Source organism: Betta splendens, chromosome 4 (genome assembly GCF_900634795.4).
Source record: "Betta splendens chromosome 4, fBetSpl5.4, whole genome shotgun sequence".
Lineage (NCBI taxonomy): Eukaryota > Metazoa > Chordata > Actinopteri > Anabantiformes > Osphronemidae > Betta > Betta splendens.
Window position 1 is genome coordinate 29,534,468 of NC_040884.2, and position 72,089 is coordinate 29,606,556.

Consider the following 72,089-nt stretch of genomic DNA (forward strand, 5'->3'; position numbering starts at 1 on the left):
CCTGCATCCTGCACACTTGCACAAGGCAGCTGGTAATTCCTTTAATTTATTCAAGTCGACCCGCGGTGGATCAGACAGCGCCGCGCTGGCGTTGTGTCGACGGCCAGACGGCCGGAATACATGGGCCGGACGCTGAGCGCTCCCTCTTCAGAGGTGATCCCAGGGTCATTTGTGATTCTATCACAGGCCAGAAAAACATCACTCGTGACTTTATATCTGCGGCCACAGATTCTGCTTTCATGAAGAACCAATATGGGAACACATGGAGGAATGAATGAAGTATTGATCAGAGCCGTGGCGGTTTGTGCGAAGGTATAGACTTCTTGCATCGCAGCTAATCAACAGCACATCTTTTTTTCTACTACTCACTTGATGAAAGCATTTTTTTCTGCACAACAGAGATTTCGTTTGCTTGTTTAATATGTAAACACCATCTGTATTTTGTTTAATCCTCCTCAACAGGTAGCCAACACTAAAGCAGATCCCCTGTCACTCACAACCTAGGATATTTGGCACTGCGACACGTTGATTCAAATCTGTGTGTTGGTGCTTCAAAGCAAATAGCGTGTTCACATGTAGCCTGACGCGCCGCGGGTGTGTTTAACTGGATCTCAGGCGGCCCAGAGCGCCGGCTTTATCTCTCCTGGTGGATCTGGCCACTCTATAAGAGGTGGACTTGCCTAATGAGCTCTGATTTCACAAAAGCCTTGGCTTGAGTTCAATCTCATATGAGTGTGGCTTTAATAAGTCAGGTCGAGGTTCATGAGCATGGCCTTCGCGGTGAGACGGCATCAACTAGGTTTGCTGTGCTGTATACTGTATATCGGCTTTAGTGACTATAATCAATCATGCTTGTGTTAACTGTAAATGTAAACTAGAGCTCAACTACTGTAAAACTATGCAGCTCAGTGAGAACTCAGCTCTGGTTGAACGTGCTCATCTCATTCCCTTTTCACCTTTGGAAGTTTGCAGTTACAGCACATTACATACTTTCTCTTTTTGGGCTCTGTGCTATTTGTTTAACCACCAACTTTTGCTTTTTAATTGCTCCTAAACGCAGGGATCTTGCTCTGCTGAATAGAAGAAATGAAATTAATGTTGAATGATTTAACCAATAAAAAAGCTTTTTGAAGTTGTTCTCCTTGAATTTGTGCACCAATTAATCCAGGCCTGAACATTCATATATAAAAAGCCTGTGGACGTCGTCTAAACCTTCTACATTCATGTTACTAACAGCAGCAAGTTGTGAGTTTGAAACAGTATTAAAAACACTATAATATTTATGGTATTTCTATCAAAGCAGTGGATTTCATCCATGGCCAAAGCATGACACAGAACCCCCAACTGCCAACTCCCACCAGGTAACAGTGAAGAGGAAAAATCCCCTTTAACAGAAGATCCACACAGGAGAGGTCTAATCAAGTCAGATGTAGTGGCGCGGTAGTGGGTGGAGGGGGGTAACGTGGGAGAAATAGAGGAGCTTGTGTATAACGGAGGCTCCCCAGCATCTAAATAACCTTAAATAAGTGACCTGAGCCGGGTCTAACCACAAGCTTTATCAAACCATCATCTGGTCTTTACAGTACAGAGGGATCTGCCCCTCATACATAAAGGCTCTGCCAAGTCCTCAGCGATGATGGAGCTTGATCACTAAACTAAGTGCTTTGCATGTAGGTAGAAGAATCTGTCCCTCTGTCCAGGGTCTTTTGTCTTCCATCCATCCCATTAGTTCTTATTGTGCAGTTTGCCAGTTTTGCAGGGTCACCTCCTCACTGCTGATGCTCAGGCTGGTCTTCTGAGGAGCACTCTTTGTTGAAGCAGCTCAGGACCTGAGAGGCATCTGCTAGTTTTTATGTTTGCCCTCTTGCTGTCATTTACTGTGCAGCGTTGTACAGTATGAAATAAAAGGTTTATTGCCAGTTCCTTGCAATGAATATCCTTGATTTCTGAGATATAAAATAATGAGCTTCAGACAGCAGTACGTTTGATTCATTACTCATTTTGAGACAGTCATCAAACACTAATTTAGACTAAACTGAACTTGAACAGCTACTGTAAGTGAACGACTGAAACACAAGCACACGGTAGCTACGTATACATATATAAATATATATAAGTTGGGGCCATGTTACCATGTGGTGTGGTAACTTAGAGGCTAACGCCTAACTTCCCATCCACTCACAGCCAGGCGTCTGTAGGTGCAATGTGCATTTTCAGTTTTTTGACTTTTTTGATAAAAAACGACTTTGAATTAATGATATATATATATATATATATATATATATATATATATATATATATATATATATATATATATATATATATATATATATATATATATATATATATATATATATATATATATATATATATACTAATCTAAAATTATATAAAATATTTTCTGTGCACTTCAGTAAAAAGGTACGTTGTCATTGCCAGACAAGAAGGTGAAGATGAGGGAACTTAAGTTAGACAGGAGTTAGTCTGTTATGAGCCGGTAACCTTTTGATTTGCCATTTACAGTGATGCCCAGTCGGTGGGTGTAGATGTAGGACAGCCCAGTGGAGGGGTGCCCTCCCTACGTGCCCACCTGCCTCTCTTACTGCAGTCTGCTGTACCATGTGGAGCCCCAGATGTAGCCGGCAGAATGATCCCCACTCATACACTCATGAAAGTGTCCATCTGGCCCCACATACACACATTAAGCCCCGGAACCACACAGGCGCCGGGACACTGGGAAGCTCCTGCAATCCTGTTGTGGCATTTTCCAGATACGGCCGCGCTGAGATGCCGCTGAACGCCTTCCACTCCGTCCAGGGCAAGGCCCGATCTGCGGAGGCACACAGCTGAGAGTCACTTGGCTGTGACTGAGAGGTGAAATGTAAGGGAGCGAGCAGGATAAGCCTGCAGAGCTCGCTGCTAGCAGAGCAGAGCGGAGTGAGGAGGATCGTTTTACATTAGCTGTGCCTTGGGCACATGCAGATAACAACAGAGATCCTGGCTAGCACAAGAGGCACCAGCACCACTTCCCCGCATCACAGCTGGCAATGTTTATACGATCTAAATAAAAGACTACTTTTTTGTTTCAAGGTTTTCTTTGGAGATCTGGAAAATATTTCATGTATTTTTCTTTGACTAAAACACACATAGACCTGAGAATCATTCAATATAAACAGCAGCGAGGAGTTTGCCTCACTTTGTGTTTGTTTTCAAATAAAAAAAACACAGTTGTTCATGAAACTTTAATTTGAAAACGATAATAAAATTCTAACATTAACTATTACAAGAAAGTTTCACAGACATTTACAGGCTTGTTTATTCACAGTACATTCATGCATTAAAGAGGAACTGTTGTTGTACAGAGTCACAAATGGCCCTCAATGCCATCATCATCGACAGCTGCCATTCAAGGTGCAGTCACAATTTGACAGGTGTGTGACCAAGAGGCCTTACGTAGCAAGGAGTCTAGCAAAAGATGAAGACTGCTGCATTATGGGACAGTTCGAATAAAAGTCAGAAGACTTTGGAAAAAAAAGTTGTTCACTTTAATTGAGAAAAACATAAAACCTGAGTCCACATGAAGCCGGTGTCGCTGATAACCTTAACTGTGCCATTTCCAAAGTTTAGCTGCCATGAGCAACTACTGAATCATTACACAGCTGGAAAACATCAGCTTCTCACGATTGTCCGCAATGTGAACCTGCTGTCTGACACCAAAGATACAGTATGTGCACTAGGACATTGAACAGTATCTTTTTTAATGCATGAATATTATACAGTCACACGTAGTCACCCTTTTAGATTTAAAGATAATTGACATGATAGTGATATAACAAGAGCTTCTTACAGTTTGCTGTTAATGGCTTAAGATCTAGTGTTGTACCGAGACGCTTCACGCTCATTTCTGAGGCAGCAGTGGGACAGACGGCGCTCTCACCCTCGTCCTCGTCACCACTTCACAGGCTATTCAATTAGCAGGAGAAGCATGGGAGATAGAACCATAATGGAGCTGATGAGATGCGCAAGGACAGGTGACACTAATCAGAGCGGCGCCCCATTGTCTCTGTGTGGGCATCATTAAGGAAAGACAGTGATTTTAGGCTTTTTTTCCCCCACTCGGAGCCTGAACACTCATGGAAGCTGCGTGTGCTCTCCTCCCCATCATCAATTTGCAATACACGCGTATATATCCACTGAATAAAGTGAGAGTGTGAGGGTTCCACATAGGGGAAAACAAGAATATCTGACACTTCGAAAATAGGTTTTAAAGTGTAAGATTTCATAAATGCCATGCTGATAAACGGAAACTGTGATATCTTTAATGGCTGTTAGGCACGTCTAATACCCAAAGGCTTTGCTCTCACACAGTAATCTGTAAACCCCTCCCGTTAATAGTTCAGGAAAGCCTACAGGGTAAGACATGCAGATTTGAACTCACTCTCTTTCCTCTCTCCAATGGGTGAGTCCGCTGCTGGAGCGCGACCAGCCTCTGCTGAAAGGGACCCACACCGGTACCAGCAGCTCCGGCCCGACGCACCCTCCTCCGAACCGCGGTGCCGGACAGTGAAGGAGCTCCGCTCAGCCTGCTGGTACTGAACGCCGATGTAGCTCCACGCACATCTGAGGAAAAAAACACAGGCAGAGGACGGCCGTTGAGGGGGAGCCGACGGCTTTATCCCACATTATTCTGAGTCCAACTAGCCATTGTCACACTTGGACTCATCCAAGTATCATATCCTAATCTCATTATTGACTCCAAGGTCTTAGACATGATGTGACCACACAGGCCACTAATGAAAATTTTAATCTCCCATTAAGTCTTATTTTGATTTCCCGTTAGAGTGTAACAACATTTTGGAGGAAACAAAATGAGGTGTTTAGTTCAATGTCCATGTGGATGGATTTGTTGGGTGTTCTAGTTATATTTCCAACCAGTTGTACAGTAGTTTTTGATCTGCACCAGGTTCTTACTGTACATTGCAAGGTGCCTTGGGCTACGCACTGTAAACTACTACACAAACTGCATGGGACTGAATTGTACAAATCCGATTATTTGATCTCTTTGTGTCTCTGTTCTGAAAAGAAAAAGGATCTGGCTCTGCAGCAGCTTCCAGTTGAAGGCCAGCGCAACAAGACTGACTGAACAGCATCAAAACCAAAACAGTCAACTGAGAGGAGCTAAAGTGTGTTTTACAGCAGTTTTTATTAGTACTGTACGATATTATTCAGCAATAAAATCAGCGAGAAAAAAACTTTCAACAAAAACTTTCAACAATGACAATGATCGTTGCCTCACGGCTTTCGGTAGCTGTATAACATGGGCATCACCTTGGAACAGATTTCTACTGACTATTATTCTATTGTTCATTCTCCTCAGATCTTTGGTCGCCATCAGCGCTGAGTAAAACACCTGCCACTTAAGCTGCTATAATGTTCGCAGTGAACCCCTAACTTTGTCTGAATGCTATCTACCAGCTGAATAGGTAGCGCGCTGTGGGTCTTTAGAGCCTTTCTGCTGAAAATAGCCACATTCTGCAGGTAGAAACAATGCTTATGAGAGTGGTGGGATCAAAGTCTAAAGCTGTGAGGAGAGAAACACAGCGAGCTGAATGATGCTAAAGCTCCACAAGGCTGAGGGGAACATGGGCTTGTCACCAGAAGTGACGCCTTTCACAGTATGCGGAGTCAGATCATCTGAAGTTGATGGAGGAACGCGGAGCCGTTTCAAAATGCTACTTGTTGCCCTCACATTAAATGTTTAGCACTTTTACTGCAGATTAATGGCTGCAGATGCGAATTGTTACTAGTCTGTGTGTTCAAAAAGATCTTCAGGGTCTGAGAAGCAATGAGGGACATACAGTACATTTAGTTCCAAAACATCTACAGGGCCATCAGGGTTTTACATGTTGGACTTTGGTGCAGCTTATGTAATAATTTGACTGCATAAATACAGGTGACCCTTCATTTGGGTGCATTCGTATCCCATAGGTTTGTTACCCTGAGGTGTGTGCGACTGATGGAGGAGCTAATCATGACAGCTTGACTCGGAGCTGCTTGGACAGACTCACACCGTATCATTTCCTACAATCAGCAGCCACTTAATATCAAGACACACACCTTTGGCCACTGCCTAGCAACCTGACACAGGCCTGTAGAAATCAGGACCCATGCTCATTATTTCCACCTGCGTGTTTCTAACTGTAACGGCTAATGTGAGTGCCGAGCCTTTGAATTCAACAGTTTAATGAGTTTAGGAGCCGTTTGGTACAAAGTCAGGCGCCGGACGGCAGAAGAAATAAAACCCTCCTTTCCAGCAAATTGACTGAATGCATAACCTGAGTCCACTTAGTAATTGTCTGCCGAGGCAAATCAATGCCTCAGCTCAGAAGTGAAGCATTCTGCTTGTTTACAACATCTATCATTTGTTCTTATCAAGTGTGATCAGAGCAATTTTCCCTCCCTTAATATAGGTTTGATGGGACAAAGAAAAGCTCAATTCTCACAGAATTGGAAAACACATTTCTCGTGCTTTGCGGTAACTAAACTGTCAGCAGATAAGGGACTCCATAGTATCAGCTTGTCGGTAATTCATTGTACAATTGTGCGGCTGCTGTTTTGCTTTTGAAGCGGCTTGGAAATATGGTTTGAGGTTCTTGCTCGGATGTCACAGCCTGTGCTTTGTCCAAACGCTGGCGCAGAGCTGGATGCAGAACATGTACAAGCTTTTCTTTGTCCGCTAATTCGCTTAGCGCTGCATTCGTACCCTTGTGTGTACTTCTATCAGCAAAAAAAAAATAGGGGCGACGGGCTCCTTGTCCTAAGGCAGCTCTGCAAACTGCTGTAGACAGTAGCGTGAGGTGAGAGAGCAGTGTAGGCCACTTTGTATCATGTCAGCGCTCGCAGTTAGACGCCATCTCCACAGTGTCCCCTGTCACCAATCACATCCTTTTAAACCACCCAGGGAGCTCAACACCCCCTCACACACACGCAGACACACACACACACACACACGCACACACACAAACACACACACACACACACACACACACACACACACACACACACACACACACACACACACACACACACACACACACACACACACACACACTCACTTATCTGTCAATGCCGCTTAAATAATGTAATTAATGACTTAATTAACATTTCCATAATCTATTTTAATAAATCTAACACGGCATAATGAGAGTTTCTAACCTCCAGGCAGTGGCATATAAAAATTCACAGCGCGGAGCTGCATGGTCAGGGCACTGTCTCAGCACCGTGGCTCTCGTCATGACAGTAAAGAAAGGAGAGGGCGCATATTGTGTGACAGCCTTCTGAAGGGGAGCCCAGGCCTGGCAAATGTCATGTGACTCTTGGGAATGCGTTGGACAGCGGAGGCGCGGCGCGAGGAGCACGGGAGAACACAAAGATTATTTTACAGGTTCAAAGTCATAAAGAGAAGCCAAAGTGGGACTCACCTAGATGGAAATGAATCTACTGAAGTTTCGGACAATACCTGTTATGTTATTTAGCAGCTTCTGACGCTCAGACCTGAATTAGCTGCAGCGCCCTTTCATTTACTGATGAACCTCTACCTTCAGTTTCCTCTTTAGTGTCAACTAGAAGTGGTGTTTTTTTACAGTCCATCAGTAGTGTGTGTGTCTGTGTGTGTGTGTGTGTTTCTGTGTGCGTGTGTTCATGCTAATAATGAATACACATGTCAACCAGTGTGACTCCCTGGACACAGAGGCTTTGCAGATGAGCCACTTGTTTGTATGATCAGGCCACTTAACTCCACACTGCGGTGGAGTTAAGTTGTGCTTATCAGCTGTTGCTGACTTATCAACTGTTGCTGCCACGTCTTCAGATTTCATAGGTTCCAGAAGATTTTTTGAAGTAAATGGAAGTAGTGTCTTTACTGTATATGATGTTATGAGACAGGAAACAAACACAAAATGAACGTCTTCAACTCAGAATAGACAGAATGACAGAACAGCCCTGAAGAGACTAATCTTTATATAAAACATTTAATTGCTTTCCAGCTGACTACATGTGTATTTAAAGTGTTGTATCCATAGCAACTGACTACAGGTAAAAGAGACACAGAGGCTCAGTCACTGGGGCCATTTAACAGGCATCATAGCATGTTAACATTTCATCAAGAGTCAGTGTAAACGATCACATTGGCGCTCAACATGGGTCCAGAACAGTAGAAGGTCATCGTGAACTGTTTATCCTTGTCTTAAAGCCATGTCCCGGCCACTAACAGGGTGTGCGGTGGGTGACAGACAAGGGGGTTGCTCCTTCCAAGGACTTCCACCCCGAGGCTGAGAAGTGACTGAGATGTGCTCTGACAGGGGGCAGCAGGAGGCTGGCACATCCCAGACAGCACAAGCACCATGGGGCAAGGGTCTGTGAGGCCCACCAGAATTAATAAGGGCACCCACCAAACCCTTCCCACTGTACCATTAATAATGGAAGCATCAGTTGACAGCAAACCTGTTTACCGTAGCAGAATACCTCCAGTGTCACGGACTGTGTGTTAAGCTGACAGACACGTGTGGAGTATAATGACGGGTTGTCTCTCCAGTAACACTCACATGTGAGGAGCCGCCTCAGCTTTGTTCAATTAGCATCAAAATAACAAATACGGAGCGGATGATTTTAAAGGCATTAAGAAAATTGTTTGTATTTGAACAAGCTCGACGTGAACAGGGGAATTTATCAATGAGCAAATACCTGCAGCTGACATGTGCCAGGAACGCAGCGTCTCAGAAGCTGCTGAATCTGCTGTAAACAAACCAATTTCCTGTCATGAAATTACAGCTCATTATGAACGTGGAACAAGGCTACAACCAGATAATGACGCAGAGGTGCATTACTAGTGCAGCCATATTTATTAATTACCAGTTCACTAGCCACATTCCTTGCAAAGGCAGTTAATGTGGGGGGGAGTTACAAGCCTTGTTGAGTTAATTACAAACAGCCTTGTTTTTGTTCAGACAAATACTGGAGGAAGGAGACATGTAGAACACAAAGTTTTAATTTGGCTACTGGCACCAAAAGCTGTTTGGGGTGATTGGATGGTTACATCATTTTACTACCGCAAATGCATCATTTAAAACACATTTTATTAAGCAGGGGAACCTGCTCATCTGAATCCCAACATTCAGTTGATCGAGGTCAGTGAGTAAGTCAGATTCAAAACGTGGCTTCATTTGTAAAAATTACATTTTTTTCTCGCCCCAAACATAATTAGAAGTAATTTTCAGTAACATGTGTAGTGCTCTAGGCAGGTACACATTACATAATCTGTATTTGTAATCTGACTACAGTATTGCCATATGTTGCTTTCTAATCATAGAGTAGATATTGTTTATGCCAGGAATCTAATGCATTATTTACAAGTTAGATGTTAATAAAAACAGACTGTTCATTTACTAATGGTTTACAGAACCGCAGGCATCAGTCCAATTAGCAATATCAAAATGGGAAAGAAGACTAAATGAAAACAACAGGGGTGGAGGGTGTCGGGGGTCAGACAACAACATGTTTTCAGAGACGATTATTTGGGTGACATGGACGGTCACTGGCATCTTGTTTACTAGCTCAGATGAAATTGAAAAGTTGCTTGAAAATTATGTAATGTTTGCATCTGGCAGGTGAAAACACAGTAGAGAGACACACATTAAGGCAACCTGCAGTATAATATGTACAAACACAGGGCTGATGGACACAGAGCATTAAGTGGCAACACCTACTTGATTAACAGGAACTCCATCAAAAGGCCAAAAGTGGCTGCAGCCACTTTAAAGGTGGTGGGTGGAGGTGGATCGGTGAAGACGGTCATCATGCAGTGAACGGCGTAAGGCACCAGACACAGCAGAACCAGGACAGTGATCAGAACGAGCCACGTCCGCCACTGCAAGGCAAGCGACAGCCACGGAGATCTCCTCTGGAGCTGGTACTGAGGAGAGAAGAACACACAAGACTGAGTCTAACAGTCGTATCCACCCACCCATCGGCCTGAAGCTCGATTCATGCTTCTGTGCTGCATCAAATGCAAATGCTAATGGAGGGGTGTTGGTGGAGGTGCTGGACCAGTCACCAGTGCTTGTGTTTGGTTCAACCGCAATGAGAAGGCACATTTGCGAGCAGCTGGAGCAGGCCATGCTGTGAGGCCTGCTCCAGCATGGTGGGTATGCTTTAATGGGCTTTTATTTTTAGCGCTAATCAGGAACTGTTAACATGCTGACATGCTGAACTTAGATGGCAACCATATGTAGTAATCATTACATCTGCTCAGCTTCAACATATTACAATTATTAAGGTTGTTGTAGACGTGTTTGACAAAGTGAGAAAAATAAAACAAACGATCCAGGAAGTCCGACCTGAGCTGCACACCAGAGAATCAGGTCTTATGATGATTAGGCAAACATTTTATCTTCTGCCACGTTCTGTTTTTTTTTTTTTTTTTAACCTCAGCCCTGATCATTACCAGACGAACCCTGTTCGAATGAAAGTGAAGAACGTGTTTTTCAAACGGGGCTATTGTCAGTCTGGATGCCGCCTTAATGTGCTAATGAGACAGAATGGCCATTGATTGTGGGTCGCTTCAGTCATTAGGCTTGACATCAGCACTAATGTCTGGCCGAGATGGTTTTTGTTAACCTTCAACCTCGCAGCGAGTGATGTATCTGCCCTGCTGATATCATTTTCAGTTGACATGAAGCAGGCAGCAGCAAGTGCTAGCAAAAAAGCTGATAAATGTAATTAGTATAAATAATAATGTGAATAAAATGCTGACTTCACTAGGTTATTTTTATGTCTTTAGAACAAGTGTGAAGCAGCTGTAGAGGGCAAATTACTGAGTTAAAATACAATATTTGACCTTTGACCTCTGAGTCTGTCCACATACAAAAGCTTTTGGAATTAGCGGTAAATGCAGATGCATGTTGACGTATTGCTTTAAATATATCAGCTCATTTCTTTCCTTCTTTCCTTTTAGAAAACCTTGGCTCCTCAGTAACTCAAAAACACTTCACTAACACAAAAAAAAAATAAAAACACTAAAGAAAAAACACATTCACACGCACTGACCCACACCTAAAAACATCGACGCACGCCTGCAGTCATCAAACAGCGCCTTTAATCCCGGCCAAATATCGCCTCGCTCTGGCAACAAACCAAATGACTCGAACAGTGTTTGATTAGTGTCTGGAATTCATCTGCAAATGCACACTCGCTTTGTCCCCTTTCATGGCCGCTATTCATTAATTAGATTCTTTGTGCAACTGAGCTATCCTCAATGTTTAAGGTTACATCAGGCCCCAGTAAGTGGCTGCCTGATAACAGAATGCATCCATCTTCATTACTCAGCCCTTTCTGTCCGGGCTTGCTCCTCCACCAGTGAGCTATGTCAGGAGGGTGATACGCGTTCAGACCTCAACTTTTTCCTCCTTTGATTTTTTAGCCGCTGTTATTAAATTACGAGCTTGTGGTTGACTTTCGCCTTTGGCGTGCTTTCTGGTGAGGTCTCTGCCTGGAGATGAAACGGTGGCGGAGTCAGATCAAAAGGTATCACATTTTTCTGTTTTTTAAATGACAAATTATTTTTCTTAGTGATTTTTTGTCAGATAAACAATACAGGTAAAAAAATTTTAGGCCATGTTACATCCTGCTCTGTTTTTCTTTAGCTTAAACAAACTCTAATTTCATCTATGGCAATAAATGTTCTGACAAATGAATTAAAGAATCCATACATAAATATAAAGCTATACTTTCTTTTATTGGATTTTTTGTGCAGTGCAACCCTGGTCCTACTAGTAAAAGGGCTTTTAGAGACAGAACAAATAAGCTTAACAACCTTATTCCACCTTTTTGCCAAAGGAAAGCCCAGACATTCAGGTAAATGTCTTGACAAACCAAAACCCATGTTTTCAATCTTAGAGAAAATATGAATAAACTCAGCTCCCAAGGTAACAACAGAGCAAATGTGTTGCCACACAGCGAAGGCTTTCCTTTGTTATTTAGGGAATGGAACCTGATAACACGGGCTTTTAAGAGGGGACTAAATGTGGTGGTCAGTCCTTAAGGTTTGGGAGGCTGAAAGCAATTGAACACATTTTGGTGACAATCCTGAAAAGGGTACGGTTAAATGAAGCTGTTAGCGTCACATCCATCAGCAGGACCACAGCTTTTAGTCATTTCAAGGCCGGGCCAGTTTGATTTGGGTTAAAAGCAGCTCTATATGTTTATTGTGCCACCCCTGCTAAATGAATTATCTGTGTAGAGGGGAGCAAAGTACTCGTAAGGGGACAGGCCTGTTTCTTCTGCAGCGGCGGTTTTAGCGTTTTGGAGCCTGTCTCTCAGATGAAAGTGAAAAGATGAAGGTTAATCTCGTCCTTAAATGGACCATAATTAAAGACACATTATATGAGAGTATGTATCATATGCTTTAAACGTTTACTTGCTACTTCACCCCAAATTACATTTGCTCAAATTTGAAAATAACATAGTTTTCCAAATGCTACAGTAGATTGAGGAGTGAGCTAAAGCTTAAAAAGTCAACAATCCATACATTAAACACTAGTAAAAAACATCACAGTGTATTAATTACATCCTCATGTTTTATGACTATGACCTTTAAACACTATACCCATCAATCAATGCAAAACGGAGGCAGCCCATTGGGAATATTTAGATCCACAGATTCTGAAAGTAGGGCGCTGTTTTTCCAAACACAATCATTATTAATAGCTGGACAGTCAGCCCAAATACAGTTTCTGCATATTTTACACATTAGTAACTCTACCACTGCCACATACACATTGTCCAGCGGGGACATAATTAAGTGTAGCTACAGTACATCATAGCAAGCAGGACAACGCAACAACTGCAATATCATCCTCATAAAACAATAGTCAGGTATATTTAACCTGATGCTTAATAATGATATTATTCTAACGTTCTAAAATATGCTCAGAAATAAATCAAAGTCCTAAGTCACAACTTAACTTGAAATAGAGGTGAGAAAACATCCCACTGCCAGCATCTACGGGCTACAGATCGCTTCACCAGCTAAAATGAAGGGCGATGACATTTTGTCTAGAGCTGACATTTAAATGTTTTTATTTTGATGAACCCCTGATTTTACCGTTTGTCGGAAATAACGGCAACGCCCACGGCATCGCTGGGAAAACTGCGGCGCAAGGTGAAGCCGTGATTACTCCCATTGTTGAGTGAGCCTTAGCTAACACTCAGCTCCCCTTTCACCCGTCAACACGTTGTGACATTAGCGCTCCTGTCGTGCATTGGCCGCATTAGCGCGTTGAACATGTGAAGCGCCGCCGCCCGAGCCACATATTTCAGGGACTTGAGCTCACACCTGTGGATGCACAGCTCTGCATTTGTTTTCCCGAACCGGCTCAGCACTCAGTAACCTTTAACTGGCCATTATTGGTGTATCGACAAACTTTACGCAGATCTCCTAATTGCAGGTAGAAAACAATTTAAGTGTGCGACTTGGAAACGCCAGGCAGCTCCTGAGACCGACTCCTTGTGCGCGAGGCGCTTGTTTTCTAACAACAGGGCTGAAAGCTCTACTTAGCGCAACCAGACTAGAAAGTCTATTAACTTATTGAGATTAAAAGCCTGATGCCTTCCCTCGCCCCCCCTCCCCTCCGCGCTCCCCTCCCCCCACGGCCAGCACCACACCTCCAAAGGAGAAAGGTGATTGATGAGATCCATCAGGCAGCTTGGAATCTCTGCTCTCATTAGACTCCTTATGCATCTGAGCTGCATCAACACACACTGGGGGGAGCGGGGGAGGAGGAGGGGGAGAGGGAGCGAGGCATTGTCCATCCTCTGACTTTTTAGAAGTTAAATACTCACTCTGAAATATTTAGCTTGTACATTAATCTCCAGAAAATTAATTTGCCATTACTTCTACCTCAGAAAAAAGGAGCCGTTTTTTAAATAGGGAAGTGTGGTTTCCACTCCCTGCTCTTCATGCTCCACAAGCTTTTCACTCTTTTGACTCGCTCATGGGACCGCTTGGAAAATTAATGTCCCTCAGGGAGGCTGTTTGGACAATCAGGGTGGATCTTATCATCGACCGCTGAGACTCCCTCTTGACGAGGGCTTGTTGGAGTGCCAAAAGGAAGCCGGCGAGTGTTACATATGCATAACACTAACGCAGACGTCCTCATTCACATTAATGCCAGGGCGCCTATTATTATCTACTAATTGCCGATGGATGGTGGCATCGCTTTAACATGTTGCCCATTGTTCTGCTGGAAACCAAGTGGGGTCCATTTTTTGCAGATAAATAACCTCATTGCACCTAAGACTATAAGAAAGAGAAACAAAATCAATGTCCTCGTTGGAGACAATTCTGTTTGTATTGCTGCTGTTTTAATGATGCCTACACTGATTCAGTATCAGGTTAAAGAGACCACACTGTTGAATGCATAAAATACACAGCATCCTGGTATTATTGTGTCTCTGGAGGTACAGTCAGGCAAGAACATACGCGTAAGTATGTTTACTCCATTACTTATGCATGATCATGACTGACTCTGGTACTTTCATTCAAGATCATTATTCCACCTGGCTGTGATCACCTGGTGAATCTGAGCGGCCTTTTGGCATTTAGTTTCGACCTTGGTGCTGTTCACATGGTACATTATAATGGATGTGGTTATAAAATGCATATTTAAAGGCTTTTTATGACGAGGGTGTCAGCAGAAGACCCCAGAGTTAATCTCAGCCTAATTAGCTACCTGCCGTAGCCACACCTGATAAAACCAGCCAGAGCGTTGTCGCCGGCTTGAGAAGCTGCCAGGTAGAAATGAGACCATAGCTTTGTCTACCACCACGTGTGTTTCAGTCCATAAGAATTTCAAGAATTCCTCTCTGTTGCCATTCCTGTATGTCACACATGTGCTGCGTGAGAACAGAAAAGCTTGACACACGCACCAACGGCAAGTTGGCAGATGGTCAATTGTGTCTTCATGGCTCCTTGTGGAAAAAGCGTAAGGTGGTGTGAGAGGATGTGTATGGGTGTGTGTGTGTGTGTGTGTGTGTGTGTGTGTGTGTGTGTGTGTGTGTGTGTGTGTGTGTGTGTGTGTGTGTGTGTGTGTGAATGGGAAAACAGAGAAGCCATTGTAGGAAACGGTTTGTGTGTCACAGAGAGAGGGAGCGGGGTTTTGGTCATCTGCCATCGGATAAGATATCCTGACAAGGCAATCAGAGAGAAACAAATTCTGCAGCCACGCGGGTTCAACTCTGTCGTTCTTCACCTTGATGAGCTTTTGAAAAATGGAGTGCGGTTGAAATTGGTTTTGTATGAGAGGTTCAGATGTGTCTGTTGTCAGGATTATTGCCACCTGTCTTCATTGGCTGCAAAGGTCTGTTAATTAATCTGCCTCTCCTTCTTAGTGGCCGGAGAGGAGGGGGGGGGGGGGGGGGGGGTTGTTGGGGGCGCTGCCTGCCCTCTTCTGCGTCTGTGCATTGGGGGTGCGCTGTTCCAAAGCAAAGCAAATTTCAGAGGAGACCGCCGGTGATGTTAGGCAACATTTCTAATCAGTATAATTAGAATACTACATCATATCTGTCCTCTCTGATTTCATGAGTGAAGCTCTTTAATTGAATTTTTAATTTAATTTACTTAATGAAAGGTTTAGGAAATGTGCAGGGACAGTGGTACCTCGTAGCCTGACGTAGCGTTCTTCTTTACGCAAAACATGATATAAACTATAAGATTTAATATTTTTATGCCATAAATATATTCAGTCTGTAGAGGTACCTTAGGAAAGTGTTCTCTGATTAAACATGTCAGCCGGTATCAGTAAATGTAAGTGGAAGCCTGCAGTTAAAGCAGCAGCATGTGATCCAACATTGATTAATTGCACATGGGTGGAATAATGCGCCATTAGATGCCCATGCCAAGCTTATCAGAATAAAAGTGTTATTACACAACCATCAGCTGTGCCACAAATGAGCAAGAGCGTGCACACATCTATTAGGGCAGGACTCTGCAAGACCAGAGGCGGAGGGGGGGGGGCAGCTCAGGCCTCTCTGCCTTTTGTTGCACAAGCACCCCCATCACAACCCCAGAGGATGTTGCCACTGGCCTCAGCCTCTGCAAAGTGTCAGTTTGAAGTGTTGGCCGTGATCGTCTCCTGCCGAGCGTCTGCACCTGTGCATTCCTCCGAGTGCAGAGATCCCAGCGATTCTCCGAGCGAAGCTTGAACTTGGCCCGCTGAGCGCGGCCCGGGCGAAGCCAGACTCGCCCCGTGTGTTGTACACACGCGCCTGTCACTCGCCGCCGTCCGGTTGGAATGTAAACCACCGGGGCGACACCGGTGCGATGCGCCGCAGCCGCTGTGTTTATGTTGCGGCGCAGGTGCAGTTCGCAGCGCGTCCCTGAAATGCTTCAACCAAGTCACAGCACGCACACGACAGGAACACGGGCGCATGGAAGTGCACGCTAAAGTTTTCCACTCTTGCAAGTTCGAACAAAGAAAATCCTCAGATAATATCCATTAAGTGTTTCCACGCCACCGTCCCCTTAATCAACAGCTCTTACATATGTTTGATTAAAGTAAAAATGAGCTGTTGTTTCTCCAAGGACATCTTTTCAAGTGAAGAATACTTTTTCATTTAGCAGATGCTTATATGCAGAACAGTGTTGTTGCCGCCCACAGGTATAATCAACCAGAAAATTAATAATCATTCTGCAGGACTACAATAAATCATTATGCTTTGGACAATTAATAATGGAGGCGAAGCTCGGGATGTCTGATTACAATAGTTAAGCTGCATATCATGGAGATTTAAATTTAACATTTCACAATGGAAATTCAGACACTGGTGCACATTACTGATGTTTAAATTCGGCAGCGGGGCGGGTCGTGGGGGTTGAGGGATGGCGTGCGTCACCACCTACAGCTCTAACTGAGCGGCAATGATTGCTGCACAACAGGCTGGAGTAGTGAAGGAAGGATCGCACGGATCCTTCCAGTTTGTGCACCATCCAACATTTACACGGTTTACAGCAAGTCAAGTCAAACTTCATTTAGATTTCCATCGTGAAGACAGAGACCGTCCCTCTGCTACTGTGGCACGGCTCTAAAGCTGGAGATCGATCAGCGGTTGAGTAATAGACTGTAATAAAATAGGTGCTGGGCTCCTGTTTGATTTTAGTGCAGCGTTTGATTGAACAGATTATTATAGTTTTATATATTCATTTAGCTAACTGGAGGTCTTTTGGAAGACACAGTGCTTTTTCTTAAACAAGGGTGATACAGTAGGTTACAACCCAAGGGTGGTTCCCTGGTTTAAGCCGAGCCAAGGTGTTGGATCCTGTTTTAGAAGATCCCAGTGATCATGAGACCAATGAAAGGCAAAGCAAACTAATTAGAACCAAACTGTAGGTGCATCCCAGATTGAATAGAGAGAATTATTGTATGTTTCAGCCTCTAAATCAGTGCTACTCTCAGTAGCAGTGTCTATCCAAACAGCACACAACCAAATACCAACATGGCCCAAATTCTATAACAGCAGGCAAAGAAACCCACAAAAGATCATTTTAGATGTTAACAAGGTAACAAAGAGTGGAGATCAGTATAACATCAGTTTAAGCCTAATTGCCAAAGAGAAACTTGACTTTCTCCTCTCTTCTTCATTTTCCAATAACAAGTTGTGAACATCACCACTAAATGATCTGCGGCCCAGTGTCTAAACATGTCCCTCCAAACGTTGTGGTATATTTTTACATCGCCCTCACGGCTCAGGAATGCATATGTCCTGCACATTGTGGGACCGGCTTGGTTTTGACATCCACCTTTAAAAGAGCCGGGGAAGAAATAATGAAAAGCACCGGGGTCCGACACCTGAGCGGGGCAGTTGGCTCATTGAGTGGACATAAACTTCCTGCACCTGACATGTGGTGGGAAGAGGATTAGTTAAACACACTCAGCCTTGGCTGACTCACAGTTTGTGGAATCACAAAGTAATCTCGAGGCACATTCACTTAGCAGGCAGCTTGATGATCCCAGGCCAGTGATTTATTCATCTTAGGCACGTTGTGAGGCTGTAAGAATTTGTCAAGTTAGAATCCTAATTAAAACTGTTAATCACAGATTCCTGTTTGTTCAGCACTTGAGCGAAATGAAAAATGTGATCAAATTATTCATTGCTCCCTTTCAAACAGGTAAGTCAGCATAGCCCAGAGCGTCAAAGTGCCACAAAAGTTTTTTTTTGGAGGCTTATAAAGACTTTAGGCCCTGACTTTTTAATTCATTTGATATACACAAATTATACGTTGACATCAATAATTTAACCACCTGCTCAGTCCGGCTTTATCTGTTTATGCATCAGTGTAAGTTGAGACGTTTCGAAAATGAGCTCCAGGTGAAGGTTGAGTGAAGCCTGTCGCTTGATTAAACAGAGGTAAAGCCACTGAGGAGCAGGGTTATTTTCTCAGCACGTGTAGCTCACACGGCTGACGTTTGGACTTTAAAAAGCGAAATGTCACAATAGTGTTTTCATTTTCACACTACAATCCGTTTTCTTTAGCTGAGTGAGAGCTGGAAACCAGAGACCACCAAGGAGGCGAGAGGAAGGAAAGAACTGTCAGCCTGAAGCACTCATGTACGACCCTGTGGCTGCATCTGACAGACTGACCAAAGGACCACTCAGCAATGCACTGATTGTCGAGAAAACACCTTGTCTCAAGTAAAAATCTAGCTGAGATTCATTACGTAAATTTGAGTTTTACTGTATGGCTCGAAGATCACGAGCATCTGTAAAACCAAGGTTACAGCAGCACATCGTGATTAGCATTTACTGTTCTTAAAACTGCAGTTGGATGCTTATCCTTGTTAAAGGTCGTCGGCTGATCCCGCCAGGTGTGTCCTTGAGCAACTCCTTGAGTTGTGTTTCACCGGTGCAAATACACAAATTTTGAGTGAAGAAGCATCTACGTTGCATAGTCGAGTCTATTTTGAAGAGTTCTGTATTAAAATGTTCATGTCCTTTCCGCTAAACCTGCCAACCTGCAGCCTCTTGTGACGTCCAGTCCACACCCTTCACAACAGGACATGCAGGTGACTTAGTGTGTTTGAGTACTTCATTCATTCATTTTGCTATGAACTCTGAGCCTACTAACAGCTGCAGTCCCTGACATGCGGAGGTGACTTTAACACCTGTGAGTTGCTGATGTGAATAATTCAGTGTCAATTCCAGGTGCTACAATTGGCCACGCCTTCTTTCCTCTGTGTGATCTTAGGTAATTGTGGCACATATACATTTGATATCCGTCTAAAACGTTATCTGGATGATGGGCTGAGGTGGTTTGTGCTGTAACCAGTGAGGAAAAGGGTTTACACACACACTGAAACCTTTTAACAGCTTACAGTAGATGTTGCAAACAGGTTCAGTGAGTTTTAAGCAGCAACAAACCACAGTCACTACATGTTTACACTGTGTACCAGTGTAAACATTAAGTGACTGTGTTTAGGTATAAGGACTAATTAAATAAATCCAATGGACAACCTCCTGACGCAATTACTGGAATGATTTCTTTAAGTTCCAGGTTTGTTGTGGTTGCGATTAAAATGTTGATGTGATATGTTAGAAGAAACGTGTTTGAATGGATGGAGCTGAACTTACTATTTTGCCAATTATAGAAGATAATTGTAAAAGTGTTCAAGTTCATGCTTGTTCATGGAAACACTCTCATTTGAAGTGTCTCATTCTCATAATGAAACTGAACACATGTACAAGATGCAAGGGGTCAGATCCTCCACTGTAAGTGTCTACGATAAGATTAAAAGCATTACATCATGCTACACTCTATCAGAACACATGCTCATATCTATAACACTACAACCGTTCCTGATGTTTCCTTGTTTGCAGTAAGCGCCAGGAGCCGGGAGACGTGAAACCAAATACAGTGACATCATTTTCCTTGGTCTTACCTAAAGCTGCTATATGCAACCTGAGCTACTATCGTCGGCCTTGAAGTCAAGCCCTTCTGCTCTGCTTCGGCCCTTCAGGTGGTCAGAAAAAACATGCTCCAAATCAAGCAGAAACCCTGGTACAGCACAACAGAACTACAAATTCATTTAAAATGATTGTTTTTCAGCTGCCTAAGTGTGACGTTTCCTGCTTAAAATTGTATATTGTCTAGTAGAGTCAGTTTCATTGCTTTTAGGTTTAATTTATCATGTGATTGGATAAAAAAAATAATCGTAGTCAAGTATATTAATAGCAAAGAGACAAGCACAAACAAAACAGTGATTACTAGAATCAATTAAGTCAATTACAATAATATTGCTTCCTTAGCTTTATTTATTGCATGTTACTGTGATAATGTGACAACTTAATGATCTGAGACAATGATACGAGTGAAGCTAGTAAATTGATGCATGACTGTTATTTTCATTGATTTTCCCAGTGGGAGGCTGTGGCTGATGTGTCTGTACTGAGAGTTTAGAAAAATGATATTTAACTCTTTGGGCCTTGTCATGTGGACTCAGCAGAACCAATAATTCACATTAAAAACATAATCTTCCAATATTATATTGCACTAAATTGTTTTTAAAATGACATTATCAAGAATTTGGGCATTTTAATTTTACCAATTATAATGTTTTTTGGATCAGTTCAAGAGATGTAGTATGTTGATAGGTTTCATGTATTCTAGTAGACCTGTCATCTGATAATATTAAATAATATGTCAGGTTATCATATAATTAATATACCTGGTCATTATTATTCATGTATTCTTTGATCTTCAAGTGAGTAAAACTCTTGTTCACTGGCCTCTAATTGTTAGTGTTATGTGAAACAGAAGCCGCTGCTCACCACAGGTTACATTTATGAATTACTCAGAGCAGCTGTCACTCAAGTCCCCTTCATCACAAACATCCTGCTCCTCAGTCGGCTTAAGGTGCTCATTCTACCATTTGACAGGCCCTGTGGGTGAGTGGGCTCCCCTCTAAAAGCCCGTCCAGACATAGATGCGTAGCACTCGTGACCTTTAATTTCATTCAGACTGTGTACAAATGACTTCAGCATAGGCCACTTAAGAAAAAAAAAGCCTGTGAAAGAAAGTCTGTGCAAGATTGTAGCTACTCCGGGTTTCGGCACACTGGCATTATCTACTCCCTAGCTTTAATGACTTCCCGCCGAGAGGAGCCACGATGAGAGCCTTGACAGCCAGACTAAGAATAGCATTAGACACAAGGTTATCTGGGCATTACACTCACTGTAACATGCAATTAACTCCACTCCTCCATTTTCATTACACAATTATTCATTAATGTCAATTTAATTTTATGCATTGTTCTACATGACCAAAGCCTGATTACAGGGCCCTTGCACTCCAATATCCCAAGTTAACTGGTGCCAGCCTCACTTGCAGGCCGACTAATTGCAATTTAGCCCTAGACAGCACCTCCCTCTTTAAGCCCTCCTTAATGGAGCAACTGATTCACAGACAGGTAACGATTGGCAAGACAAAGTGCTTCTCCCTCTGAATGGAAAACAAATGCACTGCTGCTAAGCTGTTTTCTTTGTGATAGCACTAAGGTCTGCCCTTTGTATTCAGAGAGGGACAAGAGGTAATGCGTTTCCTTAAATCCTATTTGTCTTCGAATTCTATCTCCATATAGAAATAAGGAGATGCTATTAAATCACACAAGGAACGTCCACGCAGCATGAGCGGCGGAATTTAGTTTGTGGACAGATAACAATTTGCATTTGCAGTGTCAAGATTAAGGTCCTGTATGTAAGTTTTTCATTATAAACTGGCTACAAACATTCCAAAATGGTCTAAAGATATGGGGCAAATACCTTTCTGATCCATTTATTCTTATATGGTCAGTTTTGGTCTTTGCCTTTCACTACATCTGAAAGTTTAGGGTTGTCTAGTAGTGAGGTACTGCAACATAGTCAGAGGAATGTGATCTAACGCCAAAAAGGCCACAATCATGAGAATGAGAAGCATAATTGTCCTTTCTTAGATGTTTTCGCTGTGAAAGCCAGCTGTTTGCTGTTGCTCACTTACGTGTAGGAGGTTGTGGTCGGTCCAAGGATTGACCAGACCCCAGAGTGAGCGCTGCTTAGGAGCACTTGTTCTTTGCAAGTTTAGCGGTGAGCACTGTCGTAGCCTAAAGGGCCGGCCAGTCGCTTTTCTATGTGGACATGCAGTTACATTATGTAAAGTGGTAATGTGATGGGTGACCTGTCCAAGGTGCAGCCCGCCTCTCACCCCATGACGGGAGAAGCAGTTAGGATTATGAATGAACAGACAGAAGCATTTAGCGCGTTAGCATGTCACTAACTAACATCTGAGTGTGACTCAGTTGCGTTAGCTTTAATCTCACAATCCCTGCGTCGACGGCGAGGAATCGTTCATTAGTTTTCATCATATTAGGAAATAAAGCGTTGGACAGGTGGAAATTTCAGCCAGCCGATCGTGCGTGTTTAAATGTCAGGCAATCACTTATTAGGCTCCGTCCTCCAAGGACAGTGTATGACTAAACCAAATATAATGGAAATCCATTCAGTTCATCCCCATTGTTAAGATATTTCATTGTGGAGCAGAACGCCGGACGGAGGGATGGACGGACTCCCGTCAATATCCCTAGAGCCGCGTTGGTAGCGGGGCTAAAAAAGGCTGTGACTGACCTTTCAGTTCCATCCATCTGATGGTAATTAGGTGCTGCAATCCGAGTGTTTATGAAGGTATTAACACAACAACTGTTGGGGCTTTTCATCCCATCTTGTCTCCGTCCTCTGTAATGCCTTTCACAGCGAGCGATAACTAAAACCGTGTATAGGAGCCGCGAATTGTTTCACCCTCTTCTGTAATGAACTGTTCCTTGTGACATAATACAAAAAAGTTATGAACTACAAGAGACCATTTTTAATACACCTGACATGGAATACATGATTAAAGAGGGTGACCCCGGGCCAATTGGACCTGTCTTTCATGCACTGATTCACATCAAAGACTCTTAGGCAAGACTCCTCAAGGCATACAGTGTGTGATCAAAGCCCTCTCCCGTCCCTAAATTCTATTTTATGCTTGTTGTTCATATTATGTTTCAGCAGTAACCATACAAATCGCATGCATAATTGGGAGGGTAAAAGACATTTTAATTTCTCCACGGCGCCATATTCCATGCACAAAACAAGAAATTGTAATGTAAGATAATGATTAATGTACTTCTTTGTTGATTGACCATTGAAGAGACTACTCTTTTATTCTTCTGTTCAACAGACTTTGTAAGCAGTAGGGCAGCAATTATTGTTCATTTTCAGAGTGGGAATAATCAAGGCCTTCAAAGGAAAATTAGATAATAAGCATATAAAATATGAAAGGAAAGAAACAGCCAAGTAGAGTCTTCGCTCAGAATAAAAGAAGATGTGATTAGCGTGGCCAAAGGTTTACAACATTTTGTTTGAATATAATAGATATAATTACTTTCGTGTTGAATTGGATTCACTTCATAACAATATATCAGAACAAGGTGAAATATGTCTGAATTAAAAGTGTGATATTCTTTCTTCCATGTCTTGGCTCTAAGTGAATAAAGATCCCACTGCAGTCTGCAGTTGCTATGATTATTTCATAACCATAAAAAAGTCATTTTAAAAGCCCTGTAATTAGATTAATTTGTTTTTAATCGTGCGTCAACATACGTACACAGCATGTACAGTACGGTGCATGTGACGCCTTCCAGTGACCTCGTGCAAGCTTGCAGCTAATCAACACGAGCGCTCCTCATGAGGTTTGCTAAATTTGCTGCTCCCTCGTACTTTTCACAACCCTGAATTCCTCTCATAGTAACACATGTGGCTCTGTTTAATCAAATGTTAACACTTCAAATACGCAGGGCTTGAAAATGGCTCCAGTAATGTGTGGTGGGCAGTGTTTAAGCATATTTTCCCTCCTCAAACAGTCGGCTGTGTCATCGATCAAGAATTAAATACTCTGGCTGTCAAGGACATCGTCACAGTGTATAAAAACTAAAGTGTGTATGAAACCAAAGGCTGATTGTTGATTACTGAGTAAGCATGTTACCAAATGACTCTGAATTAGAAGGAGAAGGAGACTCAAAGTTACGTGAAGTTCAAGTTACATGAAATTAGGCCAGCAAAGCACAAAGTTGTGGTTTAATAGGGGCCATGAGCCGGAGTGTTTCCTGGCTTGGATCGCTGACTTCCCAAACAACTGCTGTGACCATTAGATTCACAATAAATGACTTTAACAAAATTAAGCATTAACAAAATTGTGTAATACTATGATTTAAGGAATATTCAGAGCATGGATCCTGTTAAATTAAAGTGAATATTGTTTAATCCGTCTGGCACGCTAACAAGCTAACATTCAAGCTATTACAGCAGGTAGATCATCATCACTTTAACAGAGTGCCAAAAATAAAACACCTGATATGTTCCTAGTAACTTTAACAGTTAGACAGAAAAATGCTGTGCTAATGCACAATTACTGATTTATTTCACTTATACTGATTTAACTATATTTAGATTTTTTTTTTAACCAATGACCAATAAATACTGGTCGGCTACAAAATTATGTCAGAAAAAAAGACTGTTCAGCTTTCTCCTTTGGTTCGTTTTTTTTTCATTATTGAATGTGTTACTGGCCTTGTCCTTTGGCCTCATGTCCTCTGGTATAATCAAAATTTTGTAACAGACCAAGCCCAGATTTTTAACGTTTTGACTCTGTTATTTACAACAAAGCTCAGTCCCCTTCACACCAAATGAGCTTCCTGATACGAGGACCCTGGACTGAACGAGCTAGACGGAATTCAGCCATCTTTTATTCAGTTTTTTAGACTTGTGAGTTTTCTATTATGACAAAAATTCTTCCATGTAAAAAGCCTTTAATAGATATCACAAGTGTAACAAGACATACTGTACCGTATATTGCCTTCATGCGTGAACACTCACTCACACTCATCATTCACCCTCGTGAGGGTCATGGGGGTGCTGAAGTCCATCCCAGCTGGCATTTGGGCTTGGTTCACCAGTCCATCCCAGGACCACATATACAGTACTTACAGACTCACACCTACAGGCAATTTAGAATGTGTAATTAACCTGGCTGCATGTACTCTAAACCTATAAAAGACATGAGGAGAAAATGCAAACTCCACACAAAAAGGCCATCTGGGACTAAACCTCACTACATCCTGCTTGAACGTTCAGGTAAATATTATGTCATGTTCGCATATTTCTCCATTTTATAATGCATTTTGAAGTAGAGATGGAATATGTGGTGTATAGGCTCTAAGTTAATGTTGAGTAACTTACAAATAAATGCTACTTCAGCAGACACCCCTCTGCATGTGTTAATTTAGTAATCAGTTATCAGTCTGTCTGCTCTCTGTTCACCTCATTGTGTTGACGCCTGTTGTGTCATCATCATCATCCTGCCTGAGTGGTGGGGGTTGATTACCAGCTATGGGATCCCCAACTTCTAATTTCTGTTTGTCTTTCAATTAAGCCCAGTGCACATAAAAAGAAATGGGTGACCGAGTGAAGTGCAGCCTGAGGGTCGGAGCGCTGCTCATCACGTTACAATTGTCGAGAAGAAACTCTCTTAAATGAGCATCCAGCATCAGTAAGCCTGTTCTCCTGTACACAGAAAGCATACATGCATAATTCTATAACTTGTAGATAGATATATGTTTTTTAACATTTTTAAGATTTTTCTCTTAAATTTGAAACGGGTTAAACAGAAAGCAAAAAAGTGTGAGTTTAATCATATGTAGCATAGAGGTGCCTGAACGGGTAATTGATGTAGCATATGGGACAACATTAGCGTGCGCACAGGAGGCCCAGAATGTTACTGGCAGACTGAGCTCTCTCTGCATTCAGTTGTTCAGCTGCAGTGTTGAGATGGGCCTTCTGATTGTCCACTGAGAGTTGTTTACATTTCTTCAAAAGCTCCATTTAGCTTCTCCTGACAAGGTGGAATAAGTGACTTGGCCATGATGGATGGAGGCACTGTCCTAATGGTGGCTCAAACTGTGCCCACTAGTGCACAATACATTGATAAATTGAAAACAGGTGGGACATGCTCCGCTAGCAGGGAGAAGGAGGCTACCCGGACATCTGACTGCTCCCCATGCTTCCATGTCAGCATTATGGAACCTCATGAAACTGCTGCATAAAGGAACGAGCGGACGGAGGAGGGAATGACAAGCAATGCTTCACCTTTGTCATTTCCACCAAATAAATATTGCGCATCCCACAACGAAATAATGATTCAAAGGTTAAATAATTTCAGTTTTTATACTTTTCATGTTAATAAACTTTTTCTTAATACACACTAAGCCAAATCCAAATCCAATTAAAGCTGTAGCATCAACATTTTATAAAACATCCCTTTAACTACAGTAAATGCACATGCAAAGTTCATGGCATTATTTATACTGGCAGATCTATATATAATTAACTTCCCTCTTACAGCAGCTGTAGCTCTTAACAACTTCACTGTCTTGGTTTTGTTTTGCTGCTCTCCTTATCAAACTTGATAAGCAGATGCCAATTTTCAGTGAAAGGTCACTGAGAAAGCCAAGGAAAAGGAGACTTTACACTTGAATACCTTTGTCCCAATTCTCACTCAGCAAAAATACACACAGTATATCTTAAGTGGTGCTTCATAACCTAAAACATTGTTTCCGTGTCCAAATCCACCTCCACTGATAATAAGTAATCAGTGCTAAAGTAGCCATACATTGAACAATAGGTGTTGGTTGAGCTAACCCCACATGAGACTCGTAAAGCTTCCCTTGGCATCCTCCCCGCTGCCTGTTTTGCTTAGTGTGATACCGGGTCCATAACAATCAGCACTACCCTGATTATTTTTGGCACTCTGAATCAGAGAAGAGACCTATTTGAGCCTTGTTAAACACCGTAACCTTCAAATTAACCAATTAGCTAGCATATCTACCAATGAAGTCCGGCATTACACAATTGCTGTCAACACTTTGCAGAAAAAAGCTACTTTACACTGATAATAAGGATACGCTGCAGTTTTACGCCCACATCTATTGTTATCTGTGCGTCTGTGTGTATGTTTGTTCTCGCATCTTTCTTTGCCTAATGACGAATGAAGATGAAAAAAGCAGTTTTTAAAGTGTGTGTGTGTGTGTGTGTGTGTGTGTGTGTGTGTGTGTGTGTGTGTGTGTGTGTGTGTGTGTGTGTGTGTGTGTGTGTGTGTGTGTGTGATTAAACTAAAAATATTCACAGTAAAATATGCTGAACATTAATTCAGGTCCGCCGATGAGTCTCTATCATCCCGTTACTGTGGCAGGTCATGTTTAAAGAGAAGCAGGGAAACAAGCAAGGGAGGTCGCCTCTCACCCCCCAGATTCAGAGTAACTTCTGCAAATTCTAACTGAAGTTATTTCGAGAGCCTGTCTCTGCAATTATCTCACATCTGCAAGTACTTGGGTTACTCTGGTGATTAGTCAGACTCCTTGGGCCTTATGAGATCAAATCCAGATGTGTCTGTTTGCCACGATAGTTTAATAGCGAAATCTGTCCGCGTGTTTATCTACGTAACAAACGCCAACAGAAGAGATCCCCATCATTAAAGGATACTTTACACACCGACTCGTCTACCGAACGGGCTAATCATATAATAAGAGTTCCCCTACAGGCTGCGTTTCATACTCACACAGTCAGCGCCACACGTGACTCACTTTGTTGTCGCTCGTCTCACGGACAAAGTAAATGTCACAACTGCTCTCGTACAATTTAAAGCTGTTGCGCAGACACGGATCGGGCTTCGTCAAGCGCCTTCCGCGCACTTTTCCTCTCGTCTGATCGGTTTCATGCGCTGCTGTGTGAAAGCTTGGGGTCTTAAACTAAAAGGATTCATGCTTTTACTTTATTACTGGGTAAATTGAGTTCAAGTGTTTTCCCCAGTGTCTCTTCACACTGAAACTAATCCCATGTCATGACTGGTATAGTTTAAATACCAACAAATGGTACAGTAAATATGGAACTACAGTAGGTGGAACTTGAGCATGAAAATTGATAACTTTAATAGAGCAAACCTGGACTTCACACACCACTAATGTACACCGTATGTGTCGAACTTCAAGTATCAGAGTTTGAATGGAGGCTCAGGGTTGAAGAGACACATTTATCAGCAGATTTTATGCCATTAATGTGCTTTTACTTTATTTTTTAGCCTTAAACCTTTTGCTTTGACAGTCACACAGCAAATGCAGAAAGGATTTGATGTTAAAAAGGGCATATTCACAAAACGCACCAGCTTGGTAAGCCAGACCTGAATCAATCAGCCTGAGTAGGCGATCGCCTATCTCACTGATAGGGGCAGGGCAAAAAGTTGCACAGCACAGGGGCCAGACAAAAACAACCCCTAAAGGCTGATCTATATTCTTGTTTGGAAGTAATATGAGTTCTTACACACCTTCTTGTGATTTAAATCAAGGTCATTAACTTTGATGTGTTGGAGGATGCAGAAACTGGGACATTAATCCTGGGGAAATAGTTATCTGCCTGAAGAGGTGTGATCAGAATGCAATAAGACTGGATCGCAGCCGATGAAAAATGTGACAACAAGTCTATGTCACCAGACATTATCTTCCACAACTTTTGCACATAACTCGTGAACTATTCAAGATGTCACCGAAGGAGGAAAATCTAGGACTGTGCCTCTTGTTCCCATGAGCCTCATTCTTCAGCTGCTTATTGTGCATCGCTGAAATTCTCCCTCTGCTCTGGGCCTACATTTCAGAATGAAAACACATATTAACAAGAGACTTTAGTTGCATTTTAAATGGCATCTTACAAGTGTGAAAGCCTTGAAATGACTTTATACGAGAGGCCCGTTATTTCTTGTTTCCCCAGACTTTTCATCTGCTTCCTTTTTGATTTGCAGCTACTGTTGTGTGCGACTAATGCAAACTGAAAAGCTCTGCATCTGTCTGTTATCTTAATAAATTCACTATATTGAATAAATAATGACACTTTTCCACAGCAGTAATTCCATCAGTTCATCAGAGTCATGTGATACTCATCCCTTGGAGCTTTTCTGCTCGTCTCATATTTCCAGTTGCTTCCATTTTACGATGTTTCAAACATGGTTTAGTTACTGAGTGAATCTCAACGCATCCGCTGACATTTCTCGATAAATTCCTCACAACTGTCTGAGCCTTTACCTGACTCCTTACACTCTGTAGTGTGTTTTCCTAACATATGCATATAGTGTTAAAGTGTACTGGCAGCAGAATACAACCCAAGTCACCCTGACACCAAAACAGCGCAAAGAACAGTGAAGAAAATAATTAAAACCTGAAGCATAGGGCTTCTGTAAATACCACGTCCTGTGAAAGGTACAGTAGCTAGATGTTGACCTGGCCTGAATTTGAACTGTTATTATTGATTAATAATTAAATTAAAGTCTCCCATTTCCCGTCTGTAGCTGATAAAATCATATGGTTTCCGAAAACACAAACTTCCCTGTTTTGGCTCCATTATATTCTGGGCATGTATTATTAGACAGGTGCATCTGCAGAGCAGGTCTATTGAATGTTCCTTACTGTACATCTCACTGACAAACAGTTTATGGCTACTTCCTACCAATCCACAGACATTGTACGGTAGAGAACCAGATTAGATCTATGTGTACAAAATGGGATTTCTTTCTCCATCAAACACAAATTGTGACCAAAGGAGATTAGTTAAGCTAAACCCAATCTAGATTTCAGCTCACCACAGACATTTGCATATTCGGAGGATAGAAGATCGAGTGATACACCTTTAACACGTTCACAGATGGGATCATCGAGGATCAAGTCATACATCAATGTATTCGGATTTTCCGTTTTTTTCCCAGCATTAAGTACCTTTTGATAAAGTCTTAATTTCCTCTGTACACCATTATTAGCTTTCGATACCAACGTGCCATCTGGCAAATGTTAAAGCACAAGCAGATAAGAATTCATAATGAATATGGTTGACTCTATGACAGATTGTAATAAAAGAGAGGGGCTGTGACAATTATCGCAGAGACAGAGCGTGAGGGCATTTGACAATGTGGCAGGCCTGCACTCGCTAATTGCAAAGCTGCTCGTACATTTCTATGACGATCTCACCGATCGTCAGCATCCCTACGTGCAATCTCATTTTGTTATGTTTCCACTCTCCTGCACAAGTCAGACTGTGTGTTCAAATGGATTTTATTTAGCAGTTAAACAAGGTTCAGCGATATATAACAGAAGACCTATAACACTTTCCCACCTACACATGGTGAGAATGAATCCAAATCGTTCTATTTCGCAGCCATGTCAACTCCTCCCCGGCACCACCTGTCATCAGGATATTTTGCAGCGATATCAGAGGAAACACTGTGGAGCTTGTGTGAGCTGTGTGCTTTCATCAGTGCCCCTTAATTAAATCTACCTTTCCCCAGGCTCTCCCATGATCTCTGCAAATAAAATACAGAGTAAACACACCTAATTAAAGAAGTTAAAACGCAGCCCAACCAGGTTCTGCCTCAGTGTCACTGGCATGTCTGCAGAAGCGCTGCAGTGCACCGCGCTTCCTCCCCGGCTCACAGTCAATGCAGGCTAAAATCATGTGTCATTAGTAAATTACACAGGTGCCAGAATGAGTTTATCATCTGGAGTATGAAGAGCTTCATAATAACCTAAGGAGGTGCTTCTAAAACGGTCCTATCTTCTAAGCTAAATGAACACGCCACACTGATATGAGATTATCCAGCTTTAGAGCAGACACTGTTGCCCTGAGGCCTACAGCCAGTTTATGATGCACTATTTTGCTCTAATCTTTTCAACCTCAACAAGCAAAAGTACACAGCAAAGAAGAAGAAGAGTGGAAATGTAGTGTTTGTGGATATTTTTTTTAATTCACTGGTATTTCCAGAAGATATCACGCAGACAGGTTGACAGTGGTGGGAGGAGTTGCTGTTATCGTCTACCACCACTGCTGCACCGTGGAGCAGACTGTAGTCTTAGAGGGAGGAAGGTTCAGTTACCTTAACTGCTGCAACTACTGCTACCCTGATTCGAAACATCTGATTGAGAATGGATCTGATTTAGCCTTCACCAAACAATCCCTTTTTAGAAAACTGCTACAGCACCTACAGTAGTACAGCATCTACCAAACTATTCCAGACTATTCATGTATTTAAGGTTTCCGTGATTTGTTGTAGGGTACAGTATATTACATTTTGGAGATGCCACAGTGCAATCAAACAACACCTTCAGGGACATAGAGGACATGAGCCAGTCCTTAAAATGTTTTTTAAATTAAATTCAATATTTGCTGTTTAATTGTTTAGTTTTGTGTTTCTTAGTGTCGTCTTCATGTACTTTATTGCGGTGGCCAGATGGAGAGTCATTATGGACAGGATCAGCAGCAAATGTTTGCAGTTGTTCACTAATTGAATGCATATTGTTTATGATGTATGTCACCTTTATAATATATAAAAAGATGAGTGGATTAATGAGTGTCTCTATCTGAGCAGCATATCATTTCCTCTACGGTGCACTTAGCCCTTAGATCAGATTCCTCTGAACCAGTGAGTCAAACATCGTCAAACAGAGAGATCGCCAGATTTATTCAAGGTTAAAGGAGGAAGACGGTGAACAGGCGGCAGTGAGAGCACCCAGCACGCCGTGAAGGACCACTGTTTATGCTGAACCCATCCTTAGACGTGGTGGTTTTAAACGGAACTCAAACGTCCTGAGAAGTGCAAGTAAAAATGATTAAATTATTATTAAAATCGTTGAATCATCTTTTGTACAGTATTTTGTTGACATAACCGTCCGTTTACTGTGTAGGCGATCATTTCCATATAGGGGGAATAGCTGTACAGATAAAATACAATACAAACTGTCTGTTTGAATAGTTATTTACGTGTAAAAAGCTGTCTCCAACACACCAAATTATTGGACTGTGTCCTTTACCTTCTAAACGTGTTTGTCATGTCTACTGCACTTCCACTCGTGGCCTCCAGTACGTGTCTGTCTAACACTTATCTCTCCAGGAGTTATAGGAGTTAATGAGACCAGCTTGACAATGCTAGACTACCTGGAGCCCGAGGGCCTGTTGGGGAGTGAGTAAACCATTAGCCGTAGCTCCGGGGCAAATGGCTCCTAAAAAACTGGAGAGTCCTGCAACACCATTTATTACTAAAGTCTCCATGCAAAGAATGACACCATGCTGGTATTTACTGGAGGTAGAATGGGGACGGCTTTGTCCTGCCACTGCCATCGCAGATATCCAATACCGAGGCCTGTAGAAACCCGAAGCCCGATTTGGTCAAAGCCATAGCCAGAGACTGACATACAGTAATACACAAGCACTGGCTTTTGAGAAAGGCAGCAATACTTACAGGAGTAATGGGTCTCTCCACCTGTAACATGACTCTGGCTTTAGAGCGAGGCCTGAGGAGAGGTGGGTGTGCCCGCGCTCTGTCCTCCCAGTTGGACACCGCTATTCTGCAGCTCATTGTCTTTATGTGATGGGTCGAGCAGATAAAGCTCTCCAGTTTTGCGAACAATCACAGGAAAACGATAACCTTGGGAGCATATTTTTGGCATCATATAAATAAGAAATGAAAATAAAAAGAAATTATACTCCTGAAAAGAATTGTCTAGTTTGCAAGCCACAATGAAGTCCACAATCAGCCTGTTACACATATTTAGACACTAAATCACAGCTTTGTTTTACTCTGTTATGTCTGTAACAAACGGTAGGTGTATCTTTCTGTATTTCCTATATGTTCTGGCAAACAGATAAAGGGTTTGTATTAATAAGGAAGCTGTATGTTACTTATTCAATAGATTCTGTGCTGAGACACTCATATCTTTTATATAATACAGTATATATAAATAATAATAATAATATATATATTTACTACTTTAATCCTTTTCACTGCTATTATAAATTGTTATAACGAATATAGAAACATTGTAGTCTTGGTTATAAAACATTGTGATAGTACAAGGTAGCCTGAGTTATGACTTACTTTTGAGGAGGTTTGCTGTGAGTTACTATATATATTGCAAACCCAGTGTCTGTTCATTTATATAAACAGAGTGTAACCATGTCTTATAGACAGAGCCAGACAGAAAAGATATTTTATTCACTTTGCTGAGTAAACAAAGCTCTTTAAAATGCTTAAAAACACTTTCTCTCACATCTGCAGTAATGACAATATGGGATGCCCCATTATTAAAACTAATATATATACACAGTTGTAATTAATGAAGATTTAATGAAAACGGCTTGCAACTTAGTTATAATGATTGCTTTGTGGTTTACAATAAGATAAATGAACAATGGAAAAAGTCATTTTAATTCAATTTTAAATATTGTTTTAAACAGAAAGCTCAAGTCAAATTCTATTTCATATTTATATAATATAAGTTCACCTGTTAAGTTCTAGCTGGCCTTGGTGTTGCAGCCTCATGATCTGATTAGCTATCGGACAACTGACTGTGTCCGTTCAACTACAGCGCAGAGGAGCCCGCTCTGTTGATTCGAGGGCCTCAGGCAGATTTCATAGACCCTGACAACACAAGCCTGCTATGATACAAGTGGATAAAAGCTCCACCATAATATACAACAGTGGAAGCAGCACCTTTTTTTCATGTTTCAGCTACTGATACACCAAGGCAAATCTAGGTACTGTAGAAGTTAAGTTAACTTTCAAAATCAAAACTCCACAAAGATTAAGGAGAGTGCTGGATGGGCTGCCATGGGGTCTTTTGAGCATATTACAATTACTCTAAAACACATGAAACAATTGCAAACATTGAGGTGATTTATTACATTAGTGGTGAGCAGTACCAGCAGCACAAAGGGAGATTGTATGAAGATTACAGTGATGAAATAGTCAAATTTATTATCTTGACAGCTGGATATTCCAATTTCTTTGCCGCTGAGCCATGTAGATTTTCCAGAGTGCAAACACGTTTAAGTACTTCTTCAGAGTCAATTAAATCAGATACTAGTTAAATTACCATTTTTATTAACCTACAGGTTCACATTTTTGTAATTTTAATCACTATTGGAAAGACTATTAGAACAGCTTTCCTATGAAGACAGAACTAAGGGTCATTTAGAAAGCGGCAGAATTAATCACACTATGTCACTTCAAATCTACCTTTCAATTCACTTTAAAGCTCGCTCTGTGATTTACATGTGCATGGAGCATTATCTGGACCTAGTTAAAGGAAAGATTAGGAGTGGCGGTGGGCTGCACCCACCTAAAGCTCCACGAAACTTGAGCATCACACCTGAGCCAAAGTAAGATTATTAAAATGAAGGTTGTAGAGTGTTTCAGGAGGCTTAACATGGCGCCGGTTAATAGCCAAAGTTCAACTACTGTTAATCTCACGCTACAAATCATTTTCCATATCCCCCCCTCCGTACCTGTGGAGTTTGCCTTCACTTCTCAACTGTTGGCCCGTGGAACGCAGACAGTAAATAATATAGCGAGAGAACATTAACCTTTAAGTTGTGGTGTTAAGATGGAACCCCAATTAACAAGAGTAAATAATCCTTGTGATTACTTTGGGCTGGCCTTTATCTCATACGTAGCCTCATTAAATGGACCATTCAAACATAAAACCACAGCTAATCAAGAGTTTTGTTGAGGTATCGCAGTATGGCTGTGTAGGGTTTTTATAACACACCCACACATGTGCGACCTTCCGTGTGTCCCCTATATCACAGTGAGTCTAGAAGGTTTAATGGATAATAAAGAGTTCTCTCTTTTTTGGCAGAGTGGGGAAAAAGTTCACAAGTCACTTAATTAAATGTACAAGGTCTTTTTTTAATTTTACTTAGGTTTAACGGGATAAAATTAAATTACATTTAAATGTCAGCCTTTCCATTTTCCAACAAATTAATTAAACCTGATTAATAAGATAATGAACAATGTAAATGAATTTTCTGACAATTAGAAAAAGCCTGTTGTGATGAGGAAAGTCGACGATGCACTGAAGTCTAACACCGAGTAGAACCACAAGCTATTTGGAGCTTGGAGTCTTGTAATTGTGCTGATTAGGGCCGTGCAATAAACCCAAAGTGTAATAACAACCTAATCAGCTAGCTTAACTAGGCTAGATTTATTCCTGACAGAGTAACCTAACCCACACACACGCTCCTTTATGTTACAGTATGGAACTATTTTAAAAACGTGGAGAGGTGCTATCAGAGCCTGACAGCAGGATATCGCCTACTTTCAGTGAGTAAGGCTAAGCAATTAAAGACTGTCTATTCATTTTGTACACAACTGCCGGTCACATGATTTTGACACATCTTTATCTCTCGTTATTTATAATCATCTCGTTGCGTCATAATTAAAGATGTGTAGGTAGATGAGCAACAAACACACCAAACATTTCTGTTTCAAAAGCTCTAACTTTTGTAGCTTTTGCAATTTAGGCTGTGGTTTTAACCAAATGATAAGATTAGGTTTTTGGTGCCTAAACGCAGAAGTGTTTGTTCTTACTGTAGTTTGCAAACATGTTCACAAAGATCTGGCACATGATAACAACCTAAAACAAAAAGGCAAGACAGCAAAGTGCCTCTGCTAAACACTTTGTTTTCGGTTTTACTTCCTCAGAGTCAGACTTTGTTTTCTTCTCACCCATCATCACCACTCAGCTCAGTCCTGAAGTAGGGCTCTGCTGCCCTACTGGGTCTGGTACCACCAGCAGCTCGTGCTTGAATACATTTTTTACCTTTAGGAAGATGTCACCAAATAAACTGACGTGAATGAGCTGTTTTTTCGGACTTAACAATATGTCCCTTATGTCCCTTAACAGTGACATAAGTCTGGATAATTATGATTAAGCCTGGAAATCATCAGCAGATTAATTGCTAATAAAAATAATCTGCAGTCGCAGCATTAATCCAAATTAGTGCTCGTTTTTAATTTGGTCGATCTAAGAGTCTTATGTTGCTCTCATCGTTAATGAGTGTGGAAGGATGTATGCCAACTAAAGGCCTCCGCATGAATGCAAATACTTGTGTTTTTCACAATGATGGAGGGCAAGTAGCAAAACAAGCTGATTATTAAAACATTAGCTTATAAACATTGTTTACAATTGCTGGGAAGTCAGTCTGTGGAATGTACAATACTGTAGTAAGGGTCTTGTCATATTAAAATGCCATACACATCCCAAGCTCAACATTATCTCAACAGTAACTCAGTGGGCATTTGAACTTATTCGATGCAATAATATCAAATTTGGTTTTGCTTTGTTTGCAGGTTGGAACTGGTTTAAATAGGCCATGGGAAATTGACTCCATTTAATCTGAGCATTGAAATGTAGACCGTGTAATCAGTTCTCCTTCACATGTGAGCCAAGATAATAATGGTTTTATTTGTGTGTAAATCTATCCTGAGAGGCCTCATTCTTGGCTGTGGCTATAGTAAGTCATGCCTCCAAGCTATAAGAGCGTGTGTGTGTGCGTGTGTGTGTGGACATAACTGGTCCTTCACTTGGGTCCCCACCCTCAGCCTCGGGATCCTTGTGTACTTGAGAGATGATACGGGCATCGCACACAAAGCATGGTCACACCGCCTCAGGAAGTGAGCACAGTAATCTCTGTAACGAGGCGAGGATGCTTCTGCCTCTCTCATGGTGGAAATCAGGAAATGTAACTCAAGGGAAGATAATAACATTCCTTAAGTGTAATGTTCAGTTGGAGAAAAAAAAGATTTTAGCTTCAGCAAATACAAATCTGACACATGTATGCTTTGACGCGTCAATATCCCAGACACGAATGCATGAACAGTGTTGTCTTTGTTTCAGCCTGAGTTGCGATGTAATAAAATCTGCATTTGCATCCGTATCTGGCACAAGGCATCATGAAGAAAACTTGACTGCGAGTTGTCACCTGAGCCGCATTCCCTTTAATTACAGCCATCGCGTAGACATATATGCATACAAATTGCTTATTTAAAGAGTGGATGAAAAGGAGTTCATTTGAAAAACTACAACAAAACCATTTGTTCCCACCAAAACTGCACTTGCTGTATGACGAATTATGCTCCGGTCTTATGAATAATTCTCAAATTCTAAGCAATCAAGTTTTAAAGATATCGTAAATCCTGTTTAAATAGCCTCATTCATTACACGACGGAGATGGGAGGGATACTAATAAAGTGTTATGTCTGAAATTGTCACTGGCTGCGTGCGTCGCCGGGGCACGCTCTGCACTGAGCTGATGTATGGCGCGACTGACTGTATGGAGATGGAAATGTCGCCGTGGCCTTGTTAGCATTCTGCTGTAACCCTCGGGCAGGGGTGTCAGATTCTCTTTAAATTTACAGCTCAGTTTGGAAGCAAAAGATTCGGTGTATAATGACTGTGGGGGTCCTTATGGTGAAAATACTGATTCACATGAGCAAGGTCTGCTGTGAGGGAGCTGTTGATTAACCAACGACTGCGGACGCAGAAGGTTGGCAGTGGTTAAAAGCAGCGGACACAAAGTGTCACAGTCAATAATTGACATTAATTGTTCCTGCAACTTTTGTTCATTGCATTACTTTAATAACTTTAGTTGCTAAGACCTCTGCCTTATGTAGTTACGTCTGAGCTCACAGGCTTCGGGCTGCCGGCTTAAGATGTAAGGATGAAATACAAGCACTTTAGTCTTGTATAATCCTGTGGTCCAACAAATCGATCAAAATCAAAAAATGGAATAATGTTCATTTCAAATTAATTTGAGGTTCAGCATGATTCAAATAAAGTTAAATATTAGGTACACAAGGAACTGATGGCCTTGCAGCTACAGTTCTAAGGTTCTAGAAAGACCAGTAACAGCCCGTTTTTTGCTGCTCCTTCATGGATTAGTTGTCGCTCACCATTTCATAACAAGTATGGTAGACAATATAAGAAATCTAAATAATGCACAGAATACTGGATTTCCAAAATTGCCTATTGACGGTAAACACAACATTTGTTCCCTCGGTGCGACTACTGTGCAGCACTTTGTTAATTCAAAGCTGATAAACTCCTAAATCTCCAAACACCTCTATGCACAAGCAGAGGCTAGTGTGGAGCTACTGAAGTCTTCATTTAAATTATTCTGCAGTTTTCAAAATGGCTGCCGGTGAAATTGTTACCACGTGGAAGCAGGAGTAATAAGAAGCTCATTAATAGAAGGCAAAGGATCCATTTTAAACATTTGCCTCCATATATATAGACTTCACTGATTAGACTTTAAGCATCCTGACACAGGTCACACAGGTAGCTGATATTCATTTCAGATATAAAAAATCTATACAGATACATATTTGTTTTGCTCGTAACAAACCCTGAATGTCAAACAGTCCACACGTCTCTGGGACTTGAGAGTGTTTAAATGTTCCTGCGTGAGGTGCTTCCCCCCGCCTCGTTCCTTGAACACTCTGCTAAGAAGGGGAGAAAATGTGAATTACAACTAAGCTACTTAACCACAATGAATTAAGGCCTAACATTTGAAAATTTGATACTGAAATTACTGTCATTATGGTGCATTATGTCTGAGCATAATGACTGCTTTGGCGGTGTTTGAAGACAAAGGCAGGCTCTGGGTGGGGTGGGGGTTAGTCAGAGGAAAAGTTGATTTCATGGCTGTTAATGATACGTGAACTTCAAACCTTAATTTACCAGCCATCATTTGCTGCCATTTTACAACTCTGCTTTTGTTGGCTACCTAAATAATAATCTGACTGCAGACAACATCTTCTCTAGATATAGAGACAGATACAACGAAGCACAAATTAGAATCCTCTGGAAAGTTTCAACAGTGATGCAGAGACTGTTTTTAATCTTTCATTGCTAATTGATGTATGGGGTGGTTTTGGATTGCAGCACATTCATATGAATCAATAGCAGAGCTTGTTCAACAGACTGTACTTGTGCGGCACTTTCTTTGGCCTCTGCTGTGTTTCTGCGGGTACGAAGTTTGCACCAAACATCTGAGGGTGTTGACACAGAGATGAATTGCATACCAGGAGCGTGGGACCACACAGCAACTGTGACCGCGTTCTCCTCGCAGCTGAACTACTAAAACAGAAAATAGGACTGACTAAACCTCCATTTTTTTAGGATGTTTCCAAGGTTGCAAACAGCACAGAGACCATCGAAGGCTGCTATTAATTCTCCATCAGTTTTAGTTTGGATGCCTGAAAGCCAATTAAGAGAGAACTTAATTGAATCAGCCTCAGGACCCTCCTGAACAGGAACTCAAATGAATTGTGCTCGGGGACTGATGGAAAGAAAGAGAAGGAGGGCAAAGAGGTTAAATAAAAAGGGTGGAATTACCAAGAGTCCAAGACTTTGCTTGGAATAATGGCTCCGGACTGACCCCCCAATGATGGAAATTAAATCTAGTTGTTTCTGAACTTATCCAACTGAACCAGATGTTGGGTTTGTTTTAGTGGCTGGTGACAAAAGAACTTGGCAGCTTTTGATTTTAGCTTTGTACACAAGACAATATCTGTACAATATCTCCTTTATCAGGGAAGGAAGTTGTCATTTTAGATCCGGCCAAGTCAACTGACTCACCAAACACCGAAATAACATCAACAAAGAATGCTTGTTACAGGCCAACAGACAACCTAAGCTCACTAACACAAACGTTCAGTTCCCAACAAGAGAATTAATATTTTTATTTTCCTGGTTCTTTGTGTGAGAATTTGCATACAGTATGAGTGTCAATTAAATACATCATCATCAACCCTTTTGAAAAATGCACAGTTTTTGCCAGGTGAAGGGTGTACTGGTTGGAAAGTAATATTATCTCAAACCAGTGAACAAAACAAAGTGGGTGGTTGATGTAGGTTGATGTTTTCGACACTTAGCTGCCGGTATTGACAGCAACCCTGACTCGTAATGTAGATGAAACAACCCACTGCAGCCATGGGAATCAGGAGGTCATTCCCATTTCATACTTAATAAATAAATTTCAAAGTTCATAAGACTTTGAAAATGTTTAACAAGAGTTTCACCTGCTTAAACACAACAGCTAAAAAATCATTTGATATCAATATTTCTCTAAAAGTAAATAAGAAGAGAAAACATAATTATTAAATTCACCGAAAGCAACTTTCGTCTTCTGTTTTGTGCCTCTTCAAGTCACAAAGTAATTCAATATTAATTATTACGCACACTACCTCAAGGCCATGTTTCATTGTCCTGGAAAAGCCATGAAGAGGAATTCCTTTCATGTGTCATCTCCTGTCACACGACTGTCCTGACAGAGGCTTAGTGACACACGAGAGGCCTCGGCAGAATGTCCTGCTTTTAGTCAAATGAAGAGTCTGGCAGCTGCTGCATTCATCAAAATCAAAGGATAATCTGCTTTCCATATAAAATGAAGTGATGATTAACATTTTATTTCAGAGGGGGGATGGGAGCGTCAATGCGAGCACCTTTAAGGAGACACTTGAAAGACACGGGGCGGGGAAAGTTCGGAAATTGCGTTGAGAGATTTTAAGTTGTAGAAACCAAGCGTTCAGTTTTTCTCTGTCTGATCTGACTTAGCTCTGATTTTTACTGTCCACTGTCCAACTCATTTAAATACCATTAGTAAATAATCACTTGTGATATTTCCTTAAATGCAACACTGCTGTGGATCTGCTTTTTGGACAACCCTGACAAATGCAGATTTAAGCCTATACACTAATATCTACTGAGATAAACACTGTTCTGCAGTTACTTTTCTATGAACTGGTGTGGATGCCTCCAATCAAGGTAAAGTAAAAGTCATTTTACCCGACATATAATGTAATATTTCAATATTCAGACTTGAAGAAGACAAAGTCAAGGACGGCAAATTTTTTAATTATGAAAGTGACAACAATCAAGCCTTTGTTCAAATCAATTTCATTTTTGCTTTTTTTACCAGCTGGCAGGTTAAATCTAAACATACTTTTTAGCTACAAATATAACCATTTCATTTGTTACCATCTCTACCATGTTGACACAGTAATATTAGAGGAATATGCCACTTTTAGGTGCCATATACTGTTTGCATGCTGTCTAGTCACAAAACTTAAAACTTTCAAAAAAAAAAAAAAGGAAATCAATCAGTTTCTTCTGAGCAGAGTTCTCTGTTGGACCTGTATGAGTCCAACCGTTACCAGGTGTGATAACTGAACCCTCCTGATACCAAGAATTTTTCATAACAGTGCATCATTAGATACACAGCCTGTCCTCCTGACCCCGCTCTGCGCTCGGCCTAATCAGGACAGAGGAAAGGAGCTGAGGATCTCTCTCTCCCTCGCAACTCCCCACCAATGTCTTCTCTGCCGGACTCCAATCAAAAAGAGCAGAGGCCATTAGGAGGCTCTGGACCTCCTTTTCTTTATAATTACACCCTCCTGGATTGACTGAGCACCAGCTAGCCCTCTGCTATTTTCGGTAATTAGTCCAGAATGTGAGCTGTCAACATGCAAAAATCCGTGCCAGTAGGCCCACAATGGCTCAGCCACCCCCACTGTGTTCAACAAGCACCTAGCCTCTTTTTTTCCCTCGGCGACTCATGTCAAATCCAGGTCCCTCCGAACAAAATCTTAATAATTAACTGGCAAAATTTAACATGATTGCTTGTGACACACCTACTCTGGTAATTATTGCTTTGAGGCCATGTGCTAATGAAATTAATGCATTCATTGCCCCAACAAATTAGCATAACTCATACAAATGGCCCACATTTAAGGCTCTGCTGCAAAAAGGGAAAACAACATACAAGAAAAAGCATCATCATCAACAAAAACAACAACAACAACAAAAGCTAGGAAATGAAATGGCTGGCAGATTGAATTAGAGACCATCCGATGAGCACTGCTTGCTCAAAGTCTTAATGGCTAAAGCCTCTTAATGTTAACCAAGTGTGATTGTAGTCATGCATTACAGGAGGACAGCATCGCAGGACCGAATGATTATCACTATCATCATTATAGTCATTGCTGATCTACATATACATCTCTCTGTGGACAAATATTAAATGGCCACGCTGCCGCAGACATTAAAACGTTATTAGACTGATGCATTAACTTGCTGTGGCAGAGTTCATATCAATATCCAGCACAAGGCTCCCAACGATCAGTCACTGAACTGCCACTTCCAGCATTCAGCCAGTGCTGCCACTAACCCCCGTTCGTGGCTGTTTGGTCTCTCAGTGGGATGTCTCTCAGACATTTACTGCTCTCTATTAATAATGGATGACGGTGCCATTGGATAATGGTTGAAGACAAGTGCGACAGTCAGTCGGAGGTTCTGCAAAAGTGCAAGAAATGTCCCCTCGTAGGTAAAAGAGGAGCAGAGATTGTTTAACACCTAAAAATGTGTTTGCCTGCAGCCAAATACTGTCAGGGAAACAGCGAGTAAATGAAAATGATGTCCATTTAGACTTACACTGTAGCAGTCAGGTGAGAGTTTGCAGGTCAACATGACAGCGAGTGTCTGGCCATTAACTGTCAGCATAACTGGAACCTTGAAAAGTGAGACACCTAATTCTAGTTATTGCATCTTCTATAATGCAATGAATGGACAGATACAGTGGTATAGTAGCAAAGTTAATAAATTGGGTCTGGCAGCAAATCACCAGGTGATAAAATAACATAATTAATGTCTAGCTGAAAATCCTTGTTGGGCCAAGTAGCCTCTGTTCCTTTGACTGGAAGCTACGTAGACTGTATTTTTATTTATATTTTAATTGAAACCAAGATCTATGAATGTAGGTGCAATAGGCTGGTTAGCTAGTGAGGAATAGGAAAGTCTGCAGGCAGCGAACGTGATTCCAGGTAAAGAAAACAGAACACTTACATGTTTTAGATTTGTTACAAATGTTATAAAATAGTCGTATTGTCTCCATGAAAGGAAAGTAACTTGCCTCTATATGGTAAATTGAGCAGAATGCAAGCTTAACCCCTGGGTGTTCATCACTGTGTTTGTAACAGACTCAGCTGTACAGAACCGAGACCCGCTGTCTTCTATAAAAGACAACAACATCCGACTTGTCCTTCGAGCCCGGGAGGCGCATACAAATTCCCAGGTCATTGAAGAGCAGCGCTGCTCACTGACGTCGACGGAGACTTCACACAGACTAAATGTTTCATTTAACTTTCATCAGCGTGCGAGCGCGCGCCTGCTCCTGGGATTTCATGTTTAAAATATCTTAAAACGCTGAACGGTTGTTTTGAGAGTTACTGTGACATTTTCCTCCACCGAGCGCGTCCCGCTCATGCATACACACAGGAGCAGACAGCTGGGATCACATTTTCAACCTGCTGCTGTAGAGCAAACAATGAATAAAACACTGTGGCTAGCTTGTGATGCTTTGACCCGCGGCGCCAGCGTGAATACATACAACACATCAAGCACACTTCCTAATCTGAGATGGTTAGTAATGTGGCCGCCTTATCCAGCATGCAACCCCATCTGTGATGACACATCAGCTTCGCCATTTCATACGAACGCACTCACAAACACAAAACACAACGTGTTGACAGAAAATTTGCATTACGAATGTACCACAGGAAAGCGTGATTAATTGTGCTCACGAAATGAATACAGATTTTGTCATTACATGGCTTGTGTCCTTTGCCAAATATTGTAATGTTTCGCCTTCCTGTCTCTGCAGCGAGTGTTCTGCTGCAGTAATAAGGAATAAAAGACAGCTTACAGCTCCTAAGCAACTGCTGGCAAATCAGCTAAATCACAGAGCAAAACAAAGACCTGATTGCTCATTAGTATTATGGATCTGCTCCGTTTAAATCTGTTTTGTGAGATGCAGCCGCTGTTTAATGACTTAAATGGTGTTTGTTTAAATGCGCGCTACCTACATTTCACACAGTAAGATTAAAAGAATGAGACATCATCAGAGATCTCATTGAATTTTTTGCAATATCTCCCCTTCGCAAGACACATGCACACACACACACACACACACACACACACACACACACATCAATACACTTACCTTGGCTTTGCAGATGACGCATCGCAGCCTGTCTTTGCTCCCACACCCCTGTCAGAAAACCATATTTTGAAGTCATTTAGTGACAGTGAACCAGCAAAGCAACAGATCTTAAGCTGGACTGACATGCACAGATGACACATTATTTGTTTGTGTTTTGATCAATGAACTAATTATGTTTGTTTGGAAAACGTGATGACATTTTTAACCGAAATGTGCATTATGCATAATAAGACTAATTTAATTGTAAGACTAAAAGTCCATATGTAAAAGTGGCCCTGAGGTAAAAACATGAGGATATTAGACAAAACATAATTAAAAACAAGAAATGCATTTTACCAAACAAACAAACGAGCAAAGACACAACACAACATGAAGCCATGCTTTCTAGAGAGGGTTTCTATATTGCTACAGTATTCTCTGGTGTTTTGCACCTTTGGATTGCTGTAGCATAGAATAATTAATAGTTAGAAGCACGTAACTAGATGTTGTTTTACCGCTCACACCAAACGTTCCACTTCAAGTGACAGAGCTGCACATTCAACAAAAATAACTCGCTGGCAATAATCCTCGAGCTGGTGCTAACTAAGTGAAGATGCTAATAACAAGAGAAGCATTTGTGGAGACGCAAAGTGCCAAATCCACTGCTAATGCGCGTGGCATGTAGGAGCACGTTGTGATAGATGTTAATGGCTTATAATTATGGAACACAGCTATTAGGCAATATGGTATTATAAAGAGGACCGTTGCCCCCCGGCACTGTGGCCTGATTGCTGTGAGTGTTGGGCTAATGAATGTAAACCAAGTCTGTTTGCAGCGATGAGGATTCTCAGGCCATGCACAGACCAAGGCCGTTGCTTCCTCAGAGCCTGCGTCATCGCGCTGTATTTTCCCAGGCCGGTTGTTGGGTTGGGGCAGCGAGACACGCCAGGCCGCACTCAGCTGGTGTGGTACAACCATGCAGTCCTCCTATGCCCTTGTACTTAGAGCTGTGAGGGCTTTCACCCCTCTAGGAATGCACTCCCTATAATGAGGGTCAGGGGTCAAAGTGCTGCAGCGCCTGGGGGCTGGGATCTCCTAGGCACATTCAGTCATTGACTCTGCCCCCTATATTTAAATCCAGCCTCAGGACGTGTTTTTCAAAGGGCATCTCCTAACTAGTTCCTGGTTACTAATTAGTTTTGTGCCATGCTATTTGTCTTTGGGAACCTGAACAGGGGATGGTGGGCCAGGGGGTGGAAGTTGGTCTGGGGCAAAAAAAAAAAAATGAGGCAGTCTAAAAAAAGACAGCGTATGTTGTGCCTCAGTGCAGATGATACTCATTCAAAAGGGCTCTCTGCGTCAAACGCGCTGACGTGCGTTTCAACAGTTGCGAAGATAAAAGCCAACGCCGTTTGGTTGCGTTCGAGCCCAAGCGGTGTGACAACATCTGTGTCACACTGTTGTGGGTGAAATTAAATAAGGACGCTGAATTTGCCTTTTCATTTTCGCTCAAGCTGCCTTTAGGAGCGGCAACGGCGCATGCGATCGCTCCCAGCTGGCTGCCGCTCTCTGTTGCAAGTCAAATCATTATTGGATTACATTTTCTGGCTTCATAAAGTGCGGTTAAGAGGCACTTTAGACATATGTGCATGACCTGCTTTCCAGAGATGGCTATCAGAGCAAAAGTGACAGGTCAATTGCTGATTTCTGTTCTGTAAAAAGGAAAAGGGCTCCCTACCCTGAGCACTCTAAAAGGTTGCTCTCTCGCTCTCTCTCTCGCTCTCTCTCTTCCTCTGTCTGCTTCCCGCTCGCGCAGAAAAAAAAAAAAAAAAACTAAAGTAGTCTTGTAATATCGACACACACTTTCAACAGAGAGCAGGGCTCACTCTGTGTGTGCACCTTCTTCATGAGCCGGAGCGCGTGTGTCTGTATATAATTGTATAGTGGGAAGACACACACTTAATGGAAGTGGCTCTTCACTCTGACAGCTGGGTAGTGCAGATGAAAGGTCTGCTGTAGTGTGTTGTCCACCACTTGTAGAGTATCCAAAGAGACCCAAAGCTGCCGGCAGCAAACAACAACAGAGGACATACATGTATACTGTGATTAGGCTTTAAACACCATACCGCCATTAAATGTCACATCCATTGCAACATTTTACAGTGAACAATTACATCTACATGTACAGTAGACGATGCTGTTTATGAATAATGAGCAGCAGCTACTGTTTGTGTACCTGGAAGCAGTTAAGTCTACTTTTTAGGCAAGTTTTAGTTTATCTGCTCTTCGGTACTTTAGTCAAAGCAGCACTGAGGCAATTTAGCATTTCACCTCTGTGAATCGGAATAAAATCAAAAAATTCGGAGGCATCCTCAATTTATTTCCCCTGCATTGTCCAGCTCCCTGGATGTTTTTTTATCCAGCGTGTAGTACAGGCTTTTGTGCCAATACAGTTCAAACCCAGGCTGCCTTCATAACATCACCTTCTGACAAATTAGCTGAGCCTTTTTTCAAAACAGTTAGCTTCTTCAATACTCTGGTAAACGTTTGACATTTCTGTAGGACATTAACAAGGTATTTACAAAGGGTTTGTCCACACATAGGACAGAACCCAAACAAACTTGAACTTTTTACATTGAACCTATTAAAGCCTAATAAAGCTAATGTGTAAGCAAACTACTGCCTGTATTAGTATTAGCATTAGCATTAGCTCCTCCTAATGTTTTGGAGGATCACTATGAGGCTTCATTGCTCAGCCTGACCTGTGCACATTCCATCCTGTATTTTTGTGCCATCTTACAAACTAAAACATGATGTTCTTCTGTAGCCAAAGTGGAAACAGTTATGTCACATGATGACGCATACAGAGTTATGGAAGGCTGCTGCTGAGGAGTTAAAATTTGTAATGCAGTCACTTTTCCACTCTTCAAGACTTTTTAGCTTTTACTCTATTTTGGGGTAAAAGACTAATTGGTACACTGAGGTAATTATATATTTTTACTATTCCAGCAGCAGCAGTTTGCAGGGAATTAATGGTGGAAGAATAATTAGCGCAAGCTGCAATAAGCAACGTGAGTGAGGAAAAAGAGAAATGGATGCGACCTACAGAAAAGGTGCATTTCTCTAACAGAGAGGACTGTAAAGTGGTCTTTTGGGAGGTGCGGAGGAAAACACAACAGCAGTGACTGCAACAGTAGTGCTGGTTCAAAAAGTACTACAGATGTTAATGAGCTATTTTGCAGTAGGTGACAGGTGTCTGGTGCATGATAGCTTCCTGGATCCCTGCCAGTCCATTACGAGGTACTTCTCACTGTTTCAGCCTCTGCATTTCAACTGTATAACGGTGACGCGTTATCATTGTTAGCAAGCCTCATTAAAACTAATTGGTATTGCTATTTGAAAGGTAGCTCATTACCTGGAGGCAAACAGCAAAGTTTAGTCTCAGTAAAGAACGCTAACATGGCAAACACATTCATTCACTGCTAGAAATCCAACATAGACATTTTCACCCTTTATATATTCAAAACTATCTAAGGAGGGGAAAAAGGCAAAACTATCAAAATAACGGGGCGAGTGTTTCTTACCTTCTGGATCCATGTAGATAGACATGCGTGATGAGAAAGTGAATTCTTGCAGTCACAAAAATTCCTCAGTGGGCCACTGGCTTGAAGTTCAACATCCCGGCATATAAAGCACTCTGACGTCTCTGTAGAGGAGAGAACAGAGGTAACGGACGGTTTAGCGCTGATTTCACATTGCGTCACAGGCTAATTCTTTATACAAATATTCTCCCAGTGGGACCAACACAAAGTGAATATTTGCTTTACAGGTAATTCTTGCAGTTTTATAGTTTGAAAGTCCCAAGGAGACAACATGACAGATCTGATAATTATGGTTATTTATCATTTTTAATCATTTCTTCTTCAAATGTTTTTTTTCATCAACAAGATTTAAGTAATAAACAAAAATGACAGGCCTGTTGCAATAGGGATTGTCTAAACAAAAGATAGTAACAAAGAAAGAGATTGATAAATGGCACTTGAGTCATCCATAGAGTAATCATTAACAGTTCATAGTGTTTGATGACTCCTATTAACTGCAGAGCTTGATTAAGTATTTATATCAACATTTGTAAAGCACTAAATAGATTGTTGCTTATGATATACCGATTTAAACTACTGTACATAGTTATATTAGCCTTTACTAAATACAAAATATTCACCAATGTACAGTAAAATATATAAAAGAATATATATTATTCCTTCTAATCCACTAATGAATGGAAATGTGAAAAATAAAGCAATTGAAGTATAAGTATTACGTAACTATGAGTTGAAACTTAAGAAATGTAATAAAACCATGGGGACATTGAGACGAGTGTAGGAGCTACTAAAACCTTAAAGCAGCACTAATGGATTAATTTTGCCATCCTTGAGACCATACAAGCTTTACTCATTCCCCTGGTTTTGAAAAATCTTTATTTTATTTTAGCTCAGTTTGCTTCATTTGCAGCAAAACATTACGAGAATCAGTCAAACACTGCAATGAAGCTGCAGACCACAAAACCACAATACACCTAAAACCCAGAGCCAAATCACAATATAGAGCTTAAATTATATTTAGCCTAAAAAACTAAGTAAAATTTGGTTGAGACTATGTTGTCATGTTTTATCATGTAGTTATTGGTCAAATGTAACATTGGGAAATGTATAACTGCAATGAACAGCTTACACCCCAAACATGTCACCAGACTAAAATCAGAGCCAGAGAGTTCAGCACAAACATTTTCATATTTCATTATATTAGCTCATGAAACGTAAACAGGTTTTGTAAAACGTGTTAAAAAGACTGAGGAGTTAATTGCTAATGTCAACATTCAGGCAGCCTTCCCAACAGTTCCTTTGAAGCCCCGACTTCACAATGAAGCCTAATACCTCAAAGTAAAATGATCTGTCCTGGTTCAGCTGGGAGTGGACATAAAAGGTGAGCAGTGGAATACATCATGTGCAAGCTGCTGGACGTGCAGCTGTAGCCAAGGGCTGGGGTTAACCACCAGATCCATCCATTGTTTATGATCCTTTGTGCCGCAACTCACATCAGTGATTAAAAGCTAACTTCACCAACATGTTCGTCAGCGACGATCCCCAGAGAGGAGCTTTGAAGCTAAATACCGGACAGTAGCTGGGAGCCAGATCTGTTGGTTTCATCCCGCGAAGACACTGGGAGACAGCAGAGACGGCTGGATGTGATGCGTGCGCTTGCCTGGTTGGGGGATAAACTGCTGCCTCAGAAGTTCCTGTCTCTTTTGGGGCTCGCGCTGAACTGGATCGCTTCAGGTGAAAATCTATCTTCAGATGAAAAATCTTTTAATCAAAGGACGGGTTTTTAATGTAACCATTCAGATTCTGCGTAAGCACATTTTATTACTGACCAGGCACATATCTCTACTTGCATTAATATCTCTCTGAGACAAGCTGTGAAACACAGAAACAGGATAAACTTTCTTTCCCCCCACTCAACACTCATTACAGGTTGGAAATCAAGCGATTCTAGATAAATGCCTGGCGTGTGACTGCTACTCTTTACCAGCCTGTTACTGACACCAACCACCTGGCCTGCTAATGGAAATCTTTCCAGTCACACACAACTGTGTGTCAAGATTCATATGTTTGTTTCCTTTTAGTGAACCAGTCTAACAGTGTATCAGGTTTAGTTGGTTTTCACTCATTGTCAGAATGATTGTGTGTGTGTGTGTGTGTGTGTGTGTGTGTGTGTGTGTTTGCAGAAAATAATGGAGCCGTGCAGAGGCATACCTATGGAGTATGACAGTCTAGCTAACAGGCAGTGTGCGTGTTTCAACAGCCTGACCGAAAATATTTCCAAAGTTACCGTGATGGCAGGTTCACCAATTATCCCGAGTCCTTTTTAACATTTCATTCCCCCGAATCTTGTACTGCTTTTACGATCATTATGGCAAGCCCCGAGGCACTTGTGGAGCTAAATAACGGATGCACTGCTGCTGACAGAAATGACTAGAAAACAACATTACAACAGAGATGTAAACACGCGGCACGTCAATCGAAGCCAAGCTGACACGTCTGCGTGATCTGTGACTCCCATAATTAACTGTCAGCAGTGTCAGTGTTCAGCAGCGTTTCACATGAAGGTGAGTGCTCGACTTACTGGCTAACAAAACTTCATCTGTGCAGCCGCAGCGGCAGCGGCTGGGCGCTGGGCTGTGTTGTTTCCGTACGTGGTGACGATTTATTAAAACAAAGTTTGTCAGGTGGAGATGTTGATCTCCCGTTATCACAGAAGCTCTGTCAAGGGCCATGTTTATATTACGCGCCTCAAAATGACTTGTATGGTGGGCACATGCCACTGATATCATTCTGACATTAATAATAATAATGATAACAATAAAAATGCAGGAATCTCAAAAGTAGCCGTGAAGCTGAGCCACGTTCCTCTGTACAGTACACTATACAGTAAATCAACAAGGAAAACACCAGATTGAGATCATTTAATTGTCCGTTGCATTGCTAATGACCTCATTAACTGAAGAATGATGGGAAATCAGCATGGTCTGGACGATGAAGCGCCTGTGTGACAGCCATCTGGCTACAGTGGGGGGTGGGGTTGGGGGGTGGGGTTGGTAAACTAACACCACAATAGTCACAATTCTAAAGTGCAGGCCTTGAGAACCTCTAGACGGGGGCGGAATTGATGCTTTACCCACCAACTTGAAGGGTAAGTATTGTTTTGCTGTAAATGAATACAGATATCAATATCAGCTTAGTTAAAGGTGCTGTGCAACAATTCATTACTATTTATATAAAACTGGGGGAGCTGCAAGAGGCAGGGGTCAACACTCACAACCACAGCAGCAGAAGCCTGGATCTATTCATCATCTATTTCAAACAAACATCATATGGCAAACCAGGAGTGTAACAAGAGGTGCAGCTGAGAGGGGTCTTGATTAGTGAACAGGATAACCCCGTCCGTATTACCGTGTACAGGCGCTGAACGCAGCATTGACCTGTGCATCCAACATGCAGAATATGTTTCGTACTTTACAAAATGCTATAACAATAATAAGCAACATCAGTTTCAGGTGCTGCATTGAGTTATGCTATTTAATGTCAGAAGAATGTTTTCAGTTTCAGTTCCAGTTTTAGTGCTGTAGGCGTGACTGAGTCACGAGTCCGTGACTCAGAGCCTCAGTGTACAGTGCTGCTGGTGTAATCTAAAACACTCATTAGTGGATCTCTGCACTTTAAAATAAGTACAATTCAATTTAAAGTCATTAAATACCATTAAACACATACCGATGAAGAAAGTTGTGCAAGGCTCTGCTGAAGATAGTGGCTGGTACTCACTGCCCATACTTCACTCCTGGTAACAAAATGTTTGAGTGCTTCCAGGTGTCAGCGGGTCCCTACACTTCCTGTTCACATTCCTCTGCCTTCTGCTGATGGAATTCATACATTTGTAGAGAAGGGAATGTTCCAAACCCCTACTGCATCGTTTGATGACTGCACTGCACTCACAGCTGATGCCTGTGTTTTCTTGTTATTGAGGAAGTTGGGAAGTGACCAGCCAATCATAGCAGCGTACTGGATCGCGTCACCACAGGAAGTCCCACGCACACACACATTGCTTTGCATGACCTAAAATAGATATTGTGGGTTAGAAACAGATGATTCAAACCGCTGACAAGTCACAGAGGTGAAGTTGCTTTTGTAAGAAATAGAAATGTTAAGACAATTTCACAGTGACAGCAGTGTGTGATAGAGCCAACAAAAAGGATTGTGTTGTGACAAACCACCCTGTCGGGTTCTGGAGTTTCCCACTTCTTTCAACATCTTTCTACCTCAGTGACAGCGTGAGCTAGAGTGTGTGATGTCATAGCTAGAGTGCAAGGGCACCTTTCTATAAGACAAAACATTTAATGTCTTCTCACCACTTGTGTTTCCTACAGATGTTGTCTGCACTAGATCTAGAATCAAACAAAATTAAAGAATCACACAAAATTTAAACCTATGGACATTCATTCATTAACCAATTCATAGACCTAAATCTCGAAAACAAAATACAGTGCGACACAATAGACTGAGAAATCAACTGCACGAAGAATTAGTCTCAAGAGCGTTTTTCTATTGCCTGTAAATTTAAACAAATCTGAAAGAACATTATACTGTCTCTTTTATTTAAATGTTAAATATGAATGTCAGCCAGTCTATCAAAAGTTCAGTTCTAATAAGATTACGTCAGCGTGCAAATAAATGATTTATATTTGATACAGCATTTAATTATTACCACTCTGTAATATAAAAACATTTGCTCACTTTCTGTGATTATCAACTGAAGAAGTTGATTAAATATTAAGGTCATGTTTTTTATGCTCTCTACAGTATTTGTGGCGTTAATGTCATCACTGCCTCGGTCCCTAAGGGCCTGGACAGGCTCTACAGACATGTGTGCAGCCCAATAAGACACAAATTGTCTGCAGCCAGTGCATGCTGCACATGTTCAATGCCTGGACATTGGTCCCAACATACTGGAGGCTATTATTTGAAAGCAGTCATAATATCTCCTTATTTTTCCTTGAGTTAAATCAAATACAATAAAGAACCAAGTGCAATGTCCCACTATTTGCTTCTGATTCACTCGTAGTAACTGTAGGACTTATTTGGGGTTTGATGCCAAAGTAGGGGGACACTGTTTAGCTGACAAAATCTGCCAATAATGAAGTCGATCAGGACCCTTCAATTTTTCAGATACATTAAATGTTGGTATTCAAGACAAGTGTCAGGAAACAAAGGGGAAAGAGGTACAGCAGGTTGTGAAGTAGACAGTAGATCTGACAATCTATGGCCGGACTGAGGGTGGTTTCATACTGAGGGAGAGGCACAGGTGAAACTGATTCACTGGTCAGTTCAGTGTGTGTGTACAGAGACTATGTAAACAAGAGGGAAACTTCCAGCCAGGGAGAAGTCATCTTTTCCTAAAAGACTGTCATGTATTTGATTGCATTGAGGTGTGTGTCCATCAGTTCTTAATATAGTAAAGGTAGTCTTATCTTTTTTCTATGCATGCCCTGCTTTGATCACCACCCTCGCTCAAAGAGTTAAACTCCACACATTCTCTACCGAAGCACTCAACTCCGAATGAAAGAAACAACCTCAGAGAAGTTTTTGGGGGATGAGATAGGTCCACACTCCGCCTAATTAAATGGCACGTCTCCTACTATTCATGAAGAGCACTTATTAAAACAAGCATTCACATCCAATCCACTAGATAAATGACTTTACACCAAGTGCCATGAAGCCCATTAAATTGCTTCTTTAGAGATGGATCAGGTCCAAACACACAATCAAAGGATTTGACTGGGATGATCTCGGATTAGAAACACTCGGGGACAAATGAGGAGATGACAGGATATCATACATTGAAAGGATAAATTAGCAGTCACATACCAGACCAAATTTGTGATGGGTGTTAGGAAATAAAAAGCGGGGGTGGGTGGTGGGGCTAGATTGAGTGCTAAAAAGCAAGGAACAGCTCTTTAGTTTTTAGTAAGCCTAATGATACATGGCCAATGTAAACCACAGTAAAAGCTTTTCTCTCTCCTGCTAAAACCTCCTGCCATGTAAATAACAGCCACATCAAGCAAAGAATCCAAGGCTTGGAACCAAAGTCACTTGCTTTAGATTAGCCTGTGGGTTGACCACTTCATGCTTTTACTGTGAAAAGCACATTTGGTTCACACTTTGAGAAGGATCAGATTCAACATTCTGAAGTAGATTTGCGGTAATTGCTCAACGTGGAACCATGTTTATGAAACTTGGTGAAGTAAACGTTGCATCATATGGTGATCTTGGAATTTTCAATATTACAATATTACTGTACATATTTCATATTGAGATTTTCTGTGGTCGGAATCCAACACGTCCCTGGCTTTGTCTTAAGCTGAGGCTGAATGCTCATCACTTTGCTCACTATAATCTATTTGAAGCACTTAGCTTAGCTAGGCCTCTGGCATTTCCTTTAAGAACTGCAACGCAACGGAATTTGCAATAAACCAAATCACGTTTATCCAAACATTAAGAATTGTGAGCTTAGATGTGAAAAGATGCTTTTTCTTGCATGGGAGATATTTAAGTTCTGCTGTCATCTGAATATTTAACAGTAAAGTAAAGCAGGCCTAGTGCTGATAAAACACTTTTCAGAAGGATAAATAATGTAGGCAGCGGTTAATGTTAGCATGTACTTCTTTGCATATTTTAAAGCCAGATGAAGACCACTGTTCTACTGCTTTGGATCGGGGCTTTGCGCTTTTTCCAGACGCCAATAAAAAGGTATTTTGGAAGGTTTATGCAATAAAGAAACGTGACCTGTGAACTCGTAATCTCCTGTCATACGTGCACTTGTCAGGCTCCTTTATGACTGGGTGGCACGGACAGCGAGAAGCAGCACAGGCTCGATGCAGAGCCGGGTGACGGAGGAAAAGCCGAATTCACCTACTCTTTGATCTGTTTTATCGTCTTTAATGATGAATGATGCGATTTAAAGGTTGTCTTTGTACAGGACTCCATTAGCATTTCTTCACTGCAGACTAAAAGTTCAGAAATGCACCATCTCATGAATTGAAGGTTCTATATTTGGAAATTTATCATTTCATGAGTTAGGAGCTGAATTCACAAGATAATTACTACTGCTAATACCTATGCATTACATCTGATAAAGCAGAGTGTGCAGGCACTTCCTAAATGCAAAAAGGAAGAGATTTATTTTCCAAATGGACACAACTTCTATGTATAAAACAGGCAAACACATGTGCTTCGGCTTCTTTTTAAAGACTCTGACCTGCCGACCTTGGCTGAAGGCCTCACACTCGGCCTCCGTTCTGACGCCATTGCGTCGCCATCTGCTGCTGAGCAGAACGCTGGCCTCTCCAAGCTCAACGCCTCAGCCTCTCTCCATGTCTGCACCTCACACAAAGCAGCGTTATTTTACTGACGGCCTGAAAGAAAGTGCAGGTGCACATCAACCCTTGTGTGGCATCAGCTTCGGAGTCACTCTTTTCTTTTGTTTTATTTCTTTTGTGGATTTCTTTTTTTATCTTTTAAGATAAATTAAGGGATCCCTGGGATATTTATATAAATATACTGTAATACATCACTTTATGTCACCATCCAACCCAGTGACTCTAACGTCAAGCTATGTGGACACTAGTTCAGTTCAGGTTTGACAGTCTGTGTGCCAATTAAAGCCATTCTTATGAGCTCTCCGCCCCAACCATATCACAATATAATAGTTTTTCTCACTTACTGTATGGCCAAGTACAGTAAACTGTTTTATGACCAAACGCTGAATGTGTGCCAATTCCTAAGTTCTGTTCTTTTTTATGTAAAGCTCAGGACCCCCCCCCCCCCCCCACACACACACACACACGCACACACACACACACACACACACACACGTTGTACTTCTCCAAACCGTACTGAATGCCTTTGATCACTCCACTTGATCACAGCTTTAATGTCAGCTGGGAGAAGTCTTCTTTGGCTGCTGCCATCTTTCTCTCTCTCTCTTTGTCACCCAATTTTACTGCCTTGATTTACAGCAGAAGCTGACAATTTGAGTGTGAATGAGGGTTCTTCACAGACATGTAACTCTGTATCTAGCGCCTCCTCATAAACAATAAACTGATTAAGATATTTTGCTCATCTCCCGTTTTCAACTATTAACAGACCTTTATGAACGTTCACTGCTCTTTCAGATTAATCACTGAAACAGAGAGAATGATCACTAGTTCTCAAACCAAGGTCAGATGTTTTGCAAAACAGTTTAAATATTCAGACTTGATCATGTAAAGCTTTGGGAGGTAGAGCATTTTCACTCCATTAGAGAAGGGACAAGCATAATTATGAAAATGAGATAAGGGAGAATCAAAATGACCTGACTGGAAATAAGAGAAAAAGTCCTCCAGTGCAGAACTTTGTTTGATTGATTCGGAGCAGATGAGCCCAGGGCTCCACTGTTGGCAGCCCAGGGTTCGTGCTGTAATGATAGCTTTATAATTAAGATTAAAGACCACCGAGCACAGACAAGACACTCGAGTGGTGTTGGGGGCTTCTCAGATGACACTGGGAATAATTGGAGAGAAGTATCTACAATCCCTACCTCCCCAAAGAGTGGGAGACTGTGGGTTTCGCTATATGCAAACACTGGATGTGACTGACAATCAGGATGAGGTTTAGATATCCGGAACACTGAATTCTTTTTGGACCGTGTGATGATTCAGAATCTCGGTGTCGCTTCTGGATCGAAGGGGGAAGAGGCTGATTTATGTATTACTATAGTGTATAATTTTAAAAATTGAAGCAAAAGGCATGTGTTAAACAGCAGATTATGTGTGATTATGATGATTCGCTCCTTACATGGGGCAGATTGGAGGAGCCATCTGGGCAACAGCTATGACTGAGGCAGACTGACTTCTGTTACTAATGAGTTGGGCAGCATGAAAAGAGCAACCGCAGCCTCAACTTTCTTCTTTTATGATATCTCGAAGCACAGTGATGCTTTGTGTCAGTGTTTAAAACATATCACCAGTAAATCATGCAGAAGACCCTTTCCTGCGCAGGCTTCCTTTGTTAAATAACATTTTCCGTTAGACACCTGATTTTCTGTGTTTCACCGCAGCTTGTCAAGGTTCATGTTCAAAGTGGCCATCATTTCTCACCTTTGCTGACATCTCCTATCTGATGAGGGTGAAGTCAAGTCGCTTAGATGACTAATAATCATATCAAAGGTGCCGTGTCATGCAGCAGATTTAAATAAGAGGGTTTGGCGGAGCATTTGCATGCATCCGTGTGCCTGGGCTAAGAGGCTAATGTCATAAAGTACAGCGCAGACATGATTTAATGTAATCTGTCATGTCATACAGTATGCTAATCTTCAGTCTCCCAGTTGCATGCAGCGTGTTCGCGCGTTGTGATTTCAAGGAACACTGCATTAAGTCAGCGGCGAACCGTCCGAGGCAGCCCATGGTACAGCGTTTGTGCTGAACTGCTCGCTGTGATGTTAGACTTGGGTTAGACCTCGTAGATGGGTTAGGATAGAGATTTTTAGGTCCTTAGAGCAGATTTACTTTAAAGCAAACTAAAACATTACTTTCACAGCCTTAAAAGCGGCATTTGCAGAGTATCTTTATGGAAATATTAATGTGCAAATCTAAAAACATGAAAACTGACTACTGTTAAATCAACTGTAAACATCTGTGTTATCATCATATCATATTTTCAGTTAGTTAAACAGCAACAACCAATGGCTTGTAGACATTCATAAATGAGCCGTTATTCATTTAATTTTAGCAGAAATACAGTAAATCCTTTGTTTGTGGTTAACCACCTTCTACATATGTTTTTCAATGTACGATCAAAGTATCCCTTTAAACAAAATTTAACCAAATTATGTGGTTGTGAGCTTAAAATCCTTGTAATTTAAGTAACTCTAGAGTCTTTTGTGAAAATTATTTTGTGGTAACTTTCATTCTGTACACTGTAGATAGATAAATCCAAATCCTGCAAAATGATGTACACTACAAACAAAAAGACATATAGAACAAATATAAAACAGTTAGTGTACGTTTGGTCGTTGAGTTGCTTGATGGGGGGAAATTCATTAGAGCAAAGGGAAAATTTCACACATTTATAATTGCTTTGCAGTTCACGGTGGGAGGAAAATAACAACATTTGTTCACGAGTGGCACCGCACCAAAATACCAAAGAATGAAAAATAAATTCACTGGAGGAAAATGTCAGGTACGAAGCTGCGAGAGGGACTTTGGAGGTCTGACAAGACACAATTACAGAGCGCCCCCCCATAGAGGACCGGGATGTGGTATTTTCATGTTGGTAGTTTCTCAAGTGAGCCCACAGCAGTGTGGCACAGCCCTCTTTGATCCGTGTGGAGGGGGCATCTGATGTGGCTGATATAGTGTGGGAATGAATGTCAGGACAAAGTCAGCAAAGGCCCTACTTCCAAACGCACCAGTGGTAATTATTTAATGGCTGCACGTAGCACGATTGATTACGAAGTTACTGACTATACAGGGCCGCTTTAAAAACTGCACAAAAAGTGAATATTCTACATCTGAAAATTCAGCATCTGCTCTTTAATAAACACTGTTTATCCTGATACATACACTATATGCTCTCATCTAATAATCTTTCCAATTATTCATACCATGAAGGCAGCCTGATAAATTGCCTGTGGTAATTAAAATGATTAAGTGAGAAGTGCAAAATGGTAATTTATCCTTGCATGACAGAGTTAAGTAAACCTGGTTATAAAACCTGCCTAATTAGCTGTCATAAAATAGAGCAGAATGTTAAACCGGTAAACAGGTAGTTACAGAATGAAGTCATCTATTTCAGGCTTGCCAAGCGCTCACACTTGCCTTGCTTTTCTCAACATTATTAGAGGCCTTTCTGTCATTTCAGCCACCGAAATGTTAAACCCTGGAGCAAATAAATAATCATTCATTTCCTGTTCAAATTTAAATATCACTGACTTTAGAGGAGTGAGATATTTTACTTTGAAAACCATCTGTCCGTCATGTGACACGCTCAGCCTCCTCGCTGAGTGGTGTCACATAGCAGGCGAATGTTAGTGGCTGTTCCGAGCTTCGTGGGATTTTTGGAAGTGCAGTTGCAGCAACTCCAGCCAAATGTTTTAATCAAGACGCTGTTATGTTTACAAGCCGCAAGGCCTAAAGCAAGTAAAAACTGCATTTGATGGTACAAATACTGAAGTAACTTCCAACCTGCTTTGAACAAGCCTCTTTTTCCATCTCATGAATCCATAGGTCTATTCAAAAATGCTTCTACACACAAATGATTCAAATGAAATAAAACCAAAGTGAAATGTGAGTTTAATGACCACATGCATGAGTAGTTGAAGACTGGACGGAGCTACAGTACGTCACCAGTCCTCACTACTATGAATACTGGATAAGTGTAGAGTAACTGCTAGATCCATAGCATGACAGCATTGCAAGGAGCAGTTTCATTCTGCAGCCTAAGTTGGTGATTAAATGATTTGAGGGTTTGTGCTGATTGTATTTGTTGATGCTAATGCCACAGACAAATTGAATAAATATTTCTCCATCGAGTTATTCTCTTCTTCTGGCCTCTCCTCAGTTCTGCATTTCTCGTCCTCTGCAGCCTTTGATATGAAGTTACACCAACTCCAACAAACAGCACGTCGCAGCCAATGCTCAGCCCACAGACACATGCACGATAACCTTTCCCAAGATGGCCCATCTCAGCACCAGTCTGTCACATGCTCGACAGCATTGCATGTGACACTACACTGAGAGGGGGGCAGATTTCTTCCAAATATGATTTGAGATGATTGAAAGCTTTTTGATTTAGAAGTGTATTCTCTTAAGCTAAGTGCTCTCAGAGACCATCAAGGAAATTTAATTGCCTCACTTAGAGAAAAAAAAGCAAGTTTTCTGACCCAAATGATATCAGAGCTTAACATCTCAATAGAAACACATGGAATTGGATGGTCAACTGGGCGCCTAATGTCATTAGGAAATGCAATTTTCTGATGGCATTTCCGAAGTCTGTCTCACCGAAAGCACAAGATTGATCAAAATCTTAATGAGCCATTATCAGAAGTGGACTTTGGCTTTGGCTTTATGGTAGATTATGGAGCCAAACAACCATGAATGTTGACCTTATAAAAGGAAAGTTTGTACATTTGAAAAACGACCGACCTGATGTGACTACCAAGTTACTGTGCACTAGACAAAGCGAAACACGACAGACACATAAATACTGTAAGTGCATATGTTGTCCAACAGACAGACACAACCACTGTACTGTTTAAATTGTGTTGATTCGCCCTGCGTCCCCATCTGTGTCATCTCTAATTACCCACATGCTGCCCAACCAGACGTGAAGTCCAGTCCAGCCTGCGGCCTGCTGCTGCTGGAGGGACACAGGTGATGCCTGGCTGAGGTGGATCACAAGATGGAGATATTACAGTATCTGGGCTGAAAGTCTAACACAGTCCTTGAATGAACCCGACAGAAAAGGAGGAATATGCTGTTAAAGATGTCTGTATAAACAAAGTGTTACAGCGTTGAATGTGAGTCAAGGATACAACTTTTTCCATCAGGCCATACATTCAGGTTGTTGATATTCAATGAGAGGCAAAGTAAGTCGCTCATTCCAGCAAACCACTCAACACTCTCAGTGCCATTAAACCATATTCGAGCTGGCTTGACTCCAGAAAGCTGGTTTGGCAGCTGTACTGCATAGGGCTAATGTTGTCAACGAAGATGTGGTGCAGCCCATTAAAAGGTCTCTGACACATTCATTTTTGATCACACTTATTTATTATTTTGGATGTGAAGTTGAAAAGGTGTTATTTATTTGTAACCCAACTCTTTCTGCTGACTTTAACTACTGCTATGAATTTCATTATCACCAGTAAACAACTTTTTGCTCTAGTTTGTCACAATCTTGTCAACTTTTAATCAACTTGTTTCCTTTTCTGACAGCTCTCCTGCTGTGTGTGTTCCTGTGTTGAATGATGAAGACAGTAGTAAACACTAACCTGTACAAGGTGGAAGAAAACAGGCTTAATGTTATCTGTCACAGTCACTAGTAAAGGGGAGGCAGCAGTGTGACGGAGGGCTTATTCACTCTTCACTGTGAATCCGGTGGCTTTTTATCTCATGCCTAACATTCAGTGAACAAAGGAACAGGAAGAAGACGACGACACTGGCCATTGTAAACTCTCAGTTTGGCGGTTGATGGTCAAAGAAAACAGGCAGTTGCCCAATTTGCTTTTAACTGCTGTTTGTTGCCACAAATCTTTGTGCCGGGCTGTCAGGAGGCCTGTGTGTCAAAGAAAATGCTTCTATATTAGCTCCATACATGTATATACGGGGGAATTGTAAAAGTAAAGCGTCCTATTTTTTTAGAAATGCAAACAATTGTTTTGTTGTTTTTTTTTATTTCCATCATTTTAAAGGTTGAATCATTATACATTTTTATACATAAACGCCATTTGGGTTGATGCATTTCCGTAGACGGTTTCTGAGCGGAAAGGATGATCTAGTTCATCAAATCAACTGTCCTTGACAACTCAAAGATTGTATGTGAGGGTAAAGGAACAAGGACCATCATATTGAGACACTGAGATCATGTGCTTTCAGACATCTATATATAACACATGTTTAGGATTTTCTTTCCACAATTCTGAGGACCAATTCAAACATTCCAGAATTATCCACACTATGTAAAATAGCTGCAAGCAGTAGTAGGAGCCCACCTGACATTAACGACAGCATATTCCTTAAGATTAATCCAGGACTGGAAGGCCTACTACGGTGTTTGTTTGCCATGTCGTAATGAACTCGCTTGATTCACTAAGACCGAGCAGTCGTCACCACACTGTGACCGCAGCTGCCTGGGAAGTAAGATAAACTATTAGGAGACGAGACAGAGCCGTCGGTTCCATCTCGCCTTGAATCAGGAAGTTGTTTGCCGCTGCACAACCTCCAGCAAATACACAGGGACCGGGCCGGTACCTCGGACGACGCCCAGACGCGGAGCACAATTAAGCCCCGCGTGGCACTGGCAGCCATTATGTACGAAATCAAATTACCTTCATTAACCTGCCAAGTTGGCTGAAGGCGTCACTACCCACTGCTTCTTTCTCCACCCTGGCGGAAGAAGATGAATGACAAACCAAAAGAGGTGCAGCATGCTGATATCCCCGTGGAGTTCTAATACGACGTCGCCTCCCAAAATTTCCTAATGCATTCATACTCATGGAAACCATTTCTGTTCCGCCACGTATGTTTTAATGTTGCAAAATGAAATGCATGGCTTGAAAACAGTATCACACCGTATGAGATAATTAGCTCTCCTGGCTTGATAAATGGGCCAATGACTATGTGCATACATGCTTTTCAGTGCTGCATATGTTGCCTTCATGAATAGGCATTGTGCCGCATCCCCCGGTTGTAACACACATATTTACTGCCATAACTATCATTTTTTTAGGGCTCAATTGCACCATACCGGCGAACAAGGTCCAGTGAATAAAGATACGGGATCATAGGGGAGACGTATGATCCCATCGCAGTCATGGAAATACAAGGATGCATTTTTCTTTTTACAAACTATTCGGACTTTCCGCCGCTGACCTCATTTTCCACCATGGAGGATGTCAAACAGTGTTGAGTTTACACTCTTAAAGGGAAAAAGATCCCCCCCCACAAATGGTTATTTCTCAGAGGGAAACACGAATCAAGTTAACAACAGAATGCAATCCTGTCTGGTTGTGCGCATAATCATTTGGCCTTATGTAAAATTGCTGGCAGAGGCACATGGGAGAACTGATATTTGTGGTGACTGGCTATCAGAGCCAGCATCAGAGGTAAGTGATTCTATTTAGATAGATAATAAATATGCGGTCATGGGGAACCTATATCCAAAACCCACATAATGACTTTCTGCTGTGGTGGGAGGAGGAGGCTGCCCATCAGTCTTTACAATATTTACAGCAATTTGCTTCCCTTCATCCCTCTCAGTGCTAATTCTGTTTCCTCTTCATTATGAACTGTTTTTTAATGAGCGAGGCCTTTTTCCAGCCTAAGTGTCCGCTCAATTCTTATGTTTATCAATCATGACGAGGCTTTTAGGCTGGAGGCTCACGTGGGGAAATCAGCAGATCAGTCTTGAATTCCGCTTAGGCGATGCACTGACAGATCGTTGGGGATTAGCTTGAATGCGGTTTTGACTTATGGTCGTGTAACGGTTTAGAAACAATTATAGCGCATGACAAATGAATTCTCATTTATCTGAATTCATTTTTTTTCTTTTTGAGCACTTCTGTTGTAAGGTAATGTTAATGGTTTATCTCAAAAATACTGGACATGTTGCACTAAAGTGCAAACAAACCAAAATTTAAGCTCATGCTGAAATCTTTACAATTACAAACAACAAGTAACCATGTTTGAAAGGAAAACATTATAATAACTGCAATTTTCCCTTGGTCTAATAGATGCGACGCGTATAAACAAACATTTTGTTGCATCCATCTGTAATATTTCATCTTCCTCTTCCTCACAGTCATGCATGACAGAGCATCCACTGTGTAATTTTTCTTGAAGATCGTGATGAAGTAATTAAGCAGCTTAGCTCCTCCACCTGCTCCCTTGACTCTGTCTCCACCAAAACTGTCTAAGCCAGCTTTACCGTTTACATATGACAGACTGGATGTCAGCGATGCCTCACTGCGCGGTGGGGACTTTCCTTTCCATCTTCATGTCTACAGGCGTCACGCCATAAATGACAAATCTAAAGTTAGTAGCTAATAACAAAACTTCAATCCTTACAGTACTTGATTCTGACAGACATGACATATCTCATGCCATATCACTGGCATGAGAATAATCTAGGAACTTGAGATCTGAACGGTGCATCTCATGCTGCTGATCATGCTGTTTCACTGTAAGTGAACCACTTCATAATTGCATTGATCTACTGGCTTTGTGGTTAACCTGCTCACATCCTGATTGAAAGATAGAACTTTCCATTACTATTGTATATTATCTGTTAAAACCAAAGTTCAGGCATCTTATTAATCCTTTCACTTACTGTACAGTATATGATGGCATAATTATATGTTATAGAAGGTACCATTCATTCATAGCCATCCCACTGCATAACACAATCTCTACTGTTCTTTTTGTTGGACTACCAAACTGTACTATGTCAAGGCTGCAGCTCATTCAGAATATAGCAGCCTGGGTCTTTACCCAAACACACAAATAAAACTCTTCCTAAATCTTTTCATTGTCGACCATTACAAAATATAATAAACTCAAAGTTGTGCTGCCAGTCTATAAACCGCTTAATGGCTTTGGCTTCCCAGTAAATCAATGACCTGTTCACTGCAACTCAATGCAGTCCTAACAGACCGGTCAGATCACCTGCAGGTTGTTTTCATTGGTCATTTTCTGACATAACCACCTAAACTACCACCAGTATGAAGTATTATTCAGGCTTTATTTTAGGGTCATTTCATAATGTAAAAAGCATTAAGATTTACACAAGCATTTATACACACTAAATAACTACTACACAAAAAAAAACACTCTTCATTAAGCAAATGCTTAAGGGAATTTTAAAACATTATATATGAATGCAGTGATTCTTCTAATCTAATTACGTCATTTCTTTTAACACATTTTGCCACCTGGAGCTGCTCTGTGTATCAATCAAATGAGAGTAGATGTTACAGGGGATTTAGATACTGTAATATTGTAATGTAGTCTAAATGTTGTCTTTCCCTGGTCCTAAAGGCTGCATTAGTGTTAATGGAACAATTTCTCTTATTAGAATCTTGTAGCAGAATGGAATGAAACATTTCTCTATCCTCCCTGTCATCACATCAGCATTGCTAATGAAAATGTCTTAAATCGTTCATATCGTGAGAGAGCACCACAAGCTAAGCCAACATCATCACAGTAACGGTAACACATTACTGACATAATTAGGGATTGATGATTGTCAACGAGTCTTTATGCCACCGCAGGTAAAGTGTTCTAATTAAGAAGCCCTGGTTGGATGTTTGTATGTGAACATGTGTGTGCAGGCATAAGTGAAGAACAAGAGTCTGGGAAATGAGCCCATCGCTGATGGTTCTGCAGGGGTCTTCTTTTCAACGTTGTGCTCAACAGCTGCACGACATAAAACCGCTCTAAAACAAGTTTTAAGTTGATTCAGTGTTACCTGAGAGTTTGGTGTATGTTGGCGTTACCAGGACGACCAGAAGGACACTATGCACTACAAGGAGACATGAGAATCACGTCTCATTTGCATACTAAGCAACATACCCCAAAAGCAACTTATTTTGTCATAGGGCTCGACGAGCATATGTACAGACAGACCGATAGAAATGATCCATACTTTTCTGGGGGTGTTAAAATTTACAATCAAATTTATGTGAGAAAGGTGAAGCACAAATCTTAAGTTTATAAATTTTATTCCCATGTTTCAGATGTTTTTCCAGCAAACTTCATCCTGGCTTTGATGTGCCGCTGTGTTTACAGTGGAGGGTTTGTTGAATGGTGACCTTGAAGCTCACCATGATGAAGAGCCCTCTCAACAGCCTCCCTTGAAACATCAAATTCAGAAGAGGCCAGTTTAGTAAAAGTGATTTTGGAAGAGGCCACAGATCCTTGTTGACATCCCTGACTATTTTTTTCCATCCAGATGCTGTCCTCCACTGGTGTTGGTGGTGAAACCTTGGGAATTAACCATTCATCTTTGTCATCTTCATGACTTAATGTTTTCAATTAATTTTTAAAATCCAGTATTAATTGTATGTGGTATTCATTGGTGCATGTGTGCCTCTGTTTCTAACTCATCAAGTGGTAGTAGTTAGTGCGTAGAAGCCCATTACAAAGTATTGTAGCTTTCTGACAGCCTGTCTAAATGTAAATGTATGCAGAGTTCTGCAGTAATGCAGGTGAAGCTTCAGTGTAAAGGGTTTGTGCTTTTAAGTGCTCGAACGTGTTCGTGTGACTTCATTTCAAACTCTACTTTCAGCATCTCATCACATCTCATTTCACTTCTTCAGACTTTTATCAGACACAAAGCATTACAGTAATTAAAGGAATCCTGGGTAGTATGTCATTGATTGACTCTAATAGGTTACGGTAAATCACATTTTTCTCCCCCTCATCAATTACTCTCATTTATGTAGTGGACCATAACTCTATTTGTGAATGAAAATCTTATTCAAAAGACAAGAAAAATTAGCTGGTGGGCGCTGGATTGTTGGAAAAGGAAGAAAATTAGGTGTCTAACCCAAAGTGACATTTACAAATTACCTGTTAATTTCAACTGGGTTGAAGGATGATAGGACTGAATTAGACTGACAGGAGGGTAACCGGGTAATGAAAGTCGAGTCTGTGGCGGCCAAATAAGTAACCTGCACTTAGAGTGAAAGTGGGTTTATTCCATGTGAGCACCTGAAGTATTTTCCTCTCCTATCTGAACTGTATTTGGTCCACATGCACCTGAGAGACTTGTGCCCCTCTACAATCTACTTTTTGCCCAATTAAGCCGAGGCTGGATGATGAATAGTTACAATCAGCCTTGTTTTAGAAGCCTGTGCTCAGGAGGATACTAACCATGCAAGGAGAGTGCGGGAGAACATCATGGTGTCAGAGCGCAAGGTGAAGTGGCGAGACTTACAACGGTGTCACCTTGCGTCCGTCTGCGCTAATGTCTGCCGAAAAGTTTTCCCCGCAGCTCAAACGAGAAGCAACAAAAACCGGAGTCCCTCATCCTCGCCCCCCCCCTTCACCTCTCCCCTATGCCCCGAGCAAACATTAAGGGAGTGAAAACAGTGCCAAGTGGAAACAGGTGACATTTGAATTGAATACCTCAATAATGGATGCCATCTCCCTGTAACCTCCATTTAGCCGTGGCAGCACAAAATCAAGACAGGATCCCTGAGGTCAATGGAAACAGAGGACGTTGGTTAATGATGCTTGTACTGCTCTGAAAGCATCACGCTAGATGCAAAAGGGAAGAAAAAAGCCCCTGCGCCGATTAGCAACAGAGAGAATGAACACTCCCAATATAAGGTCTGCAGCATTTTTAGTTTCTCCAATGTTCCAAAAAATGAAAAAAAAGATAAACACATAACAACGATATCATAACTACCGATTTTATAAATGAGCAGGGAAACAATCACCCTGTATTGGTTTTAACAGGGATTACTATTCTCTCATTCTCTGTACAGCTTTAAGATGTTTGAGTGACGTTAAAGATGGTAACAACAGATGTCAATTCTCCTACAAGACAGATTCAAATAATCTTACTAATAATCCTGAACATTATTACAGTAATAATCTGAGTTATTAAAGGGATACTTCAATTTTTTTAATTGGATATTTTGTTAGACAAAATGCGCAAAAACGTTTAACATTGATGTTGAAGGAAAAGCTGCGGTTGAAAATGGTCAAATCCTAGAACACACAATGCACTGCGCTCTGACGAACCTTCCGACCTGCAGTGATTGGTTGCACCTGATCCACCAACTGCGGGGCGTGTTACTCATCTGGTTTTCAGACAAATGTTAAGACATTGCTTTACATTTTTAGCAAAAGGTTATATTTTAACAGTGTGTTTGAATAAAGACATAGTTTCTGAGTTGTTCAGCATATATTTCATTTGGCTACACCCTCTTCTTTACTTCATCTGTTAGTGGCTGGAAAAACAAGACGCTTGTCCCTTCCAAGAGTCTCTGTGATGATATGCGACTGGTTGATGTCACCTACAAAAAGATGAAATTGATTTTTTTTTATAGTATTAGGGTTGCTATCAGCCAAGCTCAGGCACAGGCTAACATTAGCAACGTAAGCTAGCCCTCTTCTCGACACTGACAAACAAAGGACAACTGCTTGACAACAGCTCGTAACTTTACTGAAACTTCACAATAAACAATAACAAGTCAAATATATTACTTACTAAGACTGTTCTCTCTTGGCTGATTTTTTCAGTTTCTTCTGGCTCATACAAGTAACACTGAATATCAGACTTTGCAAACACACTGTAGAACTAATAATAATAATAATTCATAGCAGGACCTTTGGCCATTGAATATTAGTATTGTTGGTGTATGCGAGGATAAACTATGGCAGCGCCAGGCAGGCTGGCTCCGCCTCCCTCTGAGCCTAGCTCCGCCTCCCTCTCAGCCTGGCTCCGCCTCCCTCTCAACCAGACGGTTGCTGGGCAGGTGCAGAGAAAACCAGAAAGCACTAGTTGTAGTCTGAGAGCTGAGAGTGACGTACTGTATTCTACATCATCTCCAACTGCCCTGGCAGGTTGATACAGAGGAATAAATTATCATTTCTTTGTATAGAAAATATGGAGGAATGTCAGTGGCCGTTCATTCCTAAATACTACTCGACATACTTTTGGTCAACCCCCAATGAAAATTGGTGAAGTGCTCCTTTAATTGACCTGCACGCATGAAGTTGACTACAGTATGTGGGTGAGATCAGCAAGCAAAGCACAAACAGGAAAAGCAAATGCAAGCATGAAATTCACACTTGACCCTGTGGTCAAACTAGCAGCATGTATTGTTCCAGTTCCCCTGAACTGCACGTTCATATTGTTCATCTTGTATCAGGTACAAACTGTAAAGTTAAATACCAGAATATTGTTTTGCTCACTGTACTTTGTTGTTTGCATGTATCTTTACAAAAACTGGACAATGGTTGTATGTATACTGTCAGTATAAAGGTTGTTAATTTCCTCATCTTTACTCAGGGCAACCATTTGTGATTAAAATGCTATTGTGTATATGTGGAGATGATATTAACATTACATTACCATTAATTGTGTTGAAAAACACAACACCCAGTTTTGTGTTGTCAAGATTATAAACTTCATGTAGTTTTCTTTACTACACAGAAAGAAAGGAATAAAACCAGAAAGAGCTGTGCCCTGATCTGCTATCAAAAGGTCACCAAAGTGTTCATCTTCCCATTCTCGAATACTGGATGAGAATTCACTAACAAAATCTAGTGTGGCTGTACGAAGCAGCCGACTCCACCCTGACCTCTTTAGAAAGGCCGGTCCAGCTTCTCTCTCACTCGTTTGACCGGAGAAAACTAATGAGTGCGAGGCTGTGGGTAAAACCTAATGGGGCTCAGTAGTTTTTGCTCGGGGCTGACTGCTGAAAATGAACATTTAACCACAGCTTCGGTAATTGAAAAAATGACAAGCGGTACATACAGGCCGTTTGCCCCCCACACAAACACACAGCACCCAAATTATTCTGATTATTTGCCACCTCTGGATTAGAAGCGCCTCTCCTCGCTGTCACTTACAGCACCAACCAGCAGCAGCGTCAAAATGCACAGGAAGGAGCAGAGATGTGGAAGTAACATCAATTAAAAAGAGACTGTTAGCCTCTAGTTATGTCAGAAAAGGAGTAAGTGCAGGGATGCGAGGGCTTGATCTTACATAGGCTGCACAGTAATAATAAGCTCCCTCTCTCTCTTCCTCTCTCTCTATGAGGAGCCTTCTCAGAAACACAGCATCAACACGTCTGTCTCTTGAAAAAAACTAAATGAAATGTTACTGGGAGTTTGACTTTGCTCACAGCTCCACCTGCTTGTCATTTATCGACACTGACTCGTATGTCTTTTGAAAGTCAAGTTAGAAAGTCAAGCGTGTGAGTGATGTAACCTTTGACCCCTGTTGCATATCTAACAACAACATTAAAATCCAAAGGAAAATGAACCTTAGTGGAAATAAATATTAGTGTATTTCAAATGTAGTTTTATTAATTCATGGCTTATTATAGCTTTTTAATATAGCGTAAGCAGGAAGTGATATGAAAAATGTTTCTAGTTTATTGCAGCTTGTGAAGATACACAAAGATTGGATGTCAGACATCACTACCTTTAATCTGTAGGCACAGTGACCTCTGTTCTTCTTCAGACGAATGTCCCTAAGCATCAAATCATGGCTACACTGAAGGTTTCTAAAAGCAACTTTGCACGGCACTCGGTGGAAAGTGTATCAGTTTTATCCAAAGTATGATATGATATGAGCAAAAATGACCAATCCAGATCGATACATTACGCTTCATTACCGTCAAATAAAGGGTATCAAGTAGTTGCCTCAGCAGTTCAGTAGCTTTTCAGAAAATGGGGGAAAAGAAAAGCTAACATTGTGGGTAATGTTAAAGATGACTGTTTAAATTCTAAATCTAATCTTTATGGATGTATTTTTTTTGGATGTACAGAGTCAGAATATGTTGTTCCACTACGTGCTTTAAGTAGTTTTTGATATTAGTGGTGGACCATGTGAGTCACAAAGTGCCTCAGGACCTAGTAGTGATTTCAAATGTATGAAATTAGACTGAAACCAAATTATTATCTCAGACATTAACCAGATAGAACACAAGCACTGAAGCCGTGATCCATCATAATAGTTGAGCATTATCTTAAATGTCCAATGGCTGTTCCATTTATGAATGTTATGCTTGATGGATGATGGCAATTAACAAAATGTAGTCTCTAAAGAGTTCTCAGAATTCTCGCCCTACATTAAACACACATGCTCACAGCGCACCGTGCCTTGTTTGGTGCGATGTCCTTCAGCACGTTACATTTGATATTTCATTTGATTGAGCCGCTAAAAGAAAGATCCTTGTATGTTCACAGTCATTTCTAAACACTAACCAAATATATCTGTCTAATCATGATTTATTTTAAATATGTTTGCGTAGACCTGTGTTTGCAATCACCGGCATGTAAGGGGACAGACTCACATTTTATAACTTGATCCAATGAAAACAGCATTCGTGCAGAGCACTTATTCATGGTAAAACAAAAGGCCCTTGTTAATTTCCTGCCAAAGCGAAACCTCAGCATGCAGATGGTCTGTGTGCACGGTCCGGGCCTTTCTTGGTCCTGACAGACTGGAGATGCACCCAGAGAATTCCTAGGAAAAGTGTTAATTGTGCTGATACTGGTTTAGAATTGTGATTTTACAGAGACATCACAAATGCATACTGTATGTAACAGACAGCATGGTTCTATTTCGTTCTTTAGTCTGCACGTCAGTTTATTGGCGGTGGATGATTACTGCTCATCTAACTTACACAAATCAAGCTTTGGCTTCCATAACCCTGCCATTATTATTATTTCATTATTAGCACTGGCACTCGACCTGTTCCACTTCTCCATGCATCCACTTCCCCTGGCCTCTGTGTGGCCATCATTACCGCTGCATATGTAGATGCTTCTGCCCTGACTGCCTGCTGTAATGAGGGAAAGGCTCCACATATGGACACCAGTTCAGGGCAGACTTAATGTCGGTGAAAATGTTTAGTAAAGGAAGGTTTCCACCTACAGCAACGGGGTCAAACAATTGGTGCTGGACTCATAACAACGTCGATAATGATTCATCAAAGTGATCTTTGACACTGGGGGTTGCTCCTGCTTTCGTCACTGCCCTAATGTGGCACGGATCTCATTCATAACTGTCAAGAACCTACTCATCTGTACCCTTGGCTTATTTGGGTGAAAATCGCACAAAATGCATTTTTCTACCACAGAGGGAACTAATCTCAGCTTGCATATAATGATTTTTTGGAAGGGAGACAGTGGAGGATAATCCTTGGATGGATACTGTAAGAGCCTATTCCACACCTGCAAGTTTGGTAAAAGCAGGAGATGCAAGTTGACTTTCAGACGTACCCTCCAGCTTCTGCAGCCAGGGTGCAGAGGGGTAAAAAAGAAGTAGCAGACACTAACAAGATCATGCAATATTAATGAGATGTTGAGATGTGGGACAAGCAAGGCAAATCGGCCACGGTGTATGCAGGAAAACAAAACCGCACATCAGCATCGCGGGCTGCATTTGTAAAAGTAAGTCATTTGTGATTATCAAATAAAAGGGCCAAAAAGCCAATGAACGTACATATAAATGTGATTAACTGGTGTAATGCCGCCTGCACTGTTGAGTTTCATTCAGTCTCAAGTTTGTCTCAGAAATTTTGCTACAATCTTTGTTGAGAACACAGGCTGGCATTTCAGATGCTATGGTGCTGTGATGTCTACTTGCTTTGCTTAGATTTGCAGCAGTAGCCAAACAACAATACAAACAATAAAAAAACAGACACGCCTCATTTTAATTAAGTTTTTTAACTTTTATTATTTCAACAGACTTGTGTGGAAGTGAATAAGTGTGAGGCAGTGGAAGTCTGCACCAAATGGGCATTTGCTGTGACACTATGCTGCTTTGCATAAAGGCATTAGAAAACAGTCACTGTGGAAAAATAGAAACACTCACCATCTATGACAGACCTCTGGGTATGAGTTTGATAAATTGTTATTTATACTGTACTTGATAAGTATTTGATTATTCACTTGACTACAGAAACCAATGTTAACACATCAAAGCACTTACTGTATTGGGAAATTGTGGTCTTGT

General features: G+C 41.4%; 1 protein-coding gene across 1 annotated transcript; it reads right to left on the reverse strand.

The window, feature by feature from the left end:
* Nucleotides 1-3,227: 3,227 nt before the first annotated feature.
* LOC114854608 (uncharacterized) lies at nucleotides 3,228-51,593 on the reverse strand. The gene is made up of 5 exons (XM_029149183.3): nucleotides 51,351-51,593; nucleotides 47,607-47,728; nucleotides 44,044-44,091; nucleotides 9,765-9,970; nucleotides 3,228-4,620 (listed from the first exon to the last, which is right to left on the reverse strand). The coding sequence occupies exons 1-5, from the start codon at nucleotides 51,406-51,408 to the stop codon at nucleotides 4,407-4,409; spliced, it is 648 nt and encodes a 215-aa protein (XP_029005016.1). The 5' UTR covers nucleotides 51,409-51,593; the 3' UTR covers nucleotides 3,228-4,406.
* Nucleotides 51,594-72,089: the final 20,496 nt, after the last annotated feature.

Coding starts and splice junctions, on each gene's coding strand:
- LOC114854608 (XM_029149183.3), bottom strand. CDS start 51,408: ATGGGCAGTGAGTACCAGCCACTATCTTCAGCAGAGCCTTGCACAACT. Junction 47,729..51,350: donor TTGCACAACTTTCTTCATCG/GTATGTGTTTAA, acceptor TCTCCTCTACAG/AGACGTCAGAGTGCTTTATA. Junction 44,092..47,606: donor TATCTACATGGATCCAGAAG/GTAAGAAACACT, acceptor GTTTTCTGACAG/GGGTGTGGGAGCAAAGACAG.